General features: G+C 44.0%; 1 long non-coding RNA gene across 1 annotated transcript; it reads right to left on the minus strand.

The window, feature by feature from the left end:
- Nucleotides 1-22,700: 22,700 nt before the first annotated feature.
- Nucleotides 22,701-42,192, minus strand: LOC307212111. Its single transcript, XR_013836837.1, has 3 exons — nucleotides 42,087-42,192; nucleotides 26,924-27,022; nucleotides 22,701-22,799 (listed from the first exon to the last, which is right to left on the minus strand). It is a non-coding gene; the product is annotated as an uncharacterized lncRNA (long non-coding RNA).
- Nucleotides 42,193-72,089: the final 29,897 nt, after the last annotated feature.

Consider the following 72,089-nt stretch of genomic DNA (forward strand, 5'->3'; position numbering starts at 1 on the left):
ACCTTTAGAGGGGAAGGTCTAAAATGCTAAAAGGGGAAATTAGCTGATCGATCAGGAAACAAACAGCCTCACAGAGAAAGCTCTGCCTTCTGTTTCTAGCGATCATGCGCGGATGGAGGGTGGGGCAAGGGTGCAGAGCCGGATCTTCTCCCCCCACACACACACACACAAATGAAAAAGAGCCCGTGATCAAATCCAGCCTCCCAGGGATCGACCAGTCGATCGCGGTCAACTGGTTGGACATCCCTGCTCTACACTAACGAGGAGAAGCTCTCTAGGGTTTATCTCCCGCTTGGACTACTGCAATGCGCTCTATGTGGGGCTACCTTTGAAGGTGACCCGGAAACTGCAATTAATCTAGAATGCGGCAGCTAGACTGGTGACTGGAAGTGGCCGCCGGGACCACATAACACCGGTCCTGAGACATCCACATTGGCTCCCAGTATATTTCCGAGCACAATTCAAAGTGTTGGTGCTGACCTTTAAAGCCCTAAACAGCCTCGGTCCTGTATACCTGAAGGAGCGTCTCCAGCCCCATCGTTCAGCCCGGACACTGAGGTCCAGCGCCGAGGGCCTTCTGGCAGTTCCCTCATTGCAAGAAGTAAAGTTACACGGAACCAGACAGAGGGCCTTCTCAGTAGTGGCGCCCGCCCTGTGGAACACCCTCCCATCAGATGTGAAGGAAATAAGCAGCTATCTTATCTTAAAAGACATCTGAAGGCAGCCCTGTTTCAGGAAGTTTTTAATATTCAATGCTGTATTGTTTTAACACTTGATTGGGAGCCGCCCAGAGTGGCTGGGGAAACTCAGCCAGATGGGCGGGGTATAAATATATTATTATTATTATTATTATTATTATTATGGAAGAGCCTCTCTCCCAGCCCTACTTGGAGATGCCAGTGATTGATCTTGGAACCTTCTGCATGAAAGGAAAATGAGATAATAATAATAATAATAATAATAATTTATTATTTATACCCCGCCCATCTGGCTGAGTTTCCCCAGCCACTCTGGGCGGTTCCCAATCAGTGTTAAAAGGCCAAGAATCTCCTAGAGGGTCAGGGGTGTAAAGTGCAATGAATCTACTGCCCAAAGACCAGTTGTACAGGTGAAACTCGGAAAATTAGAATATTGTGGGAAAGTTCATTTATTTATTTCAGTAATTCAACTTAAAAGGTGAAACTAATATATGAGATAGACTCATGACGTGCAAAGCGAGATATGTCAAGCCTTTATTTGTTATAATTGTGATGTTTATGGCGTACAGCTGATGAAAATCTCAAATTAACAATCTCAGAAAATTATTCTAAATATTCTGAAATGAATGAACTTTCCCACAATATTCTAATTTTCCGAGTTTCACCTGTTTGCCTACACACACACACACCCTTACACCCCTGCTCTTGCTGTGCCCAAAGTACTGCACAAATGAACAGCAATAATTTTTTTAAAAAACCCTAATAAGAAGGATTACAGATAGCCCATAAGTGGCCATGAGAAAAACACATTATGAAAATATCAAGCAATCCATACGGCTTTGCATAAAACAGCGTATACACTGGCCTAATACAGCAGCTTTAGAAAAAAACTAAACAGAAGAGAGAATAAAGACTCTGTTGTTATTTCTTTAATAATAATAATAAATAAATGTGTCCCAGTCTGCGTTTTAACCGAGAGAGTGCAAATCAGGTCAGGTCGCTTAACAATGCGGACTGAACAAAATCCTCAGGCATTTCTTAATTAGGAATTATCCATTGTTCGATTCATTCCCTTTATTTAAAGAAAAAAAAGCCAGACTCTGCCTGCACAGTCTTCATTTCGTTCAGTTCATTTGTTTCTCTCCCCATCTTCCTCACCAATACACAGACACACGTTGATAAAACACTGCATATGAAGAGATTTTTCCCACTGATGTGATTGTTTGCAAGGCCAGCATTACAAATGGTGCCCTTGTTGGGGAGCTGCCAACCTGCCCGTACACCCACCTTGGTTTCTGAACCTATGAGGTTCCATTTTGAGTTTCCACAATGCTCCTGACATGGGGTCACCCCAGGGCATTGTGGGAAATTCCAATGGCCACTGGCTGCTCACCATCCCTTCCATGTAATCTCACTGATGTGGGAGGCAGCCTACCAGAGTTCACTTTGCCAAAGGCCCTCTCAGAACTGGACCCAGTCCTGATTAGGTATCGATGAATTAATCTATCTCTGGTCCTCATCAATTCCGCAGGAATTTATTTGTAAGTCTCTTGGTCCTGTTTTTGTATTGCCCTGATTTTTTTTTCTTGTTTACTTCATTAAAATGTTATTCAAATACATGGTTTGGAACATATCCAACTAAGTTCTACTCAGACTCAGGGCCGTAGCTAGCGGGTGGTGAGGTGGGCCCCCGCCAGGGGCACAGGCGATGGTGGGGGGCACAAAATTGACTAAAATATGTCCATAAATATCAATATCAATTATTGCCTCATAACAAATGGTTTTAAATAGAGGGTTAATTGAATGGGGTTGGGGGGTTGTTGAAGAAGCAGAAAGAAGAGTTAATTTGTCCATGGCTAGGGGGCACAATCTGGGTGGTTCTGCCAGAGGCGCAAGATCTCCTAGCTATGGCTCTGCTCAGACTGGATCCGTTAAAATTGATGGGTCTACATTAAGGTTACCAGACATCCCCGTTTCCCAGGGACAGTCCCCGGATTTACACATCAGTCCCCATACAAAATCCATTGAAGTTGAAATTGCCCCTGGATTCACTGAAAAAAATCTGGTAACCTTAGTCAACGTTAATCATTCTAATTACAATTACAGTGGTACCTTGGCTCCCAAACGCCTTGGTTCCCAAATGCCGAAAACCCAGAAGTAAGTGTTCCGGTTTCCGAACATTTTTTGGAAGCCGAACATCCGATATGACTGTTGTTTCCAGGGTGTCTGCACCAATCAGAAGCTGCACTTTGGCTTTCAAACATTTTGGAAGTCAAACGGACTTCTGGAATGGATTAAGTTTTTCCTATTTATTTTGCTTTTTTGTTTTTGAGGCTTTTTCGGTTAATTTATCTTTGTGACTGTGTGGAACCCAGTTCAGCTACTGATTGATTGATTGTGTGACTGCGGAAATAGATAAAAGCCCCCCATCCAAACAATGACTGTCATCAGTGCAGGTAAGGGGGGGGGGAATTAATTTTATTTTTTGTCATCTACAATAGAGTCTTATTTATTTTATAGTACAGTACATCATTTTATGGATCAATGGTCTGGTTAGATAGTAAAATTCATGTTAAACTGCTGTTTTAGGGGTTATTTTTAAAAGTCTGGAGTGGATTAATCTGTTTTGCATTACTTTCTATGGGAAAGTGCACCTTGGTTTTGGAACGCTTTGGTTTTGGAATGAACTTCCAGAACGGATTAAGTTTGAGAACCAGGTACCACTGTACTGGATTATTGAAATTTGTTTTACGTAGGGCTGCCCTCAGGCCTGGTCTGAAAGCTCCTGCAGAATGCAGTTTCTAGACTACTGATGGGTGCAGACAGCTGACAGCATGTGACACCTCTGCTAAAACATCTGGCTTTTTATTATTTTCTTTTGTGGGTTTTGTCAGTCACATGGGGAGGGGCAAATAGGTTTTAGCAGAAATGCTGAATCCCACCCCACTGGAAAACATTGGGCAGCAGTTCTCCTGGTTTCTGAGATTGCTTTTATAAATTGATAATTCAGGAAGACACAAGAATTACCCACCCGAGAAGAATGGCAGACGAAAGTGATGGACTATATGGAATTGGCTGAGATGACTGGCAGAATCCGGGACCAAGGAGAGGAGTCAGTGGAAGAAGATTGGAAAAAATTTAAAGTATATCTTCAAAAATATTGTAAAATTAAGGACTGTTAGAAAGATGTTGGAAAAAGAAAATTAGATGGTTTTGGTTGAAATGACATAAAGGACTAAGTAAAGATGAGTTGATGAAATTGACGAAAGAGAGGACGTTAAATTCTAATATATTATATTAAATTACTTAAATGAAAATAAGGTTGGAAGGATTTGCTGAAATAACGATTTGAATTAGAATACAAAATTGGGAGGTGAGAGGAGGTCAAGGAAATAAGTAAAGGAAGAAAGTTATGTAAAGGTTTAATCAGTTCTTTTTATTTTTTAAGTGGATGTATTTTTTCTTTTTTGGTGTTGTTATTTCTTTTTGTATTTTGTATTTTGTATTTTGTATTTTGTATTTTGTATTTTGTATTTTGTATTTTGTATTTTGTATTTTGTATTTTGTATTTTCTTCTTTTTGTTATTCTTAAATTTTGAATAAATATTATTATATATAGATAGATAGATAATTCATTAAAACAATTTTATTTATAAAGAAAAGGAGAAAAATATGTGAGAAAGGTGCTAAAGAAATACAACGAGCAAAATCAGTAACATTTCCGTACTTTGTTCTATAGAAACAAAAGATGTTCTAATCCTGATACAAATGTGGTTATTCGTAACCAACCACATTCTTTATAAACCCATTCCAAATATTACTATAATTGTCCAAACAAAGTCTATGTCTAGAAGCGATCAGTTCCTAAATTCCGAGTGCTGTCATATTGTCACTCCATTGATTAAAGGGGATTTTATCTTCATTCTTCCAGTTCATCAATATCAGTCTCTGAGCCCCAGTTAAGGCCCATAGAATCCTTTTTTCGTTGTCTGGTTGTCAGCTTCCATACAATAGGTATATAGTTCAAAAGAGTATTCTCCTCTGAAAAGTTTAACTTTTTTTGTACGTTCATATTTATAAATATCTTGCCTGACATATCCTACCGAGCCAGGTTCCAAGTTCTTGTCTTGATATGCAAAGCTCTGAATACATTTGGGCCAGGATCTTCTTTCTTCTTTGGCGATGACTCGTAGTTGAGTAAGATTGTCTTCCATAAACATGGTTTTAACAATGAGTCCATAAATGATTGTGGAGGCCAATTCTGGATTCACACATCCTTCCACAGTGGGGACATTGGTTTCCATGCTAAAGATCGCCGTGATGTGCCCCTTACCAGAGCTATGACAAGTGCTGACGACTGCTGGACAGATCACCGACTAATACGCTCCATGTTGGCTATCAGGATTATACCTCAACGCAGGCTTCAAGGAAGGAAACCAAGGCGCAAAATGAACACTCAAGCCCTTCAAGATCCCATTAAGTGGGCTTGCTTCCAAACGACTCTTAAGGATCATCTGCTTTTGGAATTCTCTGATAACATTGAGGAAAACTGGACCAAGCTAAAAACATCCATTATTGCACCCTGAGAACAAACATTTGGGCCAGGACCACCTGAGCCCTTATATATGAGCTCCATCTCTGAGTTCACCTGGAAGAGCAGCACAAGTTGTCTCCCATGTTAAGGAGGCCTGACTGAACTCATCTAGCAGCTGAGTATTTAGCATTACTGTGCTCTGGAACACTCTTCCAGCTGAGATTTGGAAGGCAATCTCACCATTGACTTTCGGGCATCTTTGAAAAACTTTTCAATGCCATCAGGCCTGTGTAACTGTTTGATTTTTATCTTTAATTAGCCAGTCACCTTAATGATCTGTATTTTTAGTTTTAAAATGGAGTTTTATGTTTTAACATGGTGCACCGCCCTGATGTCATATAATACAGCGGTGCAGAAATAGTTTTGGAAATTAAATTTCAATGGCCCTACTCCGAGTAGGCCTAGGATACAACCCTTGATCTCAACATACACAATTCTAAATGCATTTTGTCCCAGAACGCACACCTTTTTGTGAGCTGAGATCCGAATTGCAGAATTCAGAGAAGTGCGAAATCCGAAGAGTAACTTTGCTTTTCCTACAGGTTTTAGCCTATGAGTTGTGAGATAAGATAGTTCCCTTTAAAATATAATCCTAATTTGTCCTCCATCGCTAGCCCAGATCACAATCAGGAAGGCATCAAAATTTGTTACTTGTGTGCATTAATAACACGCTGCAAAAAAAGAGGAAATTTGAATCGCCTACAAACAGCTGCAGGTTAGTTTCTACAATTCCTGTTGTAGAGATTTAGGGTGGGGGGGTTTTCTGAAGGGAGGCTAGTTGTGTTGTGTGAGTAGCTTGATCCCAAGACTATTTATTAGAGACAGATGCCTCTGCTGCCATGGAGCTCACACCTTGTCAGGCATGAACTGAGGCTACCACTGGAGGTGATTAAAAGGGATTAAGAGTCACGTGGGCTCTTCAAAGAGCACAGAAGTCTGACCTGCTTTGAGCTTGGCTATATTGACACTTTTACTTCTAACTCTTTTTTCTATCCTTTGGCTTACTGGGACTACAGCTAAGGACTTTTTCTGTTGCCTAACACTTTTGCCCTTCTCCCTTAAAATCAACAAACCAAGTTTTGCACCTTTCAACGTTAGCTTTACTCTGATCTTAACTGCAATTAATCAGGCTTAACTTGCCACAGAGCTGGGCGGAGATAAATTGTCATTTCGTATGGAAATGCCTCTGCTGGTCTTTCTGGACTCTCCAGAGCAGCGCACGGAAATGCCGTTTACCTTCCCACTGGAGCGGTACCTATTTATCTACTTGTACTTTGAGGTGCTTTCAAACTGCTAGGTGGGCAGGAGCAGGGACCGAGCATCGGGAGCTCACCCCGTTGTGGGGATTCGAACCGCTGACTTTCTGATCGGCAAGTCCTAGGCTCTGTGGTTTAACCCACAGCGCCACCCGCGTCTCTCATTTGTATATATAGCTCACAATAAATATACTGAAGAACCTGGAACTCTGAGCATTTCTGCTAAAGCGCCGTGAAGAATTCGCAACATGAACATCTTGGAGGCTATGGTACTGGGCAAGGTTATGAGCCCATGCATGGGCACCCAAGGACTGTAGAAGACACGTGGCTGATTCATACTGCCAGCTTTGACAGTAGATAGCTGTGTCTTCCATGGTTATCCATTGTTTTTTCTCTCCCCTTGTACCTTGGGTTACATACGCTTCAGGTTACAGACTCCGCTAACCCAGAAATAGTACCTCGGGTTAAGAACTTTGCTTCAGGATGAGAACAGAAATCGTGCCATGGTGGCGCAGCAGTAGGCCCCATTAGCTAAAGTGGTGCTTCAGGTTATGAACAGTTTCAGGTTAAGAACGGACCTACGGAACGAATTAAGTTCTTAACCTGAGGTACCACTGTATTGCATTCCATTGTCTTTTTGGAGGGAAAAAAACCTATGGAGCCATAGATTGTTCGTCTTTTGCCCATTTCTGTGTAACACTTCTCAGATTTTATAATAGCATTTAATGATTTCGTGGCTGTCATAAAACACTTTACGATGCTAGTAAATAGCAAAGCATTGTTTGCCTACGTGTAATTAACATAATTGTTTGTAATCAAAGAGTCAGTGTAAAACCTGTAAATCTACTTAGCAGCAAAGGAAGTCAATTCCACCATATGTTCACAGCATACAAAAGTATGTAAAAGGAGAACGTAAGAAGAGCCTGGTGGATCAGGCCAACGGCTGATCTAGTCTAACATCCTGTTCTCATAGGGCCACCAAAATTACCTGAATACACAACCATTCTCCCCTCTTCCGGTTTCCAGCAACTGGTATTCAGAAGCACAACTGCTTCAAATTGTGGAGGAAGAATATAGCCATCAAAGCTAACAGCCGCCAATAGCTCTCTCCCCCCCCCCCATGTATTTAAAGCCATCAAGATTGGAGGAGACTCTTGAGAGTCCCATGGACTGCAAGAAGATCAAACCTATCCATTCCTAAGGAAATCAGCCCTGAGTGCTCACTGGAAGGACAGACCCTGAAGCTGAGACTCCAATACTTTGGCCACCTCATGAGAAGAGAAGACTTCCTGGAAAAGACCCGGATGTTGGGAAAGATGGAGGGCACAAGGAGAAGGGGATGACAGAGGACGAGATGGTTGGATAGTGTTCTCGAAGCTACCAGCATGAGTTTGACCAAACTGCGGGAGGCAGTGGAAGACAGAAGTGCCTGGCGTGCTCTGGTCCATGGGGTCACGAAGAGTCGGACACGACTAAACGACTAAACAACAACAACAACAACAACAACAACAACAACAACAACAGATTGGCAGCTATGTAGAGGCTTCAAAGCTCAGTTGTAGAATCTGAGTAACAACATGACAGAATTAAATGGCTCACCCTTTGCTGCCTCCTCCTTTCATTTATTAGGAGAATGGCCCTAGCTGAACAGTAGACCACACGTTTCGCATGCAAAAGGTCGTGACTTCAATCCTCAGTGTCTCCAGGTAGAGCTAGCAAAGCTGTGGTCAGCCCATGTCAACAATATTGCAGCAGATCCCAGATGTATACTCGTATTTAGTCAATGATCAGAGATCCGGTCTTCAAGGACGGCCAGAGGAAAGCCATTCTGATGAACTAGTGAGAATGCCTGGAGTCTGACACACGTCCGTGTTATCCTGGTGCCAGATGTGAGAAGGAACCAGCTCAGCTTGGCCTTGTTGAATGACCCGAGTTCCTAACTGAAATAGTAATCCTAAAGTCTGGGGGAGAATGAGAAGGGTTTAAATGTATGTGACTAGACAAAGCATTACAGACATGTCTGTGAGTGCTTAAAATCGTAGGAGCCAACTCCTCGGGGGCTGAGGTCCCTTTGCTGCTGCCCCCCAATAAAACATTTGAGGGAACGGCCTTCCCCAAGTTGATCAACATTGCTGTGTGTGCACCACGTCATGTGATTGATTATACAGGGTGTGACTTAGGCTGGTGATGATTTTACTATTTGTACTACAGTACAAGAATTACAAGATCAAGCATTGCCTACAAAGGTATTTGTTAGAACTGCCCCAGCCACTCTGGACGGCTTCCAGCATGCACAAAAACATGACAAAGCATTAAAAACTACCCTATACAGGGCTGCCTTCATGTGTCTTCTAAATGTCAGATAGTTGTTTATCTCTTTGACATCTGGTGGGAGGGTATTCCACAGGGCGGGCACCATTACCGAGAAGGTCCTCTGCCTGGTTCCCTGTAACTTGGCTTCTTGCAGTGAGGGAACCACCAGAAGGCCCTTGGAGCTGGACCTCAGTGTCCGGGCAGAACGATGGGGGTGGAGACGCTCCTTCAGGTCTACTGGACCAAGGCCATTTAGGGCTTTAAAGGTCAGCACCAACACTTTGAATTGTGCTTGGAAACGTACTGGGAGCCAATGTAGGTCTTTCAAGACCGGTGTTATGTGGTCTAAAGGCTGGCTAGCCTGCTTTAATTGTAAAATGCTGGGACTTTGATAGAGAAATGGAATTAATGGTTTGTATAAGCAAAGATAATCCTTTTGATCCATCCTTGGTTATTTTACTGACCTTTGTTACCCATACTGTTTTAATAAAAGAAGAGACCTGCTCAGGCCAATGGCCCATCTAGTCCAGCATCATGTTTTCACAGTGGCCAACCAAATTCCTGTGGGAGGAAGAAGAAGAAGAATAGTTTGGATTTGATATCCCACTTTATCACTACCGTAAGGAGTTTCAAAGCGGCTAACATTCTCCTTTCCCTTCCTCCCCCACAACAAACACTCTGTGAGGTAAATGAGGCCGAGACTTCAGAGAAGTGTGACTAGCCCAAGGTCACCCAGCAGCTGCATGTGGAGGAGCGGGGAAGCGAACCCGGTTCTCCAGATTACGAGTCTACCGCTCCTAACCACTACACCACACTGGCTCCCATCACACTGTGGGAAACCTGCAACCAGGACCCAAGGGCAACAGCGCACCCCCCTCCTGTGGCTTCCAGGAACTGGCCTTCAGGAACATTACTGTCTCCAACTTGGGAAGCTCAGCAAGCCATCAATGGCTTTCTCCTCCATGAATTTGTCTAATCCTCTTTTAAAGCCATCTAGGTTGGTGGCCAGTGCTGCCTCCTGTGACAGAATAGTTTAACTATGAGTTTTATTAATATACAATAAAAATATGTTCATTGTTGTTGTTTAGTCGTTTAGTCGTGTCCGACTCTTCATGACCCCATGGACCAGAGAACGCCAGGCACTCCTGTCCTCCACTGCCCCCCGCAGCTTGGTCAGACTCATGCTGGTAACCTCGAAGCTAATACAAGGAGATGAACCTTTTACTGAGTTTCTCGAAGCTTTTTCTCAGCCTTCCCTTCTGCTGCAATGTTGAGAGCTGACAAAGGCAAGGTAAGATTGTGTTCTTGCTGTTTTAAAAAAGGTTAACCCCTTTCTGGTGGAAACTGCCTAATTATCCTGAGAGCAGATATAGCATTATATTTTTATTTTTGTTTTAGAACAATCGAGACATAACTGAGTTACATGTTGTGAGATTAATGCTTAAGTATAATTTAATGCTGAAGTATAATTTATCTCCAGATCTTGCTAGATCAATTGGACAAGGGCTAAGCTTGAAAACAGGTTGGTGGGCTGCCAATTTACACCTGGCAGACATCCAAAATACTACGGTACAAGCATTACAAGATCAAGCATTGGCTACAAAGGTATCTGTTAGAACTTCCGTGTTTGAGATGCTTGAGATAAGAAGTGCAGAAACACTCTGGGGAGGGAGCACCTATGTATTTGAGGGCAAAATGAAGCAGACCTGATGCATTGTGTTCATACATTGCTGTACACTACTCTGATATCTTACGAGAGGGCGGTAAATAAATAAACAGAAATTACGGGACGAATTCAGTGCTGCACTAAGGCGAACATTCCACCAGGACAAACCTGTTGGTTTGCCAAACACAATGAGCCCCCTCTCCTCCCACTGTGTGCTGTTCTGCCCACCCCCTACGAACCAATTTTGGAGGACATGGGGGCACATGATGGTGGGGAGGAATGCCCCATTGTGCAAATGGAAGAGGAGAGGAACAGTAGCATGCAGTGGCGGAGCTACCTGCTCTGGCACCAAGAGTGGCGTACATCCGGGGGCGTGGCTGGCGTGCGTCCCAGGGGTCGTGGCGCATCCCAGGGGTTGTGGCAGCCGCCCGCAGGGGACATGGCACACGTTGGGTGGGTGCAGGTCAAGTGGTATGCGATTTCCGGCATCTGGGCATGCACAGAAGTGACTTCGGGAGCCACGGAAGAGAGTCCCCGTGTCAGTTTAATGCAGTGCATGGGGACTTGTCAAGAGAGCGGATCAGTTCAGGGGCAGCTCATGGGCCAGTTAAGCAACCCTCATGGGCCACTTCTGGCCCATGGGCCTTAGGTTGCTGACCTCTGCTCTAGATGTTGCTGGACCAAAACTCCCGGCATCCCTAGCCATTGGCCATGATGGCTAGAGCTGAAAGTCAACAAGATCTGGAGGGGCACAGGTTCCCCATCCATGGCTTAAAGTGGGGATAAACATGGACTTTTAAATAAAAAGCTACAACTATAATTCTTTACATAAAAGCCTTCTATACAACCATGTTTATTAATCGCCTTCTAATCCAGGCAGGGGGGGGACGCAGGTGGCGCTGTGGGTTAAAGCCTCAGCGCCTAGGGCTTGCCGATCGAAAGGTCGGCGGTTCGAATCCCTGCGGCGGGGTGCGCTCCCGCTGCTCGGTCCCAGCGCCTGCCAACCTAGCAGTTCGAAAGCACCTCCGGGTGCAAGTAGATAAATAGGGACCGCTTACCAGCGGGAAGGTAAACGGCGTTTCCGTGTGCGGCTCTGGCTCTGGCCAGAGCAGCGATGTCACGCTGGCCACGTGACCCGGAAGTGTCTCCGGACAGCGCTGGCCCCTGGCCTCTTAAGTGAGATGGGCGCACAACCCCAGAGTCTGTCAAGACTGGCCCGTACAGGCAGGGGTACCTTTACCTTTTTTTTAATCCAGGCAGGATGCTTTGCCCACAATAATCTGCACTGCGGGGGACGAACTCTGTAGATCAATTAAACACAAATTAGAAAACCCGGCAGCATCCATTAAAAATGGCAGCTTTAAACCCTGATAAGAGAAGGCAGTGTTTATATTTGGGTTATTTGCTTTCATATAATTCAATTATAAATTACAGGCAGTCATTTCTCTTCCCATGCCGAAAAAGAGGCAGCGTGGGAGGGAGGGTGTGTTCAGGGGAATGGCGGAGTCCTCAACACTTTCTAAGGAAACACTAATTAAAATTTGCATTTACTTATGATTGGGCTTATTTGATTGGTACACAATGAGCAGGCTCACCGGAGAGAGTGCGTGCGGCTTGTGAGGAAGAGAAGGAAGGAAAGGGTTGCCTTTCTTTGCTTTATTATTTTATTTTATTATTCCATTTATTGAATTTATTTTTGCACCCTATACCCACAGGTCTCAGCAAAATATACATTCAATTTAGAAACAGAAACAGTCAAATAATCCCCCAAAAATACAGTAATACAACTTTAAACAATTTCAAAAAAATTAAAAATGCAATTAAAAAGCAGTTTAAAAGAATGTAAACAGGACTCTCTTCTGGACAGCAGCAGTCCTTTTGTAGGATATTAGGCCCTGCCTTAGGCCTGGTGGAGAGAGGACTCTTTTAGGATTTCTTGATGAGCATATCAATTCCTGCCCGAACAGCTAATACTTTAGAACCCATAATCCATCACCATTCACTAGAATGAACCTGTTTGGGCAAGATTCAGTGTAACTTTCTACAGGGTTTCCCAAACTTAGGTTTCCAGATGTTTTCACTTTGCACGTTGTTTGAGAAAGTGCAAATCAGGAGGCTTTGATTTGAATGTGAACTGTATCAAATTCTGTCCCAACTCCTGCTATCACCCAACAAGCTAATCCCTGGTGCTCACTTATGGCAACTCTTCCCATAAAAAGAACAGGACAATGATACGAAATCTCAGTGGGGTGTTAGGTATCTAATGGTCTCGGAGGAATAAAAAGACCAAGAGATTTAGCCTTGCCAGCCCTAGGAATATGCCTGCTTAGCAAAAGAGAGAGTTTGAGGAATTCAGCTCTGAATAATTCATACCACTAAATTAATATAGGTTGGATAACTTTTTGTGGTCTCTTCTGCTTCCCTAAATTCACTTTATTAAATGTTCCTGACATCAAGCTAGGCAAGAATGATATAAGCAGGTGAGTGTGTTGTTTGTTTTTATTTGTGTTGGAAAACTAATAAAAATCATTATTAAAAAAAAAAAGAATGATATAAGCAGCATAATACACGGGGGCGGGAAATGGGTTCATTAAAAAAAATAAATCCCAATGACCTTGTCATAGGAAATATATATCTGCATTCTCACTGTGCTAAGCTATGATTTTGTTCTTAAAGGCCTTGGCACCCAGGAAAGAGGAGCAGCTTAACTCCTTTGAATGTACACTTTTCTGCCTCCAGCCCTCCCCCCAATAAAAGCATCTGAAAAGATTATTTATGCCCCAGGTGATTGCTCAGGAAATGACAAGCCCAGTGGGATGGATCTATGTGAAAATTCATTCTCTTTTAATTTCATTACATTATGTTCATTCCTGCCTAGTGAATATTGTCTGCATTGGAAACATGCTTTCGGTGAATACAATTGTTAGGTAAACTGATCAGTTAAATACAGCACTGAGCTGACAGAAGTACATTTTGCATATTTTTTTGGGAGAGCTGAAAAGAAGCAGCTACTGAGAGGATGTGTAAAGGTAAATGTAAAGGTACCCCTGACCGTTAGGTCCAGTCGGAAATGACTCTGGGGTTGCGCACTCATCTCGCTCTATAGGCAGAGGGAGCCGGCGTACAGCTTCCGGGTCATGTGGCCAGCATGACTAAGCCGCTTCTGGCGAACCAGAGCAGCATGCGGAAATGCCTTTTACCTTTCTGCCAGAGCGGTACCTATTTATCTACTTGCACTTTGACGTGCTTTTGAACTGCTAGATGGGCAGGAGCTGGGACCGAACAACAGGAGCTCACCTCGTTGCAGGGATTCGAACCGCCGACCTTCTGTTCTGCAAGCCCTAGGATCTGTGGTTTAGATCACAGCACCACCTGCGTCCCCTGAGAGGATGTGTACGCTGCAACATTTCTCCTATGAAAATAGGGATGTCCCATTCCATAATGATAATTTTACTATTTATACCCCGCACATCTTACTGGGTTGCACCAGCCACTCTGAGCGGCTTCCAACTTATAGAAAAACAGGATTGCCTTCAGATGGCTCAGGGGTCAGATAACTCCATACCCTCCAACATTTCTCCAATGAAAATAGGGACATCCTAAGGAAAAGCAGGACATTCCAGGAGCAAATCAGAAACTGGGACGGCTTCTCTAAATCAGGGGCATCCCTGGAAAATAAGGACACTTGAAGGGTCTGGAGGATAGCCACAGCTGGGGAGAATTTATATCCATGTCCAGCTCAGCATTATCTTCTCCAGCCTGCTGCAAACAAGTCCCTTCCAGATGTTGTGGACTACAACTTCCATCATCCTTTCAATTTGGTTGTGCTTCGTGACGGTGATGTGAATTGGTGGGCACAGTCCCACCAGATGGTTAAAGCACTCTAAAGATCTGGTGGGTGAATACCTGCAGCATTATTGGGCTAAGGGCAATGTTTGTCACTCTACACTGCTTTGGTGTTGGACTCCTTGGGGTGCTCTTTAGGTTTGGCAGGTGCATCAAGGTGAACACCAACCTGTCAGGGCCACAGTGTGCTTGTGAGGTTCACATACCCAAGATTCTCAAAGCAAGGAGGAAGACGTCCTCCCAATCCATTGCTGTTGGGCCACAGATGGAACCTGTAAATATGCCTCCCACCTTAGGGAACTTCAATGGCCAGGCTATATTTTGATTCAGCTAATTATTTTAATTTGGTTGTTTGCAGATCCTCTATGTTGTTCTTGTTGAATAAACAGAATCTTTACCATCACAGTTGTGGTGAGTCTTCTTCTTCTTCTTCTTCTTCTTCTTCTTCTACTACTACTACTACTGCTATCACTTGTAGGCAAGTAAGATTGTCTTCCATGAACACGGTCTTAACAGTGAGTCCGTAAGTGATTGTGGAGGCCAATTCTGGATCCACACGTCCTTCCACGATGGGGACATAGGTTTCCAGGTGGGAGTTGATCATGGTGAGGGTTTGCCAAGCCTGCCTTTCTCCCTTTTGTCCTGAGTTTGAGCGTCTTCAAAGCCGTTGACACCTTTGGGGAAAGACTGCTCTCCAATTGGAGCGCTCACAGGCCAGTGTTTCCCAGTTGTCAGTGTTTAGACAACATTTTTTTTTTAGATTTGCCTGGAGAGAGTCTTTAAACCTCATTCATTGACCACCAGCATTATGCTTTCCATTTTTAAGTTCAGAATAGAGTAGTTGCTTTGGAAGACAGTAATCAGGCATCCGCACAACATGACCAACGAAGTTGATATTGAAGAATCATTGCTTCGACACTGGTGATCTTTGCTTCCTCCAGTACACTGGCATTAGTTCGCCTGTCTTCCCAAGTGATGTGTAAACATTTTCGGAGACACCATTGTTGGAATCTTTCAAAGGAGATGGCATTTATAGGTGGTCCACGTTTTACAAGCATACAGTAAGGTTGGTAGTACAATAGCAATCTTTCCCCCAAAGGTCATTGTGAATCTTCTTTAAGGGTGTGCAGGCAAACAGCACCTCTCCAGGGCTTTAGAGCTTTCTCAGCCAATCTGGAGATGCTAGTGACTGAACCTAGCACCCCATCTTTGAGCAAACACACAGAAAGCGGTAGAGATGTGGCTAAATGTTGTGAGGTTTTTAATTAGGCTGAAAGATGCTAAGAGAGGTCTCAGACTGGGACTTCCACCGTTACTCTGTGCAACCCACAAGCCTGATAAACTAGCTCCTGTGTCAGGCTGCAGTACTAGCATACAGACCATTTGGTCAGCTGATCCCAAGGACCAATCCCTGTCCACCAGGCCCTACAAAGCCCTAGCAAGCAGGAAAGTGGGGAGGGGGGGAGAAGCACCACAAATAATGAAAACAGAAAGAAGAATGCACTCCAGTCCTTACTGATGTAAGACTTTAAGTTCTGGGCATCTTGGAGTGAAATACTCCTTCTTCAGAAGTCTGAAAAGCTTGCAAGTTCTTAAAACTCCAAAGCGCCTTGCTTTGAAAAAACTAAACTTAGGAATCACCTTTGAACAAGTTCTGAGGCAAAATGTTCTTCTCTCGGCAGAGATATAGAGAGAAGAAAACTGTGCCTCACAACTTGTTCAAAGGTGATTTCTAAGCTTAGATTTTCAGAGCCATGCATTTCAGAGAAATGTGCATTTTGAAGGATAACTGCCTTTCAACCCACAAATTGTTCGGTAGGTGCAAATTAAGTAGGTCCTCATTAAAACCCAAACAAGATTTCTCCTCCTTCCCCAAGCAAGGCGGGTATCATATGTTTCATCTACCATCTTGAAAACATTCCTGATTATTCCATTCTGAGCAGAGAAAGCTACATGATATAGTATTTTAAATAACTATCTCCAACTGACATTTGACACCAATTTCAGTATTGCTGCCTTGTCTGTGCCATTGTTGGGCGTTACCCTCACACTTTGCATCTGAACTCTCTGTATTTATTTTTAATATAGTCGAAGCATCAATCTTCTTACACCTTTTGGGTCATATGCTTAGTCATAGGACAAGCATCATGTGCACTTTGAAAGGACAACCTGTTAAGGGCAAGTTGACTACAGCAATAATAATAAACAGAATCTGGAGATCAGAAGTGAAATAATTGCCTCTGATTACATTCATGTCTTCCCTGGGAGGAAAAAAATGACATGATGATTTGCAGTCTGATTGCAAACAGGGATTAAATCAGCGGTAATATAAAAGGCTGACACTTTAATGGGCCCTTTTAACTCTTTCAAGGGCCCATTGTAAATCTGCAGGAAAACAATTGAAATGTTTTCATTTTGGTTAGTTGTGCTGCATCACCCATCTAACAAGCTCTTTGGCTTATCATAATCATGAAACCATTAGCTATACAAAGAGCACATTTGTACGTCATGAACTTGGCAGAACATAAAAAGTGGTCTGATTTCTCCAGGGCTAATTGTGTAATGGCGTGATTGCTATCTTTTCAGTGTTTACTGTTTTCGCCCGCTGAAAGCTTTGTCGGAGTTGTCCCAGCCAAGGAACAATCCTCTGCAGAACTTCAGGCTGATTAGCGACTGTCATATTGATTAAAGCCGGCTTTGTTTGCATTTAAACACATCTGCATGTTACCATGTAAATTGGGAAGGGCCACAGTGAGCATATAATTTGCACAAAAATGCCCAGATTTCCTCCCTGGCATGCCCAGATTAAAGCTTCTCAGATAGCTGATCTTGAGAAACACTTGTCCAATATCTCCATGAGCCATTCTCACTTGCATTATACCAACCTCCTTCAACTCGATGCTCTCCATGGGTTTTAAACTCCTGTTCCCATCAGCACCAGCAGCCAGAATGGCCAATAGTTAGTTATGATAGGATTTGTGGTCTACACCCTGCTGTGTAATTTTGTTATGTGCCTGGGGTGAATTCCGGGATTCAGATTGGGAGAGGTCATAGCACCTAAGGCCAGCCAAAGAATCACCTAAACAACAGCAAACACTTTTTGCAGAAAGATCCAATGATACCAGTACCATTTTGACCCAATACTGTTAAATTGCCTTCCTCTGACTCAGAGGAATCTGGCTCAGAATACCTAGCTCAGGGATAGGGAGCCTCTGTTTCTCCAGATGTTGCTTGCCCACAACTCCCATCATCCCTACTCACAGTCCATGCTGGTTGGGGCTGATGGGAACCAGAGGCCTATGATATCTAGAGAGCCACAAGTTCCCCATCATTGCCCTAGGCTGGGCATCTTTAACGAAAGAGGTTCCTCTTATCAAAGGTAGAGATTGTCAGCTTCGCCTTTGAGCCAGTACCAACGACTGGGCTCAACCTCTTCAGCCCCGACTGGACTAGGCGAGCTGGGAAGCACTTCCAGAGGCCTTCCACTGCGGGAGAGCAGGTCTAAGTGCAATGGACTCACAGCTTTGAGCTGTGAGCACCAAACTCAGCACCAAAGTCAGCAGAGCACAGTAGAGTATGAATTACATGAACGACAGCTCTGGAGCTTAACTTCTTTATTCTATTACAGCTACTGCAAACTAAAAATAAACTACAAACTAAAGACTAGCGGAGGCTTCTGGACTGCATGAGTTTCTTATGCAGCCATCTTATCTTTACACAGATAACACTCAGACTCCTATAGAGTCAGGCAGGAGCGGAAGAAGCAATGAGCAGATTCCGCCCCATCCTTTCTGAAAACATCGTGAGATTCTCGCAATGGGAGGGGTGAGATAACCACAGAGATAGCTATTGAGACAGAAGTGCAACTCCTATTTAAGTTTCAGTCTGAAGATTCTAAGGCAACATCTGAGCTGTGGTCTCGTGGAGTTTCCAATTTGAGTTTTACAGGAGCTGTCAGTCCCTGTATGGGACATCTGTGTATTCCTGCATTGCAGGGGGTTGAACTAGATGATCCTCAGGGTCCCTTCCAATTCTATGATTTCTATGACTGTCCAGCTATCAGGGACTGGGAAGAGGAGGAATTGTGGATCCCACCTCTCCATCCTGACCCTTCCAGGGAGGAGGAGGAGGAGGAGGAGAAGCATAGTGACAGCTGATGGACATGGTGTCTTCAGAAAGCTTTCCAGACCCTCCATCTCCTGGAACCCAACAAGCCTTGAAAGTAGGAGAGCAAAGAGCTCAAAGACAGAGGGCATGTAGCAGCACCCGTAGAAGTGACGAATGAGGGAGAGACAGGGTGGTGGAGATTCACTTGGGATAATGCCAATATCCAAGAGGCTGGGTTCTATAGCCTCTCTCTGTAAAAACTGAATAAAAAGAGGATGCTAAGAAACCTTTCCTTGTCTTTATACTTTCCTGGGCAAGCAGCCGGGAGCCACGGGCAGCACCCTGACACCAGGGTAGCCTCCCAGTGAGATCAGCTCTCACTACAGAACAATTCCTCACTTTCTTTCTGCAGTCTTGCTGAGTATGTGGTCTTCCTATTATTTAATACTGCTGGTTTTGGTCCTTGTAGCTAGGGATGATGGGAGTTGTCGTCCAAAAACAGCTGGAGATCCAAGTTTGGGAAACACTGAGCCAGTTGGACCAACCATCTGAATCAGCATAAGGCAGCTTCCTGTGTTTTGGAGAAGAACCACAGCATAGGGTGGACCATCTGCTCTGCATGAAGAAGGTTTCTGGTTCAATCAATCCTAGATATTTCCAGGTAGGGTTAGGAAAGGCGTCGGGTCTGGAATCCTAGAAAGCCTCTGCTAGTCAACATAGACCAGGGCAACCTGTGACTGGAGACCAGTTCCCATCATCCCTGACCACTGGCATTGCTGACTGGAGCTGACGAGAATTTGAGTCCAACAAAACCAAAGTGATAAGATACAATATGATATGATACGATCATCTTTATTGTCATTGTCCCATACAGAACAATGAAATTGAAGAAATCTACATCAGACATTCAGAAACCAACAAGCCTGCTATCCCAGCTATCCCAGCCTGATTAGCCCCTAAAAGCTCTGATGTTGTTGTTGTTGTTTAGTCGTTTAGTCGTGTCCGACTCTTCGTGACCCCATGGACCAGAGAACGCCAGGCACTCCTGTCCTCCACTGCCCCCCGCAGCTTGCTTAGACTCATGCTGGTAACCTCGAAAACACTATCCAACCATCTCGTCCTCTGTCGCCCCCTTCTCCTTGTGCCCTCCATCTTTCCCAACATCAGGGTCTTCTCCAGGGAGTCTTCTCTTCTCATGAGGTGGCCAAAGTACTGGAGCCTCAGCTTCACAATCTGTCCTTCCAGTGAGCACTCAGGGCTGATTTCCTTCAGAATGGAGAGGTTTGATCTTCTTGCAGTCCATGGGACTCTCAAGAGTCTCCTCCAGCACCAGAATTCAAAAGCATCAATTCTTCGGCAATCAGCCTTCTTTATGGTCCAGCTCTCACTTCCATACATCACTACTGGGAAAACCATAGCTTTAACTATACGGACCTTTGTTGGCAAGGTGATGTCTCTACTACTGTTGGCAAGGTGATGTCTCTACTTCTGTAGTCTGTATGGGAATATATTGTATTTAATTATGGGGTATCAGAGCTTTTGTCTTTGTCCAAAACTCCATGGACAAAGACAAAAGCTCTGATACCCCATAATTAAATACAATATATTCCCATACAGACTACATTACGCTGCATTTAAAACTGCAATTTTGCCAAACATTCCCCTGCTCTGGTGCAGAAAATGCTGAGCTAGATGAACCAAGGATGTGACTCAGTATAAGGTAGTTTCTTACATTCCTGAAAATGATAATAAAAACAAAAAAATAATTAATTGTTGGTTGTTAGTTTTTGCTCATTTTTAATTTAAGCTAGCCAAAGCTTTAGCTCATGTATTGGTGTGTTGAATGTATGTAAAGCAGCTGACATTGGTAGGATTGCGTTTTATTTATAGTCGTTCATATCTTATTTTTCCTGCAACTCTACAGCTGCTGCAGTGCAAAACAAATGAAAACAAAAAAATATATATAATGGACAAGCAAGGCTTTGGGTAGAAGCTAGGCATCAGGCGAGACACATGGCTCTGTCCAAAAATAGCAGCTTCACATCCCCCCTCCTCTGTACCCTGGTAACCAACAAAGTATGCGACATCAATGCAGTCCTTGCTTCTCTGCTCCATGCTACGTCATTGGCTGCAGCTTGCAAGGGCCTGAACTCTAAGAGAGAATGTCCTACTATGGTAATATCATGCCATCAAAGGAGAGATGAAGTTGCCTGGGATTGCCTTTTTCAACTGCAACCACACATACGATTGCATCCAACTAATATTTAATCAAGACAATGGACTCTGAAATGAATGAAACTCTGTAAAACATGGCCATTGATTTCAGTGGGTCTACTCTGAATAAATGGAGGCAGTGAGAGATTTTACTTTCTTGGGCTCCATGATCACTGCAGATGGTGACAGCAGTCCTGAAATTAAAAGACGCCTGCTTCTTGGGAGAGAAGCGATGACGAACCTAGACAGCATCTTAAAGAGTAGAGACATCACCTTGCCAACAAAGGTCCGTATAGTTAAAGCTATGGTTTTCCCAGTAGTGATGTATGGAAGTGAGAGCTGGACCATAAAGAAGGCTGATCGCCGAAGAATTGATGCTTTTGAATTCTGGTGCTGGAGGAGACTCTTGAGAGTCCCATGGACTGCAAGAAGATCAAACCTATCCATTCTGAAGGAAATCAGTCCGGAGTGCTCACTGTAAGGACGGATCCTGAAGCTGAGACTCCAATACTTTGGCCACCTCATGAGAAGAGGAGGCTTCCTGGAAAAGACCCTGATGCTGGGAAAGATGGAGGGCACAAGGAGAACGGGACGACAGAGGACGAGATAGTTGGACAGTGTTCTCGAAGCTACCAACATGAGTTTGACCAAACTGCGGGAGGCAGTGGAAGACAGGAGTGCCTGGTGTGCTCTGGTCCATGGGGTCACGAAGAGTTGGACACGACTAAACGACTAAACAACAACAACAACAAATATTTAATCAAGACAATGGACTCTGAAATGAATGAAACTCAGTTAAACATGGCCATTGATTTCAGTGGGTCTACCCTGAATAAGGTCTAGGGCTGCCTAACCTCACTTACCTAGGCACATCATATTTAATTATGGGTGAACCAAGTTAGGATTGCACCATAATTTTGGCTCCAGTAACTGCCTGCAAGCATCTTTTTGTTTGATTGATATATTTATAAATGCCAACTTCTTTGCTCTACTCTTATCAAGTCACTCAAGATGTGATGGGAGTCTTTTCTCAAACGCGGTCTTAAGTTCATTCGCCGTGCCTTCTTCCAACCATCTATCACACAGAGTGAGCCGAATTATGTATGGCTGTTACTCTATTATGCATTCAGCTGAATGTGTTACCTTAATTAGGGCATCTTGATTTAATACATGCAAATGCATTTGGTACAGGAGCCGTCCTTTATTTATAGAATGCAACTCTTTGGCTTTTGATATTAACCAAGGAGGAGCACTGCAGTCTGTCTTCTCTCCTGCTGAAAAACATCTCAGCTTTGCCCGCTACCAAGTCTCAAAAGCAGCTGTTTCCTACGTATGCAATTTAAGTAGACCATTCAGCCCAATTTTCTGCATGTTTATTTAGAAGTAAATCTTATTGAGAACTCCCAAGTATGGGAGTGTAGGATTGTAGCCTAAATCACAATGAAACAAATGTGGCTTGCAACACAATCTTCTGCATGTTTTGTTGTAGTTTAGTTATTTAGTCGTGTCCTACTCTTCGTGACCCCATGGGCCAGAGCATACCAGGCACTCTTGTCTTCCACTGCCTCCCACAGTTTTGTCAAACTCATGTTGGTAGCTTGGAGAACACTGTCCAACCATCTCGTCCTCTGTCGTCCCCTTTTCCTTGTGCCCTCCATCTTTCCCAACATCAGGGTCTTTTCCAGGGAGTCTTCTCTTCTCATGAGGTGGCCAAAGTATTGGAGCCTTAGCTTCACGATCTGTCCTTCCAGTGAGCACTCAGGGCTGATTTCCTTAAGAACGGATAGGTTTGATCTTCTTGCAGTCCATGGGACTCTCAAGAGTTTCCTCCAGCACCATAACTCAAAAGCATCAATTCTTCGGCGATCAGCCTTCTTTTAGGCCAGCTCTGACTTCCGTACATCACTATAGCTTTCACTATACGGACCTTTGTTGGCAAGGTGATGCCTCTGCTTTTTAAGATGCATGTTTACTCAAAAGTAAATCCCACAGTCTTCACTGGGAGCCCCTCAAGATGTCCTTTTTTATTGCACATTCATCACCATTTGTGCTCATGATGCTGTTTGGGGTGGTTATATGTGATTGCGCTGTCAATACAATTGTAGCTTCCTGCAGTAATAATAATAATAATTAAAAAAAAAATCCTGTAACAATTTATACTACAGGTTCACTAGTTGTTTCTTTCTTTAGTCCCAAATTTAATGCGCCATGGTGCAAGAATACCTTAGAAAAATGTATCCATCTCTTTGTGATGTAGCTACTCCCACATACTTCCTGTTGGTATAATATACGGACACACCCACCCCTTGAAAATGAGCAATATTTTAGCACAGCAATCACAGCCTAATCATAAAAGCTGGAAGTGTAGAAGTATGGTGGCCAGGCATAATAATAATAATAATAATAATAATAATAATAATAAATAATAATAATAATAAATTTTATTTATATCCCGCCCTCCCCAGCCGAAACCGGGCTCAGGGCGGCTAACAACACTGAAGTAGTGCAACATTATAAAAACATTATAAAAATTAATTAAAACCAAAATTGATGGCAACCATAAACTAAAGTTTTGTAAAGATTGCCAAAGGAGGGAGTCAGGCTGCACCCTGACCAAAGGCCTGGCGGAACAGCTCTGTCTTGCAGGCCCTGCGGAAAGATGTCAAGTCCTGCAGGGCCCTAGTCTCTTGTGACAGAGCATTCCACCAGGTTGGAGCCGCAGCCGAAAAAGCCCTGTCTCTGGTTGAGGCCAGCCTAACCTCTCTGTGGCCTGGGACCTTCAAGATGTTTTTGTTTGAAGACCGTAAGTTCCTCTGTGGGGCATACCAGGAGAGGCAGTCCCGTAGGTACGAGGGTCCTAGGCCGTATAGGGCTTTGAAGGTTAAAACCAGCACCTTAAACCTGATCCTATACTCCACCGGGAGCCAGTGCAGCTGGTATAGCACCGGATGAATGTGATCTCGCAGCGAAGACCCCGTAAGGAGTCTCGCTGCGGCATTCTGCACCCGCTGGAGTTTTTGGGTCATTCTCAAGGGCAGCCCCACGTAGAGCGAGTTACAATAATCCAGTCTGGAGGTGACCGTCGCGTGGATCACAGTGGCTAGGTCAGGGCGAGAGAGGTAAGGAACCAACTGCTTAGCTTGGCGGAGATGAAAAAATGCCGCCTTTGTTATAGCTGCAATCTGCGCCTCCATGGAGAGGGAGGTATCGAAGATTACACCCAAACTCTTAACGGACGGTGCTGGCACTAATTGCACCCCCGCAAGAGATGGGAGTTGCCCCCTCAATCCCATATCGTCCCGTCCCAGCCAGAGGACCTCTGTCTTCGAAGGATTTAACTTCAATCAGCTCCCACGTAACCATCCAGCCACAGCTTCCAAGCATCTGATCAGTGTGTCTGGGGCCGAGTCAGGATGGCCATCCATCAACAGATAGAGTTGGGTGTCATCAGCATACTGATGGCAGCCCAGCCCAAAACTCTGGACAAGCTGGGCGAGGGGGCTCATAAAGATGTTAAAAAGCATCGGGGAGAGAATCGCACCCTGAGGCATTCCACACACCAAGGAATGACGCGATGACAATTCCCCCCCAAGCGCCACCCTCTGTCCCCGACCAGAGAGAAACGAGCGCAGCCATTGAAGGACTGTGCCCTGGATCTCCACGTCGGCAAGGCGGTGGTCCAGGAATTCGTGATTGACCATGTCAAAAGCTGCTGACAGATCTAGAAGAATCAGCAGCCCTGACCCGCCTCGATCCAGCTGTCTACGAAGATCATTTGTTAGGGCAACCAGAGCCCATGACCAGCACGGAAGCCGGACTGGAATGGATCCAGAGCCGATGTTTCATCCAGAAACCTACCATTATAGCACAAATAACATGCTGTAGGGAAGGGGTGGGATTGGGGGTGGCCAATGAAATGAGTGGAGTTAAAATGTGAATGCTACAGTGTAGGAATGTTGGGAAAGCATGAAAGAACTGATAAACCAGGATGATGTGTGGACGGCCTGCTAATATTGCACTATTAGAGAATCAATGATATTTTGCTGCAGGTGCCAGGAATAAAACAGATTTTTGGATATTCCCCAGATTAGTGTTTCTCAACCTTGGCTCCCCAGATGTTGTTGGAGTACAACTCCCATCATCCCTGATAGCTAGGGATGATGGGAGTTGTAGTTCAACAACAGATGGAGACCCAAGGTTGAGAAACACTGCCCTAGACCATACTCATGGGACTTACTAGGTGTAACATGGAGGGGAGAGAAGGGCAAGGGCTGCATCTCAGTAGGTAATGATTCATCATCATTATCATCATTTATTATTCTTTATATGTTGCCCGTCTGACTGGGTTGCCCCAACAAAAAACAGTAAAAGCACAATACAACATCACACACTGATAACTTCCCTGAACAGGGATGCCTTCTTGCATGTGTGTATGTGATTCATGAAGAGTAAGGCTGTCAATGGCCATTAGCCATGATGAGGAACTTCTAACTCCTAAGTTCCCGAGGAATTTCTAAGCATGGCTGTCAACTTTTCCCTTTTCTTGCGAAGAATCCTATTTGAAATAAGGGAATTTCCCTTAAAAGGGGGGGAAGGTTGACAGCTATGCTTCTAAGCTCATACCAATAACAAACTTAGTTGGTCTCTAGCTGTGGGTAAAAGCCTCAGCGCCTTGGGCTTGCCGATCGAAAGGTCGGCGGTTCGAATCCCCGCGGCGGGGTGCGCTCCCGCTGCTCGGTCCCAGCGCCTGCCAACCTAGCAGTTCGAAAGCACCCCCGGGTGCAAGTAGATAAATAGGGACCGCTTACTAGCGGGAAGGTAAACGGCGTTTCCGTGTGCTGCGCTGGCTCGCCAGATGCAGCTTTGTCACGCTGGCCACGTGACCCGGAAGTGTCTCCAGACAGCGCTGGCCCTCGGCCTCTTGAGTGAGATGGGCGCACAACCCCAGAGTCTGTCAAGACTGGCCCGTACGGGCAGGGGTACCTTTACCTTTACCTTTAAGGTGCTACTGGAAGGATTTTTTTTTTTATTTTGTTTCAACTACGGCGGACCAACACATCCACCTACCTGTAACTTCTAACTCCTCTGTGGGAGCAATTTTCTCTCTCAACACCAGTTGCTGCAAATCACAAGTATGGAGACTGCTGTTACACTCAGGTCCTGCCTGGAGGCTTCAACTTGGCATCTGTTTGATCTTGGTGAGAACAGAATGGAGGACGAACTGGCCTGATCTTTGGCCTGATCTGGCAGAGCTCCTCTTAAGTTCTTAAATTCTGTCTGGTGCTCCCATCCAAAGCATGCCATGTCTTGGGGTTAGCTAGCAGGTAAAGACAGAAGGAGAATTGAAAGAGCCAATGAAGCAAAAGTCAGTTATTACTAGGTCCCATCAAAGTGGATGAAAATGAAAGACACAGTTGAATTATTTTGCTGGAGAGTCTTATTACACTCAGGTTCTGCTTGCAGGTTTCCCAAGAGGTCTCTAGTTGGCCACGGGGAGAACAGGATGTTGGACTAGATGGATCCATTGCCTCATCCACCTGACAGGCATTTCTTATGTTCTTATGGCTGACGTCAAGAAGACATCATCATCATCATCATTTATTATTTATACCCCGCCCATCTGGCTGGGTTTCCCCAGCCACTCTGGGTGGCTCCCAACAGAAGATTAAAAACAGAATTAAACATCAAAAACTTCCCTAATCAGGACTGCCTTCAGATGTCTTCTGAAAGTCAGATCGTTGTTTATTTCCTTGACATCTGATGGGAGGGCATTCCACAGGGTGGGTGCCACTACTGAGAAGGCCCTCTGGCTGGTTTCCTGTAACCTCACTTCTCACTTCTCTCAGTGAGGGAACCATCAGAAGACCATCGAAGCTGGACCTCAGTGTCCAGGCAGAACGATGGAGGTGGAGACAATCCTTCAGGTATACTGGGCCAAGACCGTTTAGAGCTTTAAAGGTCAGCATCAACACTTTGAATTGTGCTTGGAAGCGTACTGGAAACGTACTGAGTCCCAGAAGCTCTTGACACCCACCTTCTTCTTATTAGTAAAGCTTAACTCATGTCAGGTCAGCATTGCACAGAGCATTTCCTCGTTCCTGCCAGCAGCAGCCAGAGATACAGAGTGATGGGAACAGGGAAACACGTGGTATGAGAACTCAAGTCCCCTGAAGTGCACATTATAAAAGGAGATGACAGCACTCAACATGGGGCCATTGTTTTCCACCACCAGGCCTGCGTGCCTGATAATGGGTGGTTCTGCCCAGGAGGACACTGAGAATTTATGTGGATCGATCCATAAAGGTGCAATTCCGTCCTTCCTGTTTCGCTGCATGAAATAAAAAGGGAGGTTGTGAGAGAACAGAGAATGTGTGGCAAAAGGCCAGGTGTTACTGGATTGCAGGTAAAAGCATGTTGAGGGTTTTGAGTTCCTATGAAAATGGAAAGGGATAAGATGGAGAGGAAATAATTCTCGACCTAACATTGTAAACATCTGGGATGTCTTTTTGCCATAGCATTAGAAATCAAAGAACTGTACAGTGGTACCTCGGGTTACATATGCTTCAGGTTACATACGCTTCAGGTTACAGACTCCGCTTAGCCAGAAATAGTGCTTCACGTTAAGAACTTTGCTTCAGGATGAGAACAGAAATCATGTTCTGGCGGCACGGCAGCAGCAGGAGGCCCCATTAGCTAAAGTGGTGCTTCAGGTTAAAAACAGTTTCAGGTTAAGAACAGACCTCCGGAACAAATTAAGTACTTAACCCGAGGTACCACTGTATGTGGTTTGCCATCCCATGCCTTGCAGAGTGTCTTTTGTCCTCAAATGGAAAATGTGAGGCTGGGTAATGAGAGTGTTGACGTAATTTCAGAAAATAAGGGGCAGAATGAGAAGAATTGACACTGGGCGGGGAAAACCCATCACTTTGTGATTGATTGATCACAAACTATACATCATGTTTGCTTTTATCTTGGATAAGCTGTCTGCTTGTGAAGATGAGTGTTTAGCAATATTAAGCCAATATGTAAATATTACCCATAGGAGATCTGGAATAATCTAATTCATTTCCTTGAATTATTCATGGGAGAGGGTGTTATCTGGCTAACTCTGTACAGATTACTGCACAGGGACTAGTATAAATCTCTGTTATTATTAGGGTAGATTAATCACACCCAGTTGTACAATTATATACATCTCTCCCTGCCAGGCTCAATCTTATCCATCAGTGATCAAGGCTGAAGTTCACAGATGCCGTGCATTTCACTTGGAGTCATTCACAGGCCTAGTCCACCACAGAAGGCCATTTAGGAAGAAATCAGAAGGGGAAGAACCTGATGGTTTAATATAGGAATGACTAAATTGTCCATTGAAGAGGACCCCACTGGAAACGTAGCATCATGAGTTTCAGTGAAATGCCAAATTTGCATACTTAATAATATAAAGTAAACATAATTTGCATAGTTATTGGTTACATTTGGATGCACTTGATGCAAGGAGCTCAGTAGCATTTTAGCTTCACAAAATCTAATCCTCTACAACACAGAGATCATAAACATACACAACCCAAAAAAAACCCCTTGTTTTGCCAGGGAGAGAAGGTAGCTAGGGGTGGAGAGAAATTTAATTCAGTTCACATTTAAAGGAAAATCTACAAATTCGCACTTTCCAAAACCGTTCAAGAACCGAAACCAAAATTCATTCTGCTCTGAATTTGAGATGCAATTCTCCAGCCAAGTACAGTGGTACCTCGGGTTAAGTACTTAATTCGTTCCGGAGGTCTGTTCTTAACCTGAAGCACCACTTTAGCTAATGGGGCCTCCTGCTGCTGCCATGCCACCGGAGCCCGATTTCGGTTCTTATCCTGAAGCAAAGTTCTTAACCTGAAACACTATTTCTGGGTTAGCGGAGTGTGTAACCTGAAGCGTATGTAACCTGAAGCATATGTAACCCGAGGTACCACTGTAATGTGTAGAAAACTGCATATATACTGAGGTAAAAATGTGCAAAAATGTATATACTTTGGAAAGTGGTTTGTCTGACTTTCTGTCTGTCCATCTATCTGTTCTCTATGGGTTCAGCCACCAATCAAGATACAGTGCTACCTCAGGTTACATACGCTTCAGGTTACAGACTCTGCTAACCAAGAAATATTACCTCGGGTTAAGAACTTTGCTTCAGAATGAGAACAGAAATTGTGCTCCGGCGTGGCGGCAGCTGGAGGCCCCATTAGCTAAAGTGGTGCTTCAGGTTAAGAACAGTTTCAGGTTAAGAACAGACCTCCGGAACGAATTAAGTACTTAACCCGAGGTACCACTGTATCGCCAAATGTGGCCCTCGAGTCTCCTTGACTGATCCTTGGGACTTTGCCTAAGCCATATCCCCTTCCCAGCCACACCACTCACTGCTCTTACTTCACACCTTCCTTGAGTGTTGTTTGCCTGGCTGGGACACATCCTTAAATTCTCATAGTGTCTTGGGTGAGGGTGTGTAGAAACTAGCCTGATGCATGAAGGTAAAATGTGTGTTTGTTGATCCCCACACTTTTTATTGGGGCCCCACCTACCACTGGCATGTCCATGTCCACACACACACACACACGTTGCTGAGAAGGTAATGCAGCCTTTAGGCTAAAGAAAAGTGTCCACTTCTGGTCTAAAGTTGTACCATAAAGCATGGTGGATGGGGATTGGCCTGGAGTCAGCTGACTTTATGTTCAGATGGGGTGGCACTGCAGAATAGATGGCACGCTTGAAGAAGGAATGAATGAATTTGTTATTTCGATCACAGACCAGTTCCAGCCCACATACAATATCAAGGAAGTAATAAAACACGATAGGGATACATTTGAATTTGCAATTAGGTATAACAGGGACAATACAGATATAGCAACAGTTAAAAAATATATAAATCAAAACTTAGTCACTAACAAATAACCTAAAATTATCATTTAAAACCTTAATCATTATGATAGCACAGCTTGTTCCCTAAGTTTTATGGCAATCGCACACAATTTGGCTACCCTTAAGGTGATCTCAGGATCCTTGTCCTCTACCAGGGATTTTAGACATTGAAGTTCGGGTTCATTTGGAGATTTTTGCATACAGGCAGCAGGGGTGATAAATACCAAGCATATATCCCTGTAGAAACAGTAGCATAAGGATCTAGGAGTCTTGGTTGACCACAAACTTGACATGAGCCAACAGTGTGACGCGGCAGCTAAAAAAGCCAATGCAATTCTGGGCTGCATCAATAGGAGTATAGCATCTAGATCAAGGGAAGTAATAGTGCCACTGTATTCTGCTCTGGTCAGACCTCACCTGGAGTACTGTGTCCAGTTCTGGGCACCACAGTTCAAGAAGGACACTGACAAACTGGAACGTGTCCAGAGGAGGGCAACCAAAATGGTCAAAGGCCTGGAAACGATGCCTTATGAGGAACGGTTAAGGGAGCTGGGCATGTTTAGCCTGGAGAAGAGGAGGTTAAGGGGTGATATGATAGCCATGTTCAAATATATAAAAGGATGTCACATAGAGGAGAGAGAAAGGTTGTTTTCTGCTGCTCCAGAGAAGCGGACACGGAGCAATGGCTCCAAACTACAAGAAAGAAGATTCCACCTAAACATTAGGAAGAACTTCCTGACAGTAAGAGCTGTTCGACAGTGGAATTTGCTGCCAAGGAGTGTGGTGGAGTCTCCTTCTTTGGAGGTCTTTAAGCAGAGGCTTGACAACCATATGTCAGGAGTGCTCTGATGGTGTTTCCTGCTTGGCAGAGGGTTGGACTCGATGGCCCTTGTGGTCTCTTCCAACTCTATGATTCTATGATTCTATGATTCTAGGATAAGAAGGCATGAGAGACAATTTCTACCTCCATCAAGCCGCAGGGGCAGACTTGTTCCACGTATGGTTTACCCTCAAATCTGCCCTGCAATAAGGCAGATGGCAGCATGTTGCATCTAGCGAGGGTAAATGGCCATCTGTATTGTTGAAGAAGGAAGCTTGCTTTTCTAAGTCTGCAGAGAAGACAAATGGCCAGCTGGTCAGGAGGTGATTGGCCAAAGCTTAACTTCAGGGAGTTCTGGTTTGAGACCTTCCAACACCCAACTCCATATGCATAGATCAATGATCCTTGCTTCCCTCTCTCCTGTCCCTCACTCACACACACATTCACACACTCTCTATCTCATACACACACATTTCCAGTAGTGGGTGGTGTCCAATGGGATGGTTAGGACAGAAGGCATAGAGACCAATGTTAGGTGGATTCAGAGCCACTCCCTGACTGCTTTTAAGGAAAGCAAGCAGGCAGGGACTACCTGAGGTTGGTGGGACTAGACTCCATTTGCCCAAATTGCTTCTGCCGCACTGTTCCCCATCTGTAAAATGCTATTTTTTCCCCTCCAGCCACTATTCATTACCGTTATGAAAGTTTATATTCCTGCAAAAGCGACTTGCACTTTTAAACACACCCACACATTCATTTCGCTCTAAACAAGATAACAGAATATACTCCAGCCCCGTAGAAACCTATGATTTGATACAATGAAATGAAATGAGATATATTTTACTCTTCAGTGTTTTGTGTGTTATACCTTAATTTACCAGAAACCTTCGAGTCACAATGTGAAACGGTATGCACAATGAATCTTCCTTCAGCACTGCATAGCCAGATAATTCACAAATCATTCAACCATTTCTCTGAAAACACACACACACAAGAGAAAGATTGTCTTCTTCTTCTTCTTCTTCTTCTTCTTCTTCTTCTTCTTCTTCTTCTTCTTCTTCTTCTCCTCCTCCTCCTCCTCCTCCTTCTCCTTCTCCTTCTCCTTCTCCTTCTCCTTCTCCTTCTCCTTCTCCTTCTCCTTCTCCTTCTCCTTCTCCTTCTCCTTCTTTTCTGCTTGACTCTTTGCTATGGTCACTTTTAAATAATGATATCAATCCAAACATACACAGAGAGAGTAATCAGAGCTGTGACCCAGAAAGAATTTAGAATGCAATCCCAGATTCCCAGGCTGGAATCCTAGATTCCCACTTGGACTCCACAGAAGCCAAAAAGAGACAATGCACGTACTTTTGTAACAAACCAAACAAATGCCTTTAATATAGATATGTAGATGATAGATAGATGATAGATAGATAGATGATAGATAGATAGATAGATAGATAGATAGATAGATAGATAGATGATAGATAGATAGATGATAGATATAGATAGATAGATAGATAGATAGATAGATAGATAGATAGAGATAGATGATAGATAGATAGATGATAGATAGATAGATGATAGATAGATAGATAGATGATAGATAGATATAGATGGGGAAATGGATCCAAGCTCTGGTGTGCCCTGTCTAGGTTTGGGGGCATAGGAACCTGCCTTTGCTACCCTGATCCCCAAGGAGACACCTCTGATCTCCTACTCTGATGGGTAGTCCACAAACTCCTTGGGGGATCAAGAGAGCTTTGAGGAGCCAATGGCTGCAGGGGGGGGGGAGAGCACTAGTCCTTTATCTGGCCAGGAGGCAGCACTCAGATGGTGGAGCCTCCTGTCCATGACTTCCTGACTGCTATAAAACTCAGCCCTTGCTGAGATGGCAAGTCTCAGCTGTAAGAACTGTCCATGGTCCTGAACCCAGAATTTGCTTTTCCTCTAAGATGGTGGCTTTTAGGGCTGTGTATCGGATCTGGCCAAGTCCTGGGCCAAATTGAGCTTATTTGGCGGGACTTGGTCATCAGATGAGTCAGGTTCTGATAGTCACAGATTGCTATGGGTTGGCTTGGATGGCCCAGAGCAATCTATGGCAGTCTGGGGGGCAGGGCATCAGGCAGGAAGGAGAGACAACCAGGGTGGGAAAACCTGCCTGCCTGCCTGATGCCTCAAAAAAAATTAGGCAGAGGTAACAATCCTGCAAAGTTCAGGACATGCTCTGCAAGTGGCTTTCCTTTAAGAAAGTCTATTGCATGACACACAAAAACATCCAATCACCCCTCCAATCAATAGCTGTGAGCAAAGGGAGCTATCTTGTGAGGGAGGCACCCTCAAACTCGGAAAAGAGAGCGGAAGAAAAGCCAAGGTCTCATTTCTTCATCCCTGAGAGCCAGTGTGGTGTAGTGGTTAAGAGCAGTGGACTTGTAATCTGGTGAACCGGGTTCGATTCCCCGCTCCTCCACATGCAGCAGCTGGGTGACCTTGGGCCAGTCACACTTCTCTGAAGTCTCTCAGCCCCACTCACCTCACAGAGTGTTTGTTGTGGGGGAGGAAGGGAAAGGAGACTGTGAGCCACTTTGAGACTCCTTGTTGTTGATGTTTAGTCATTTAGTCGTGTCCGACACTTCGTGACCCCATGGACCAGAGCACGCCAGGCACTCCTGTCTTCCACTGCCTCCCGCAGTTTGGTCAAACTCATGCTGGTAGCTTCGAGAACACCGTCCAACCATCTCAGCCTCTGTCGTCCCCTTCTCCTTGTGCCCTCCATCTTTCCCAACATCAGGGTCTTTTCCAGGGAGTCTTCTCTTCTCATGATGTGGCCAAAGAAATGCAGCCTCAGCTTCAGGATCTGTCCTTCCAGTGAGCACTCAGGGCTGATTTCCATAAGAATTGATAGATTTGATCTTTTTGCAGTCCATGGGACTCTCAAGAGTCTCCTCCAGCACCATAATTCAAAAGCATCAATTCTTCGGTGATCAGCCTTCTTTATGGTCCAGCTCTCACTTCCATCTTTATGGTCCAGCTCTCACTTCCATCTTTATGGTCCAGCTCTCACTTCCATACATCACTTCCCTTGAGACTCCTTAGTGAAGTGATAAAGCGGGATATCAAATCCCCTAGCTATATGTCTAATTAGGGGAGTCATGTCCAACTTGGACTTATTCCAGAGAATGCACACAATTCAATTTCTGCAATTTGCACCCCTTCTCTAGGGTCCCTACTGCATGCATGGGATACTGGCTGTGTTAGGCACTGGTTCCTTTTAGATTCCAAACTTTTAACTGGCTTCTGCTATGCACCGAGAGACATGAACTCAACATTTCCACGGGAGAGACAGGCAGTGCATTAAAAGAGAGAAATATGGAGCGTATCAAAAGTAAAGTCAATACAATGTGATTTAAAGGCAAAATAGATTTTCCCAGCTAGAGCATAAGTACAGATTGCATCAATTTGTGCTCAGCATTGCAATTCACTAAGTACACTAGATGCAGAGACAAAGTACATTAGTCATAAATAACGATAGATCATAACCACAATCAGGTGTCAAATTAATATTTATTTGCAAGTTCTGTGCCGGTGTCACCAAGCTTGAAACTAGATCAGTTGAGCATGGAATGGAATGGCAAATCAATTGATTCGGGCTCCTTTTTGCTGCTGCAGCACTCTGGAAGGGGGAAAGAAATTATAGTGCAATGTCCAGAGTGCCAATTCTGGCCTGAATAAATCTGCATTCAGTTTCCGCACAAAGTACTTTGAAACAGTTGCTCCAGAACAATAGATTCCAGAGAGGCTGCTGTTTTCCTGTTGCCAACGTGGAAGAGAGACATGGTGCACATTGTAACACTATGCATGGTGGAAAGAAAGTAGGACGGAAGAGATTTTTCTTCCTCTCCTCATAATATTAGAAACAGGGGTCACCAACCAAGCCAAATGGAGATTCAGGTTAGACTGAATAGTGCTTCTTTACACATGCATCATTAACCTAAGGGACTCATTTGCACAAGACATGGCAATGGTCACTAACTTAGATTGCTTGAAAGAGGGATTAGACAAATGAGTGGAGGATAAATCTATTCATGGCTTCTATTCATGATGGCTGTCTATGAGCTCCAGGATCAGAGGCCGCATATCTCTGAATACCAGTTGCTGAGCAACAAAAGCAGGAGGTGGCTATTGCCTTTCATGTCCTGCTTCTGGAGTTCCTGAAGATGTCAACCCAGTGTGTGGCAGCTGTGAAAAAGGCAAATTTCATGCCAGGGATCATTAGGAAAGGAATTGAAAACAATACTGCCAATGTCATAAAAGCCATTATACACATCTACGGTGCAGCCACATTTGGAATACTCTGTTCTGCTCACTTTGCCTCAAAAAAGGATATTGTAGAGTGGGAAAAGATTCAGAAAAGGGCAAGGCAAATGATCAAGGGGATGAGATAACTCCCTGATTAAGATAATGGGACCTTTTAGTTTAGAGTAAAGGTGAGAAGCGACATGATAGACATTTCTAAAGTTAAATATAGCATGGACAAAGTAGATAGAGAGAAGTTTTTGTCCCTCTCTCACATCACTAAAAGTAGACAGCCAATGAATATTGGAAGATTTGGGAAAGATCAAAGAAATTACAGTGGAACCTTTGTTCTCAAATGCCTTGGTACTTGAACATTTCGGCTCCCGAACGCTGAAAACCCGGAAGTAAGTGTTCCGGTTTTTGAACATTTTTTGGAAGCTGAATGTCCAATGCGGCTGTCGGCTATTGTTTCTGGGGTGCCTGCGTAAACTGGAAGCTGTGCCTTGGTTTCTGAACATTTCAGAAGTCAAACGGACTTCTGCAACGGATTACGGTTTGAGAACCAAGAAGAGAAGAACAAGAAGGGTTTGGATTTGATATTCCTCCGTATCACTACTCAAAGGAGTCTCAAAGTGGCTAACATTCTCCTTTCCCTTCCTCCCCCACAACAAACATTCTGTGAGGTGAGTGGGGCTGAGAGACTTCAAAGAAGTGTGACTAGCCCAAGGTCATGTGGAGGAGCGGGGATGTGAACCCAGTTCCCCAGATTACAAATCTACCAACTGTAGCACGTGAGGGTATAGCAGGTACCCACTTTAGCATTAATAAGGATCAGGCAGATGCAGCAATGGAGAAAAGAAGGTGAAGTTTATTGCCAAGCAATAAGGACCCAGTTGGAATCTCTTCCAAAGAACTGGGACCCCGATTGACAGAAATCCAGAGGTCTTTATACCTGAGCAAATCACAGCAAATCATAGATCATGAGACAACCATGAGGCAGTCACGAATTGCCAGCAAAAATTAACCAATTAGCGAGCTTCTTGCCATGCTACCAGCTCCTGGTCAAGCACGGAGTTTTACTTCTGCTTTCCATTGCCTGCAGTGACGCTCTGTCTAACCTCTCCCCTAGTTATGACAGGACAGGGAGTTTTGGAGTTTTTGTGGTTTAGCTCTTCATGTTTTGTGGATTAATTTAGCCTGTATTTGAGGGGATTTTGTACCACTGTCTCTGATTCACGTCTTCCCCTTGTTCAGGGTACACGGATGTTTCTAGGGGAAATGTCGGCTTCTAATTTGCTGTTTCAAGCAGTTTGCAGTTAGCTAAGGCACAGCTTCCCTTTGATTCAAAATGGATTATAAAAATACTGTAAGCCCTGATTATGTGTGAGCATATATGAATATACTGATTACTGATAACTGATTATATGAATAGCATAAGGCATAAGGGTAGCCCTTCTTTCCTTGCACCAACTTGGATGACTTTAAAAGAAGATTGGACAAATTCATGAAGGCTATCAATGGCTACTAGCCATGAAGCCTATTCTCTGCCTTGACAGCTAGAGGCAGAGATGCTTCTGAATGCCAATTGCTGGAAACCGAAGGAGGAGAAAGTGCTGATGTGCTCAAATCCTGCTTAAGGGTTCTCCACAGGCATCTGGTTGGCCGCTGTGAGAACAGGATGCTGGTCTAATTGGACCACTGGCAACTAGACACTGAGAAACAAGATGCTGGACCAGCAGCAATGTATGGAAGTGAGAGCTGGTCCATAAAGTAAAGACGGCTGATTGCCGAAGAATTGATGCTTTTGAATTATGGTGCTGGAGGAGACTCTTGAGAGTCCCATGGACTGCAAGAAGATCAAACCGATCCATTCGGAAGAAAATCAGCCCTGAGTGCTCACTGGAAGGACAGACCCTGAAGCTGAGTCTCCAATACTTTGGCCACCTCATGAGAAGAGAAGACTCCCTGGAAAAGACCCTGATGTTGGGAAAGAGGGAGGGCACAAGGAGAAGGGGACGACAGAGGACGAGATGGTTGGACAGTATTCTCGAAGCTACCAGCATGAGTTTGACCAAACTGCGGGATGCAGTGGAAGACAGGAGTGCCTGGCGTGCTCTGGTCCATTGGGTCACAAAGAGTCGGACATGACTAAACGACTAAACAACAACAAAACCTAGCAGCATTCTTCTTAGGAGCTCTCAGTTTGACATATTGCTGCTTCTCCACCCCCGATGCTTGTTTTGGGTGTGTGTGCCTGCATTAGGCATGAAAAGCCCACACATTCTTGACATACCTAATAAAGACCGAGAGGCACAAGCTATGGATCCTCTCATAAAACCCACTCTGCATATAATCTTCTCTGCAGTAGTCTTCATATCTAAGTCCACTGTTTCTCACTAAAGAGCATGTGCAATGCCAATAAACTTTAACAGCACCTCTCCAATGAAACTGACACTTAAACATTCATTACTGATGGGGTATAAACATGGCAAGCTGGCTGATCACCCATTGCATTAGTCACCAAAGAGAAAGCGACAATACTAATTATAATCCAAGGCAATTAGAGCAGTGCTTCATACTTTTGCTCACGTTGACGTAGGCTATAAACCACTGTCAAATCTTGATATCACTGTTGCAGCCGACAATTACCACAGTCTCTTTGAATGCGCAACTTGTTGATTTTTGAAGGCGAGGGACACATCACTGAATATTCTAATAGTCTGGTACTCACTAGTAGGGAGTGACTCCCAATTATTTTTAATTGGTTCCCTTAGTCACATTGGGGCATGGAGGATCGTAAAACTGAAGAGGTCAAGGGACATGTCATTATTTTGGGTAAATACCTGGCAATTTGGCATAAATGTAGACCAATGGTGCTCAACATAAGGAGCTTGGATCAGACCAAGGTCAGAGGAAGCTTGCTTGAATCAAGTTAGACAAGCTGGCATCAAAGGTTGGCACATTTGGGCATCTGTTGAGGATCCTCACCCCACCGAGGAGCCCACTAACAAGAGCCCTTTGTACCTGCTTTTGCTCTTCACCCTTGCAACCTGCTTGCTTGTTCACCCACCACTCACTCCAGCCCAGACAAGGGTGGTGAGAAGAAGGAACGGAAGATGAAATTGCCTCCTTGCACAGTATGAACCTTAACCACGAAAGATGCTATCATCCCCCTGGTTCTCAGATTCTGCTGGTCACGGGCATGGCAGCAGTTTATACAAAGCTGAATAAATAAGGTTTCCTCTAAGCAGTGAAATGGCAACAGCATCAGAGTTAAGCTTCATGAAGAGCTATCTAAAATATTTCCAAGAAGTGAGGAAGGAGGAGTGAGGAGAATTGGCCAAGTGCCTGAATTTCAATGCTAGTCTAGAAATTAATAGAGCAAGCACTGCCCGTTTAGTTTATTAAACTCCCAGCGTCTTCTGCCCAAGTTTAGTGAATTGTGCTCTGCTTATTAACTGGAGAAAATAACCTTTCTGGAGTTTTATTGTTTTTTAATGTCTCATCCTGATAACATTATTTCTCTAAAATGAATTACAGTGGTGTGTTAAAGGGGAATAATCTAGCTGGGTGTTTTATTGAGTGTTTGGTGAACGAGACGGACTTTTGAGAAGATCCATTAGACATTTATTTGACTTCTTGAAAATTGAGCAAGTAGAGCCTAGCGAAAGGTCTACCTATGGTGCAGGGAAGGCATCTTGGTATTCAGAAGACTGGAAGATATCTTGTAGTGGCTTGGGCAAGGAAATTCATTGTTTTCTGTTCTTACTCAAAATTGCAGTGATCAGTATTACCCAAGGGTTGAAAAGGGCCTCTGGAGCAGGAGGAGGAGGAGGAAGATGTCAAAATGGGTTCATACTCTCATTCTAGCAAAAATTTGTTGTTGTTTAGTCATTTAGTCATGTCCGACTCTTCATGACCCCATGGACCAGAGCACACCAGGCATTCCTGTCTTCCATTGCCTCCCGCAGTTTGGTCAAACTCATGCTGGTAGCTTCGAGAACACTGTCCCACCATCTCGTCCTCTGTCGTCCCCTTCTCCTTGTGCCCTCCATCTTTCCCAACATCAGGGTCTTTTCCAGGGAGTCTTCTCTTCTCATGAGGTGGCCAAAGTATTGGAGCCCCAGCTTCAGGATCTATCCTTCCAGTGAGCACTCATCTAGCAAAATAGGAAGATCCATTCTAGCTCAGTACTGCATGCACAGACCTGCAACAGCTTTCTTTTTTTTTTTTAATTTTTTATTAAATTTTGACATAAATATATTTCACAAACATACAAAAGACAAAATGAAAAAGAAAAAACAGAAAAAGAGAAAAAAAACAAACAAACAAAACATGAAATACATACAACTTTGATGACATTGATCGACTTCCCTTTATCTCGATTTCGGAAATTATTATCTTGTTTATCTATCTGCTGTGTCTATTCCTTAATAAAACTTTTTACGTAGTAAGCGTTATCTCATGCCTACTGTGATTTCTATAAGTACATATGTGTTTCTGATCAACATTTTAATTTTCCCCTTGTCTCTATTTCCATATATATCCTAAATTTATCCCATTCATTGTTAAATTTTGCACTTCTTTGATTTCTTATTTTCTGTGTCAATTTAGCCAGCTCCAAATAATCGGATAATTTAAGTTGCCACTCCTTTAGTGTTGGGATTTTTGGTGTTTTCCAGTACTGTGCTATGAGGGTTCTGGCGGCCACCGTTGCATATTGAAAAAAGGTTCTATCTTCTTCTTTGATATCCTTACCAATTATCCCCAGCAGGAAGGCTTCGGGTTTTTTAACAAACGTGTATTTAAGAATTTTTTTTAATTCATTATAGATGGATTCCCAAAATTTTTTGAGAATCTCGCACGTCCACCACATATGAATGAATTCGCCCTCCTTGCTCTTACATTTCCAACACAGTTTATCGCCCGTTCTATACATTTTATGTAGTTTTACCGGCGTTATGTACCATCTGTACATCATCTTATACATGTTTTCCTTTAGTGTCGTGCATGCTGAAAAATTCATATCTTTACACCACAATGCCTTCCATTTGTCAAACTCTATGTTATACCCTAGGTCTACCGCCCACTTCACCATTACATCCTTTACTTCCTCGTCCTTGGTGTCCCACTCAAGTAACTGGTTGTACATTTTTGATAATAATTTTGTTTTACTTTCTATTATTTCAATCTGAAATCTAGATTTCTTGTCATTTATTCCGATCTTATTATCTTCTCTCCACATTGAATTAATTTGATGGTATTGAATCCAGCCAGTCAGCTTGCTTTTTATTTCTTCATAAGGTCTAATCCTCCACCCGGATTCTGTTTTGGTTAGTAAATCTTCATATGTCCATCTTTCCCCCTCTATATTTAATTTTTTAATTGTTAAAATGTCTATTGGTGATAACCACCAGGGCGTTTTCTGCTCCAGCAATTTTTTATTCCTTTCCCACACTTCCAGCAGTGGCCCTCTGAAAATGTGGTTAGAAAAACCTTTATGAACCCTTCCCTTGTCTCGCCATAAATAGGCATGCCAACCGAATCTTAGATTAAACCCCTCTAGATCTAACAAATTTTTGTTTTTGATGACAATCCAGTCTTTTACCCAACAAAGACATGCAGCTTCGTAATATAACCTCAAGTTTGGAACCGCAAGGCCACCCCTATCTCTTTGGTCTGTGAGCAATTTAAATCTGATTCTTGGTCTCTTTCCCTGCCAAATGAATTTAGAAAGTAATCTCTGCCATTCTTTGAATATTGAGGTTCCTCTAATTATCGGTATATTCTGAAATAGGAAGAGTAATTTAGGTAGTAAGGTCATTTTAATCGCCGCCATTCTCCCCAACCACGAGAGATGTATTCTATTCTATGTATCCAAGTCCTTCATTATTTCTTTCCATGTTTTCTTATAATTATTTTCAATCAGATTTATATTTTTCATAGTTAACCAGATTCCAAGGTATTTTACTTTTTTAGTTATTTTAATTCCAGTTTGACTTTCAAGATCGTTTTTGGTTTCTTCTTCCATATTTTTGGTCATTATTTTAGTCTTTGCTCTGTTCAATTTAAATCCGGATAATTTTCCAAATTCCTCTAGTAGCTTTAACACTTTGCCGACGCTCTCTTTTGGTTCTTCCAATGACAGCATAAGATCGTCTGCATATGTTTTCAGTTTATATTCTTTCGCTCCTATTTTTATGCCACGGATCTCTGGGGTTTTTCTTATCTTGTTTGTGATTATCTCTAAAACCATGATAAACAACAGCGGTGACAGAGGGCACCCCTGTCGAGTGCCTTTTGCTATTTCAAACTGTTCTGTCAGGGTATTGTTAATAATTAATCTAGCTCTTTGTTGTGTGTAGATTGCTCTAACTCCTTGCAGGAATATGCCATCTATCCCTGATCTTTCCAGGCACTTTATCAGAAAACCCCAGGAGACATTGTCGAAAGCCTTCTCGGCATCGACGAACATTAAAGCAGCGGGAATTTCATTATGACAGCTTTCCAGGGGTTCATGCAGAGAACATTCCCAACCCAACCTGGAGATGCTTGCAGATGAATCTCGGACCTTCTGCATGCAAAGCAGATGCTCTGTGATTGAACTATGGCCTATCCCCATTCTCTCTTTTTTAGAGAGAGATCTATTGTTCATGTCAGCTGTCTTTTCTGCCAGAAAGTGATGGCAGCAGTGAACATCACTTTCTGAGTCATGACAGACCACTGTCTGATATGAGGAGGGGGGTGCTTATGCAAGGAGAAGGAGGTTGTTAGTGGTCCAGCTGTTCCCCTGCCCCCCTGATGCGATTCATGGGTTCACTGATCCACCCTAGAAGAGACGCCTCCCACTTTGTTAGTCAAAACAGCTCCATTTCTGGCAAAAGTTCAACCGAGCTCTTTCTGCATTGCCCTAAAGTATCAAGAACATCTGAGTCTTTAACATAGAACACAGAGATGGGCCAGCAGTGTTGTGTTCTCCCAAAAACACATCACCACAGTATTGGGAAATCAACACCATGGCTGGTGTGTTACTCCCTTCGAAGAATTAATTCTTCAGGTGATACTGCAAGGGTTAACAAGCTTCTTGCGTTTGATTCTACCCTCTTCCAAGTGGCTGAAGGGTCTGCTGGGGTTGGTTCATCAACTGTATTCCAAACCCCCTGCTTCCTTAAAAATGCCTCCACATAGACTGACCAGGTCTGATAATTTCCCTGCGTCAGCTTGGGGAAAGGAACCCCTTCCTGCACTGGGTGATCCATCCCATCTCTTAACTGCTGCTGGGAACTTGCAAGCAGTCATTAATTTAAGCTGTGTACGCTGCTGCCAGCTTCTTGGTTCAGTTTCCAGACCTCAGAAAAGCCTTTTGCCCCCATGTCTGGGCATCGATCCAACATACCTCATTAGAGTCCAGCACAGTCTTTGCAAACAGTTCCGTCTGGAACAAAAGCCTCGCTGCTCTGGGCCCATAACCAGATATTGGGAAATCAACACCACGGCTGGTGGTGCCACTCGGGTGATTAATGTTCCTCCCGAGCCACCAGTGTGACAGATATCCATAAACATCTGCAAGCAGTATCAGCAGATATCAGCAGGCAGTGATAGTGAGTCTTGAGGCCTGGATACGAAGCGCTATGTTTATTATTTACAGGACAAAAGAGAACATGGCTCCTCTTACTTTCTTCATCAGCAAGAGAAGAGAAAAGCAAAAGCAATATCCCAGAAACAGCGTATCTGAACTTCGGTTCCCATGATATCTGACACTGTGGAATGTAAACACACAGACATGTGATGAAACAATCCCACATATCTGCAGCACAGGGGAAAGAATTCCAACACACAGTCGCTGATTGCATGATGACTTCTACTCATATTGAACCAAACATGAGTAAAAGCCCCCTTGCAGGTCTTCCTTGCTTAAAATAGGGAAGGACAACACACACTGGGACATTGGGGGTAGAGAATAGGTGGGTGTCCCTGCCACCATGCATGGATATGTTTTATTTGCAGCTGTCTCCTCTATATATGCCCAGACATCTGCAAACAACGTTTGTGTGAGCTGCTTCAGAAGAATGAACTTCAGTTCCAAAATGCATTGAACTTACAACAAACCTTAACAGCTGGCACTTTCAAAACTAGTTCACCAAAGATACCATTTAGGCCATCTCCACCCTGGCAATCTCCACCCTGAAGACTACCTCTCATGGGAACAGATTCCATAATTTAACCATGCTCTGTCACAGGGGAGTTGCTCCATCGCCTTTGATCATTTTGGTTGCCCTTTTATGACCTTTTCCATCCAGCTTCGTTCCATTTCAGACTACAGGTGAACATCTCCAGAGGAAGCCAACAAAGGCGTCTGGAGACCATGGAAGGCTCAAAGGCTCAAAGGCCTGCAGAAGAGATGAGCAAGAGATGACATTATATCAAATATCTGAACGGATGTCACATAGATGATGGAGCAGATTGGTTTCTGCATCTCCAGGGGTGTAGGATCAGAACCAATAGGTTCAAATGGCAAGTGAGGGGGGATTTATATTAAGATTAGGAAGAGCTTCCTGATGGCATGAATTGGCAATGGGACAGAGTGCCTGGAAGTTGATAGGCTCTCATTTGGTAGAGGTCTTTATGCAGGAGCTATCAGTGATGCTAGGACTGTGGATTTTCTATTAGCAGGGGCTGAACTTACAGCTTGATGTGGTACCTTACAGCTCTTTGATTCCATGCTTCTCTGTGAGGACTACCTGATTATTTATCTTACATGGGGGGGATAGTCTGTGTGCATAGATAACAAGGATGACAGGGAGAAAGCTCTTTATGATATCTAAGTTTTCTATGTGCAAGGGTTTGCTTTTGCTTTTTTTTCATATTTTGAGTGGCAGCCTTTCAGTGACATGTCTCCTGCAGTCTCAAGGGCTGTCACCCCGACATGGGCTGACTGCCTGAGGAAGAACTCATCTTCTGTCCCTCCTTAAGCCGCTATGATCAATGAGATGATCTCCTAAAAGATACCTAGGGGGAACTACTTTTAAAAAAGGGAACAGACAAATCTCAACCTGCCGTGGACTTTAAGAGATCTTTGGATTTTTCACTAGCAAAAGTGGATCTGGAAACAGCAACAGCCAAAGAGCAAAAAGGAGAAGAAAAGGAAAAAAGGAGGGGGGGAAAGGAGAGAAGAGGCAAAGAAAAGTAATTTCCAGAAGTCTGCTTCTGAAATTTATTAGAGTTCCTCTGATAACTAGGCTGCCAGCTGAGGCTCTCGCTGCCATGGAAACAGACACCACTGGCAATGGGGCAGGTTGTTCTAAACTAATCGCTGTTTTACAAAAGCTGGGTTTTTGTGGAATGATTAGCTTTAAAGGAACCTACATGCATTTTTCACCTACAGCATCCTCGCTTGTTATAGCGGAAGCAGCAATTGCTGTTACACACAGTCATCCCAGAAACTCGTACCTCTGACTATGCCTTGGTCTCACTTGCATCGTATTTAAAAAGCCCCAAATTCAGTGTGGAGTCCGGGTCCCTGCTCTATCAATTTCCCCCTATTGAAAGGGAAATTTCCCCCATGGAATGGGGGAGGGGGAATGATTATCCTATAGGAACAAAAAGAAGAGTTTTGGGATGTGGGAGGCCCTCTCTTCAGATCTTCCAGGTGTGAGGCTATCCATCGTCCACAGAATTTGACCCTGTAGCAGTTCAGATCAATTGGTTTATACAGGGGTAAAGGGAGGGGGGGATTATGTCTCAACTAGCCTTCAAAATTTGCGCTTCTCTGAATTTTGCAGTGCAGTTCCTCACACAAACAATATCAACAAAACCACGGGATTTAAGGGGAGATATACATAAACATGCTTATATCAGAAAAAGTAACATGCAGAAATGTTAGGGAGATGTGCTGGCAAAATTGTATACGTTGGTCAAAACTGTATATAAAATACATTTTTGGGAGGAAATTGCATTAAGATACAGACAGATTTTCATGTGGATTTTTTGTTTTGTTTTGTTAAAATGAAATTGCTGCAGAAATGGCAGGAAGTTAAATTAAGACTGGGAAAATATAGAAATTTGGAAGACCAATATTGACAGATTGCCTGCAGTATCTGGCTTGCATTTTTCAATTATATTTTGAAAGTTCAGCTCGTAGAAGCTTGTAGAAGTTCCAGTCACATCAACCACGGACTAGAAATCAGAATGTACAAGCTTTTATACATAACAATCACTTCATTATTTCAGAACTCAGTCTTCATTCTTTGTTTATATCAGGCACAGTAGTTATGAGCTAATAAAGTGATTTGTTTTGCTTACGATGCTCTGTTGGTTTTCGACTTTTTCTCTTTTATTCTACAGATCTTCAAACAACACCTTGTCTCTTGTTCCACATGAAGATGAAACTGGGGAGATAAATAAGGTGTGAGCAACATATCCACGTGTTGCTGTGCATCTTCATTTACAGTGGTACCTCAGGTTTGAAAGTCATCTAATCTTCCTTGCTGTATTATACTGTATTGTTTTAATTAGTGTTTTTATAGTTGTTCTGATTTTGTGTGGAGTGCCCTACCTGGGTGGATGGAGCAGCCAAGTAATTTTCGTTGTCCCCGAGAGGGGGCAATGACAATAAAGATTATTATTATTATTATTATTATTATTATTATTATTATGAACTTAATTCGTTCTGGAGGTCCTTTCTTAACCTGAAACTGTTCTTAACCTGAGGTACCACTTTAGCTAATGGGGCCTCCTGCTGCCGCCGCACCACCGCAGTACAATTTCTGTTCTCATCCTGAAGCAAAGTTCTTAACCGGAGGTACAATTTCTGGGTTAGCGGAGTCTGTAACCTGAAGCGTATGTATCCCAAGGTACCACTGTATTTCCATTTGATTTTGGACAGCGTATCGGAAAGTAATTTAAATAAACAGGATGTGCAGGAGGTGATCCCATCCGTGGGCAGCTCTTTAGCAAAAAATGGCAGGAAAGAGAAAAGACAGTTTGAAAGCCGTTACATAACTGTCAAGAAACACACTGAAGATTCTTCAGATGATTAGCAATCTGAAACCCTCCTGCCTCCTAAGCCCCTGGTCTGTTTTAAAAAACAACCCCGGAAGTGTAAAAAAATGTCTGTAGTACTGTTGTTGTTGTTTTTTATTACTACTTTGTTGTTGTTGTTTAGTCGTTTAGTCGTGTCCGACTCTTCGTGACCCCATGGACCAGAGAACGCCAGGCACTCCTGTCCTCCACTGCCCCCCGCAGCTTGGTCAGACTCATGCTGGTAACCTCGAAAACACTATCCAACCATCTCGTCCTCTGTCGCCCCCTTCTCCTTGTGCCCTCCATCTTTCCCAACATCAGGGTCTTTTCCAGGGAGTCTTCTCTTCTCATGAGGTGGCCAAAGTACTGGAGCCTCAGCTTCACAATCTGTCCTTCCAGTGAGCACTCAGGGCTGATTTCCTTCAGAATGGAGAGGGTTGATCTTCTTGCAGTCCATGGGACTCTCAAGAGTCTCCTCCAGCACCATAATTCAAAAGCATCAATTCTTCAGCAATCAGCCTTCTTTATGGTCCAGCTCTCACTTCCATACATCACTACTGGGAAAACCATAGCTTTAACTATACGGACCTTTTTATTACTACTACTACTACATAAAAATATACACCACTTGGTCGTACAAAACACCGAAGCAGTTTATTAAAAAAAACCAAACAATAAAATTATCAATAAAATCAGTTAAATGCTCACAGAATCATAGAATTGTAGAGTTGCAAGGAATCCCAGAAGTAATCTAGTACAAATGCGTGCAATGCAGGAATCTCAGTTAAAGGATCCATGACAGGTGGAGGTTTAAAAAGCTCCAAGGAAGGAAGTCCACAACTTCCCAAGGGAGACTGGTCCACTGTCGAACAGCTCTTAATGTCGGAAAGCTCTTTTTGATGTTTAGTCACTTGTAAAGCAGTTAAACAATGGAGACTCGGTTATTGCGATGCACTCTATGTGGGGCTTCCCTCGTGCTTGATCCAGAGGCTGCAGTTAGTGCAGAATGCTGCAGCACAACTTCTGACAGGAGTTGGAGAACAGGGTTGTTGAGGATAAAACGGGGAGGAAAAGAACAAGGTATGCCACCTTGAGCTCCTGGGGGGGGGGAGGTGGGATATAAATGCAATAAAATTGTTGTTGTTTAGTCGTTTAGTCGTGTCCGTCTCTTCGTGACCCCATGGAGCAGAGCACGCCAGGCACTCCTGTCCTCCAGTGGCTCCCACAGTTTGGTCAAACTCATGCTGGTAGCTTTGAGAACACTATCCAACCATCTCATCCTCTGTCGTCCCCTTCTCCTTGTGCCCTCCATCTTTCCCAACATCAGGGTCTTTTCCAGGGAGTCTAGAAATAAATATTGAAAGCATATCAGGCCAAAGGTATGATTCCTTATTTTAACACGTTTTGGGAATGTAGAATATATGCCTTTATTTTAGGTGCATCTTCTGGCGCATTGGCACAGCACTGAGTAGTAAATAATCATTTAATTAGCACTACCTTTGGAAACCAGGATCATTATCCAGATCTCAACTCCTTCTCTGGGGATTTCTCCCTTAATTGCTTTTTCTTTTCCCCTTACAGGTTACAGCTGTCTGTTTCAGAAGAGCTGCGTAAACCTTTGGGGAAGCAGATATCCTACTTGTTGTTCTTTTTAAATGTTCACAGTGCATCTCGTAGCATTGGGCACAGTTATTTCATACTGCTGTGAAATACGCTGTGCTCAGAATTAATTACCCTGTTAAATGCGCCTGTTCAATAGGCATGCGATAGAACTTGTGCTTCTGTTTCTTAATCTTTGTGTTTAATGATAATGTTCTGCTCTGCTTCCCCATGGGCTGTACTTCAATGGTAGGTAAAAGGTAAAGGACCCCTGGGTGGTTAAGTCCAGTCAAAGGCAACTATGGGATTGTGGTGCTCATCTCACTTTACTGGCCGAGGGTGCTGGTGTTTATCCACAGACAGCTTTCCGGGTCATGTGGCCAGCATGACTAAATTGCTTCTGCTGCACAGAGAACCATGACAAGTGCCAGAGTGCACAAAAACAATATTTACCTTCCTGCCACAGCACTACCTATTTATCTATTTGCACTGGTGTGCTTTTGAACAGCTAGGTTGGCAGGAGCTGGGATAGAGCATCAGGAGCTCACTCCATCGCAGGGATTTGAACCGCCAACCTTCTGATCGGCAAGCCCAAGAGGCTCAGTGGTTTAGACCACAGCACCAACCGCATCCATGTCAATGGTAGAGGTGTTTGGCAACAGGGGTGGCAACTTGAGTAAAATATGTGGTGGCAGGTAAGCCCTGCCCTACATAATCAATCACATGACATGATGCAAGCACTCCATTTAAATGACAATACCCATCAACTCTGAGGGGTCCAGCCCCCTGAAATATTTTACTGGGGGTGCCGAAGTCCCCAAAGCCCCTAGGAGTTGATTGGTATGCCCAGCAATGCTTTTCAATCACATGTAAATGATAGATTTGGGCTTTGGTCAAATTGGGTTGAGAAAGCCCTTGATTGCACCAGGTCAGCTTCTTCCACCCAGAGCACTGTCTAAAGGTGGAGTGCTCAGTGTTGGGATGCGTCTGGGGAGACGGAGGCAGTTGGCAGGCCCCCAGCTGGCTCCAGCCCATAAGCCAGCAGCTGGGCAAACTCTGGTTCTCAGAACAGCATCAAAACTGTGACTCAAGCCTCAGAGACCTTTAGAAGCTTAGCACACAAGCCAGCAGACATAAGAACTCTTTGCAACAGAAGTAGCGGGCAGAGGCATATGTAAGCCTCTGGAACGTGTCCACAGGAGGGCAACCAAAATGGTCAAAGGCCTGGAAACGATGCCTTATGAGGAACGGCTAAGGGAGCTGGGCATGTTTAGCCTGGAGAAGAGGAGGTTAAGGGGTGATATGATAGCCATGTTCAAATATATAAAAGGATGTCACATAGAGGAGGGAGAAAGGTTGTTTTCTGCTGCTCCAGAGAAGTGGACACAGAGCAATGTCTCCAAACTACAAGAAAGAAGATTCCACCTAAACATTAGGAAGAACTTCCTGACAGTAAGAGCTGTTCGACAGTGGAATTTGCTGCCAAGGAGTGTGGTGGAGTCTCCTTCTTTGGAGGTCTTTAAGCAGAGGCTTGACAACCATATGTCAGGAGTGCTCTGATGGTGTTTCCTGCTTGGCAGGGGGTTGGACTCGATGGCCCTTGTGGTCTCTTCCAACTCTATGATTCTATGATTCTATTCTATGATTCTATAAGAATATTTACAAGCATTTATTCAGCAGCAGGAGAAAGGAAAAACATGTCTGCTTCCCTTCGTGTCCAAACAGCATAGGCAAAAGCTATATACAACGGAAGTTCCCAGCAGACTCTGCTGGAAGTAAATAGACATGTGACATACAACAACTCCATAAGCCTGTTCTAAAGGTGGAACGGAACTACTGTATTTTTCGCTCTATAAGACTCACTTTTCCCCTCCTAAAAAGTAAGGGGAAATGTGTGTGCGTCTTATGGAGCAAATGCAGGCTCCATGGCTTCAGCAAAAGCAACGTGAAGCCTCTGGAGCACAGCAGGAGCGCTCCGGAGGCTTCGCGTTGCTTTCGCTGAAGCCAGGAGAGCAAGAGGGGTCGGTGCGCACCGACCCCTCTTGCTCTCCTGGCTTTGCTTTGCTGGAGAGGCTCTGTGCAGCTTTCCCTCTCTGCGCAGCGCCCCTTCAGCGAAGCAGGAGGAGAAGTGGAAGGGGCTCCATTTCTCCTGCCACTTCGCTGAAGCGGCGCTGCACAGAGAGGGAGAGAGTATTTTTTTTCTTGTTCTCCCCCTCTAAAATTAGGTGTGTCTTATGGTCATGTGCGTCCTATAGAGTGAAAAATACGGTATATCCTAACACTCAGTTAGCTTAGCAGCAGGAGGGAGAAAAAGAGCCAGGCAGGCATTGCAGACCCTCCAAGTGTCCCTATTTTCCAGGGACAGTCTCGGATCTACAGAAGCCATCACGGTTTCTGATTTGAGAAGTTCTCCTCTTTTCCTTAGGATGTCCCTATTTTCATTGGGTAAATGTTGGAGGAAATGGCATTATTGAGTGGAAAAAAGTGTCCTCAGATGCTGTGGCAGGAATGCTGGATTGGCCTAGCCCTAGTCCCAGTCTACTGTGATTATAGCAACCATGGACCTTATCAAACAAGGTTGTTTTTGTGCTTATATAATGCTTATTCACACCTAGACATTTCCCTAAGAACCTAGATCAGTTTCATGTACACAGAGCATACAAGAACACAGAGAAATGAAAGAGAGCCGAAGGATCACTGGAATTGCCTTTCCACAAACCCCTTGAAGAGCAGAAGGTATGATTAATAGCAAGTAGAAGGTATAGTTGGTGGCCTAATCTTAAAAAAGGGAATTTCAAACGATCCCCTTCATGTTTATGGATTTCAAATATATTTGCATAGCAAGTCGTCCAAATATTTTAGGCAAGAAGCTTTGATTTGTCCTCAGAGTTAAATATTCATGGAGCTTCCTTCTCATTTCCTGTAGGTCCTCCATCAGAAGATGCGCTGTGGAAAGGATTGAAGAAAAAATCACTAGCACCCTTCCAGGACTGTGTTTGTTCATTGCTCTTTCAACCAGCTGTTCTAAAATTCTACATCCTCATTCCTTGGTGGCCATTATCTACTCTCCAAAATTAAAATAGTTTAATTTCCTCTCCCAACCCATGAGGAAGCTACACTGCTGTAGTACTGTGAGGTGGGTTAGGCATATCTAGGGATATCAACATCATTGCCAAAGTTGTATTCCCACAATTCTTTGGGAGAAGCTGTGACAGTTAAATTGGCATGGAACTCCACATGTTTGTATTTCAGATATGCCCACAGTCCACTGAGCCTGTTGATTCAAATGTGCTGCTGTGCTTATGGTACCACTCTCTCGTGGAATTAGGTTGCTGAAAGAAAAAAATTAACAACACTCATGTAGTTGGAAGAATACAGTGATAGATAGGCAGATGATTTGAGGGATAGATAGATGGGTAGATGGAAATATGGACAGATGGACAGATGGATAGATGATTAGATAGATGATAGATGATAGATGATAGATGATAGATGATAGATGATAGATGATAGATGATAGATGATAGATGATAGAGAGATAGATATAGATAGATAGATAGATAGATAGATAGATAGATAGATAGATAGATAGATAGATAAGGGTTACCAGATGTTCCCAGTTCCTGGGGACAGTCCCCGGAAATGTGGCAGCGGCAACCTCAGCAGCCCGGAACCAGTCTGATAGAGCAGTTGGCTCTGGCTGGCTTCAGGAGCTGCTCACTGCTGTGGCACCCGCCCTTTCCCCCCCCCCCACCGCTGGGGGGTGTCACCACAGAGAAGGCTGTTTCACTGAAAGCAAACCTGCCACATTTCAGAAAGCTGCCATACATAGAGAAGATGCAAGAAAAGCCTTCCTCCTTGAAGGATCAAAGCATGCTGGGAAACGTATCTGTAACAATAAAAAGCCACTTTTAAGCACCCAATTTAGGCTCTGCTTCTCCTCTTTGTTATCCATTTGTTGCATTGTTCTGCTGAGGAACGGGGCGTAACACAGAGATGGGATTTCCCTTCTCAGTGTTGGAAAGCACCCAAAGGATGCCTACCCAACACCACCTTCTGAAGTCTCCAGTTCCTCCTGAACACCAGCTGCTCGACTTCCCTGCTGGGTCAATCTCTCTTGAGCCAATCATCCACACAAGTGCCTAAGGAAGCCATCTTTTACCGCCCCATGCAAAGCAGTGATGCATTGTCGCTCCTGCTGGAGGTAACGTGAGATGCTCAGCCGTACCTTCTCTTATTGCTGCAGTTTGTCTTGCCATCTGCCTTGTCCCCCTATGCACTGTCTAAGTGACAGCTCGGGTAATTAATAATGCTGTGGGGGTCTTTTCCATTACCCGTTGTTTATTTCAATAGGGCTACGGTAGCTCCCGGAGCACTAAGGGAATAGTGGCATTTAATCAGGGAGAACACAGGAGCTCGGACGCAGTGTATAAATATTCATGAGACATGTTAGCCTCCTTTTAAAGAAGTTGTTTTTCCCAGCACCAGTCAAGCTTCAAAGTGGGGCATTTACACCATCTCTCAGCTGTGGGCCAAGACAGGGAGGACAGGACATTTAATGCACAGGCTACTTTTTGCGTTTGTGTTTATGTACCATTCTTGTTTTACTATTGTGCCAGCAACCAAAAGTTTAGGTAGCCCTGTTTAGGGAAGCTTTTAATGTTTAATAGGTTATTGTATTTTAATATTCTGTTGGAAGCTGCCCAGAGTGGCTGGAGAAACCCAGCCAGATGGGCGGGGTATAAATAATAAATTATTATTATTATTATTATTATTATTATTATTATTATTATTACCAAGCCTTATGAGGAACGGTTGAAGGAGATAGGTATGTTTAGCCCGGAAAAGAGGAGACTGAGCGGGGATATGATAGCCATCTTCAAATATCTAAAGGGTATCAAATGGAGGAAGGAACAAGCTTGTTCTCTCCTGCTCCAGAGGGTAGGACCCAAGGCAATGGCTTCAAGTTACAAGAAAGGAGATTCCGACTAAACGATGGGAATAACTTTCTGAGCTGTTCAACAGTAGAATGAACTCCCCCAGGAGGTTGTAGACTCTCCTTCCTTGGAAGTTTTGAAGCAGAAGTTTGATAGCCATCTGCCATTGATGCTTTAGTTGAGATTCCTGCATTGCAGAGTGTTGGACAAGATGATTCTCAGGGTCTCTTCCACCTATATGGTTCTATTGTATGATTCTATGAATCTAAGCCCAGCAACAGAAAATGGCCCCAAGACCAGAGCTGTATATTTCTGTTGTGTTGGGGTAGCAGGAAACCAAATCAAGAAGTATCAGGCACCTCAAACACAACTGTCCTTTTTTGCCACATAACAATAATGGAAAAATAAACTCAGTGTGGAGGGCTGTGGCATGCAAACTATAGGAGCTCAAGAGGTCCAAAAAGCACCACAGTGACAAACACACTGCCCAGGCTTGTGACCTGGGGAGGTCATTTCAGTTCTACTAATGCCCCCAGAGTGCACTCAATTGTCTCCCAAGACAGATGGAGGCCAACAACAGCAATAGATCATATAACACCGGTCCTGAAAGACCTACATTGGCTCCCAGTATGTTTCTGAGCACAAGTCATAGTGTTGGTGCTGAGCTTTAAAGCCCTAAATGGTTTCAGCTCAATATACCTGAAGGAGCATCTCCACCCCCTTAGTTCAGCCCGGACACTGAGGTCCAGCTCCGAGAGCCTTCTGACGGTTCCCTCACTGTGAGAAGTGAAGCTACAGCGAAGCAGGCAGAGGCCTTCTCAGTAGTGGTGCCAGCCCTGTGGAACACCCTCCCATCAGATGTGAAGGAAATAAACAACTATCTGACTTTTAGAAAACATCTGAATGTTTAGGGAAGATTTTCATGTTTGATGTTTTGTCACATGTTTAATCTTCTTTTGGGAGTCGCCCTGGGTGGGTGGGGAAACCCAGCCAGCTAGGCAGGGTAGAAATGTCGGACTTGCGTTTGACCAAGCGATTCTTCTGGTCAAGTCCTCCGGAATCGCCTCCGACGATGATTAACGACCTGAGCCTCTGATAAGGCTCCAAGCACGTTCCCCCATTACGCAGAGTATCCAGCACCATGCGGAAGGACAAGATAGTATGAGCTACATCGCTAAAGAGCGTTTTATTCCTAACTGTGCAGACAGAAAAGAAAATATATCCTCTCTCTGTGAGAGCAGAGAGCAACTGAAAAACAAAGGAACAGCAAACCAGTAACATCACATCCATCTCCTGTCTTCTGTGAGACTTCCAACAGTCTGGAATGTCTCTGGAAAGCAAAACAGAGTCTTGTGACTCCAAGAGCACTGCACAGTGGCAACACAGAGAAATCTAACATCAAATAACATTTTTATTATTATTATTATAGACAAATTCATGGGCAAAGCTATCAATAGCTACTAACCATGATGACTATGTTCTACCTCTGATACTGCTGATGCCTCTGAATACCAGTTGTGCTCATGTCCAGCTTGCAGGCTTTCCATTGGCATCTGGTCCACCACTGGGCGGACCAGATGCTGGGCCAGAGGGGAAATTTGTGGGACTGTTCTGGGAGGCAGGAGAGGATATATTTTTTATTAATATCCTTCCTAGCTTGCGCAAGCAAGTTCCTTTACTTAGCAGAGTTTTACATTCCCCTTTGAAACACTGATTGCAGGCTTGCTTAAGCCTCTCACTATCATACAATTCAATATTGAATTGTATGTTCCTGGTAAGGTCCCTTTTTAGCCCTCTTAAAAGAATAAACACATGGCAATCTTATTTAAAGTCAATAAAAGAAGTTGACTCACATCATCATCAGTTCACAGCTGGATCTCTGAAGGCAGACTTAGTTACAAAGTACATACATGTGGAACTATCCCATATGTGGACAATCCCAGTGTCCTCTGTTCTCTAGCTAAAAAGCTGCTCCAACAATGGAGGAAGTCAAAAAATAGAGACGAAGAGAGAGAGATGGCAGCATGCCTTGTCCTTTTTGTTACCTGGACAGTTAAGGTCAGGCCCACCTTTAGTCACATGCAAAGGAAGTATGTCTGAGCCCAGGAGGAAACAGGAAGTTCTGACTGGCTGGCCCAAACATCCCCCTGCATGTCCACTCTAGGAAAACAAGGAATGTTGTACTTGGCTGCTACCTATGTATCAGATCCCACAAAATATGGCCTAATTCATCATGTTCGTCTTATGTTCTTATCAGTGGGTTCTGCATGAAAGGCAGCTTGCCTACTAAACAGCCAAATAAGGAAGGCTGCAATCCTTTCACAGCAAAACCCAGTTTTAATGAGCCGCTGTGGTGTTGTGATTCAAACACTGGACTCAAATCCCCACGAAGCTATAAAGGTCACTAGGTCTAAACACAACCAGCTTCACAAGATTGTTGTGAGGATAACATGGAGAAGAGGAGGAAAGACTCGTGGGCACTGTTCTAGAAGAAAATGTGAGGTAAAAATTCAATAAACAATAATAGTCAGAAGGTACTGATTGTTTGCAAGAATGATATGCAATTGCAACTCGTATATCAGACATGGTTTGATACGGACTCCTACTGGTATTGTGAAATCATTGGATGCCAAATTTGGACACTGAATATCTTCACAGCCTGAGAAGATTCACCATCAACATTTACAAAGGGGACAAATGCATTTCTCCTCTAGTATTTGGTGAAACTCACAAATAATTTGTTTCCTGTGGATCCTGCGCTTACTTGCTCACAGCTCTGACCAAGCTAAAATGGTCCTGTGATTCAGTTCTGTTCCAGAATCATCATTCATTGTCAAAAAGAAATCCTTGTCTGGATCTATACTTGGTTGAATGCATTCATCCTCTGGGGCTATACAGTGCACCTTTTAGCTTATCATTCATCAACAAATTACTTCAATTCCTGATTTGACGTCGCGTCAGAAATGGCATTCAAACCCTACTAAGGCATGTTGAAATATGAGATGATTGACAGAATCATCTGTTGTTTAAAGAGGATTCTTGTTGTACAATGGTACTCAAGATGGCTGTTTATTTCGAAAGGCAGCTGGGGTCAGATTGGGATAATTATCCAGTGTATAAGGGTGTATCCGACAACTGGGGTAATATGGCTGATTTGCTAAGGAGAATGGCCTGGTTCATATGTTATGGTAAGTCAGGACCTTGTGCAGCTGTGGGCTTTTGGAGAGAAGTTTGGGGATTGGCAGATCTGTCAATTTGGTTTCCCTCAATTTCTTATTTTGTGAATGAAGCTTCTGCTTTCTGGTCCCCCAAGCTAGCATTCTACAAAGAGATCAATTTGCGAGGATAAGCCTCTTCAGGCTCTCCAGATGTTTTATGTGTGTGTGTATTTAAAAATACAGTGATACCTCGGGTTAAGTACTTAATTCGTTCCGGAGGTGCATTCTTAACCTAAAACTGTCCTTAACCTGAAGCACCACTTTAGCTAATGGGGCCTCCTTCTGCTGCCATGCTGCCACTGCAAGATTTCTGTTCTCACCCTGAAGCAAAGTTCTTAACCCGAGGTACTATTTCTGGGTTAGCAGAGTCTGTAACCTGAAGCATATGTAACCTGAAGCATATGTAACCCGAGGTACCACTGTAATAATAATCTAAATCATTCTTTTGGGGGGCAAGAGGAGCATCAGCTACAACTCAGAGGGAGTGGGGTGAAATGGGGAGGGGATTTCAGCTCACAATGAGTGTGCTGGGATGAGGCTTTGAGCAGGAAGGTCTTTAGTTTGAATCCTACATAGCCAAAGCCTCACCAGCTGCCCCCCCCAGCAAAATCCTGTTGTCTCAATCCTCCTTAAGTAATCTAAACCTTGTGACAAAGGTGGTCAACAAGCCATTCAATTCTCTGAGTTAGCTTTATTGAATATATTTCAGGTTCAGGATATGGATATCTCATTTAATTCTCTTATTGGCTATCTATCGTTAGCAGCTAGACTCATTAAAGCTTGGTTTTGGACAGACTTGGAAAAGGGCATATTATTGAACTGACTAAAAAGAGGCTGGCAACTGGCCCTAAGAGAGAAATTGACCAACAAACCACAAGAAGCGGGGGCCACTAGGTGGCGCATCGGAAGATGGCTGACAATAACATCTCTCCGACCCACACGAGGTAATTTGGAAGCTATGATGGGGGTAATTAGCCTCCTTAACCCCCCCAGGATTATGGGGGGGACGGCCCTTGCCTGCTGTGCCCTATACCACCCCCGAATTTGTGGGGGTGGGGGCACTAGGCACAAAGCCCTCCTGTGGGATTTTCGGCACTCCTCGACGCCGTCCCCGATTCGCGCCGCTGGTTGCAATGATCTTTAAAAGGAACAAATTTGGACGTGATTAATTGCACATACATCAAGGAAAAAGGGGAGTAAATACTGCTGACAGAAGAGATCTCTGATAACAAGACAACAATAAAATACGAGAAGAACGTCAAGATACGGTAATGACTGAGGGGGGAGGGGGGAAAAACCTGCCTCTACCTTTTTATGTGACTTAACAAGAATCCCCCTCCCCTAATGAGTCAGAAATTAAGGACTTAAGCTGTGGATTTAAGGCTGTGTGGAGATAAACTTTCGATCCAAAGCAATGTTTCAAGATGAAGCTGGAAAGCTAAGAGTTTTGGAGTGACGCAGTCAGGAAAAAATGCCGTTCGCCATTTTGTGAGGCATTGTGGGAGCTCTTGGGTCTGGGAGGAGAAAGAGAGAAATAGAGTTGTTTACACATCGTGAATCAACTCCTCGGTGGGACTTAAGAGCGACAAATGCCAAAATTTATGATGGAAAAAGTGATGTTATCTACGAAGGAGATATATGGAAACCATCTGGACTTAGTGGAGGAACGGGAAATCCACACAGGATTATTACACTTGCTATCGGCTTAAGGAGACTAACAGAAGAGATCGTAAAGGAAAAAGAGAAATTATACGAACAAGATATGATGTGGCAACACCAAGATAAGACTGGATAGAATTATGAACTTTGTTTGGACTGATTGGGACTGATTTGGACATTAACGCAGTAATAAGATGATCTGAATCCCCCTTTGGATCTTGAAGTATGGGTTCCCACAACAAAGTTTAAAAATTTGGCTTTGTAATTCGGAATTTATATGATGTGATTTAATTTGATGTGATTGGCCAGTTAATAAAAATTATTTAAAAAAACAACAACAAACAAACCACAAGAAGCTACAGTATAGAGCAGGGGTCAGCAACCTAAGGCCCATGGGCCCGAAGCAGCCCACGGAGGCCGTTTAACTGGCCCCTGAACTGAGCTTCTCACTCGGCAAGTCCCCACGTGCTGCACTAAAACGGCGCAGCATGGGGACTGTCTTCCACGGCTCCAGAAATCGCTTCTGCGCATGCCCAGATGCCAGAAATTGCTTCTGTGCTTGCCCAGAAGCCAGAAATCGCTTCTGCGCATGCCCAGACGCCAGAAATCGCTTCTGTGCATGCCCAGATGCCAGAAATCGCTTCTGCCATTGCCCAGACACGAGAAATCACTTCTGCGCATGCCCAGACGCCAGAAATCACTTCTGCGCATGTCCAGATGCCGGAAATCACAGACGCAATTTCTGGCATCATGCTGCACCAGTCCAGTTCATGGAGGATCTCCATGGGAGTGATCTTGCCCATGGCTGGTAAGCCTTGCTGATCCCTGTTTTAGAGGCACAAACCCTCATCTTCAACTGACTGGTACTCTTTGGGTAAAAGAAACAATCCTGACCTCATGCAGACATTCAGACTTCCTTGGCTACTCTAGGTTAAATCATATTCTAGACTGTGTTTTTGCTTGTTTAGTCATTTAGTCATGTCCGACTCTTCATGACCCCATGGACCAGGGCACACCAGGCACTCCTGTCTTCCACTGCCTCCCACAGTTTGGTCAAACTCATGCTGGTAACCTCGAGAACACTGTCCAACCATCTCATCCTCTGTCGTCCCCTTCTCCTTGTGCCCCCCATCTTTCCCAACATCAGGGTCTTTTCCAGGGAAACTTCTCTTCTCATGAGGTGGCCAAAGTATTGGAGCTTCAGCTTCACAATCTGTCCTTCCAGTGAGCACTCAGGACTGATTTCCTTAAGAATGGATACATTTGATCTTCTTGCAGTCCATGGGACTCTCAAGAGTCTCCTCCAGCACCATAATTCAAAAGCATCAATTCTTTGGCGATCAGCCTTCTTTATGGTCCAGCTCTCACTTCCATACATCACTACTGGGGAAACCATAGCTTTAAGAAAACGGACCTTTGTCGACAAGGTGATGTCTCTGCTTTTTAAGATGCTGTCTAGGTTTGTCATTGCTTTTCTCCCAAGAAGCAGGCGTCTTTTAATTTCGTGGCTGCTGTCACCATCTGCAGTGATCTATACTTTAGATTGTGCTTACTGCGTTTTCATATGTTGGATTTTACCTGTAGACCTCAATATTTATTTTATTTTATTTTATTTTATTTTATTTTATTTTATTTTATTTTATTTTATTTTATTTTATTTTATTTTATTTTTTTATTTTATTATTTTATTTTATTTTATTGGCTGTGGGATTGTCCAACTGTTCAGTGGAGGCACCAATCCTGCTCCTTTGCAAGCAGCTTCTTCCAGAGACTCCAGTCACAGAGAATAAAACCTGCCTGCCCCATCTGTGTAGCGTCATTCTGGGTTCAGTCTCTTGGTCACACTCAAGTGTGACACAACATTTTAAATATAAAACTAGTTATTCTCTCTTTTTATTTTTTTTAAAGCAAAAAATCTGTGAAATCCTTCTGTGAGGATCTTTGCCGAAAAGCAGTGGCAGAAGCTTGATGGACAGCACTACCAATTAGTGTACTAAAATCCTTATTTCCATAGCGGAATGGCTAATTGGAAGAGAGATCAAATAATATAGCAGAATGCATTTGCATACCGAAAGACTGGTCTGTTTTTAATGATCTCAGCCAGATGAAATCTGGTGTAGATATAAATCTTTAAAAAGAAGAAGGAATTGAAAGATGGAGGGAGAATATTACTAAAAGCAAGGGTATTGACAAAGGAAGAGATTAAGCTGTTATTATAGCAAAATCCCTCAAGCTTTCAATTCTGCACAGCCACAGTAAAGATCAGAGACATGACAATGAATTATATTTAATATGTCATGTTACAAACCCCGGTACCAGTGAGTGAAAATATTATCTGGTCAGTGATATGTTGTATGTTCCATAAAATTCAAATAAGATCAGCTGCCCCTGAAAACAAAACAAAACAAAACAAAAACAAAAATCAGATGCGGATTGGAATGAATCCTTTGGATTCCTTTGCATTTTTTTAAACTTACTTTTTAAAGCAGGAAAAGCTTAAAATAGAAACTCAGCCCCTACCCCCACCCACCCACCCAGAGTGCCTGGTAAACAATTTATATGGCATTGAGACATTGAAATTCCCTGTCTCACTTCCTCATCTGATTTAATTCCAAAATACAATGGGGGAAGGAAAAGCAAAATAGTTTGCAGGGGATGGTGGGGGGGACGGACGACCTATCAAGGTAGCTGTACCACCCTACAGATAAAAGGCTCATTCATAAGAGTAAATGGTGTCTGGTACCCATTGAGACTGGTAGGCTAGAGGAGCAAGAAAAATTACCGATGAAAGAAGAATGGTGGATGACATTGATGGACTATGCAGAACTAGATAAATTAACAGGAAGGATTCGAAACCTGCGGGACCAGAGATTCTTAGAAGACTGGAGTAAATATACAAACTATTTGAAAAGTAATAGTAATGAACAGAATAAAAAAATTCCTTCCAGTAGCACCTTAAAGACCAACTAAGTTAGTTCTTGGTATGAGCTTTCGTGTGCATGCACACTTCTTCAGATACAGATCAGTAATGAACAGATTACGCTAGTAGGACTGCAAGAAGTTTTGTAAGGAGGACTATTGAAATATTGCAAGAAAGACTATGAGGAGAATTATTAGTTACTGATAATTAAGAGTAATAGAGAAATTTAAAAATGCAGAATAAGTGATAAAGAACAAAAAATCATCAGAGGTGTTGACGGAAGTCTAAAACATTGTATAAGATAAGAAGTTATGTTATATGACTGTTGGAAATGATGTGTTTAAAAAGCCCAATAAAAATGTATATAAAAAAGGGAGAGACTAATAGGCTGGAGAACAAGAAGATCAACAGTAGATGGTGCCACTGCCAGGTGGAGTCAGGGCCAATGATAAGCATCCTCCTCTCTCCAACACTGAGACAAAGGAGCGGGGAGCTGACAGGCAGTGTTGGTTGGGCACTGTCCCATTTCCCATAATAGGCCTGGCTTCCCCACTTATGGGCATGGAATTATTTTCCTGATAGCCTCCCAGCAGTGGTTCAGCGGCAACAACAAAATGTTCCTTCCAAGTCTCCTTTCTGTTTTTAACTGATCAGTGTGCCCATTTAAATGAAACACAGCAGCTGGGAGATTTGCCTCTTATTGCACAGGTATTAGCTAAGGCAGGAGTTTTTGTTGTTGTTGTTAGTGTTTTGAAATCAAGGCTTTGATTGCCACAGGGTTCCCCCTCCCCAAAATTTGGGAATGATAGTAACAAGAATGCTCTCATGTTGTGTGAAGTGAAGTACAGTGGTACCTTGGGTTAAGTACTTAATTCGTTCCGGAGGTCCATTCTTAACCTGAAATTGTTCTTAACCTGAGGTACCACTTTAGCTAATGGGGCCTCCTGCTGCTGCTGTTGCGCTGCCAGAGCACAATTTCTGTTCTCATCCTGAAAAAAAGTTCTTAACCTGAGGTACTATTTCTGGGTTAGCGGAGTCTGTAACCTGAAGTGTCTGTAACCCGAGGTACCACTATGAAGACCTTTTTTAACTCACCCACGGGGTTTTGGACTGCTAATAACTAAGGCTCTTTTGTTAGTAACCTCTTTCATGAACAACGATGGCTAGAAGATGCTTAAAGGTAAAGTTAAAGGGACCCCTGACCATTAGGTCCAGTCTTGACCAACTCTGGGGTTGCGGCGCTCATCTCGCCATTTACCTTCCCGCCAGAGTGGTACCTATTGATCTACTTGCACTTTGACGTGCTTTCAAACTGCTAGGTTGGCAGGAGCAGGGACCGAGCAAAGGGAGCTCACCCTGTCACGGGGATTCAAACCGCTGACCTTCCGATCGGCAAGCCCTAGGCTCAGTGGTTTAGACCACAGCGTCCCCCGCGTCCCAAAGAAGATGCTTAGGTAAAGGTAAAAGGACTCCTGACCGTTAGGTCCAGTTGGCGTACAGGAGAGCCGGCGTACAGCTTCCGGGTCATGTGGCCAGCATGACTAAGCCGCTTCTGGTGAGCCAGAGCAGTGCACAGAAACGCTGTTTATCTTCCTACCAGAAGTATTTATCTACTTCCACTGGCGTGCTTTCGAACTTCTAGGTTGGCAGGAGCAGGGACCGAAGAACGGGAACTCACCCCGTCGCGGGGATTCGAACCACTGACCTTCCGATCGGCAAGCCCTAGGCTCAGTGGTTTAGACCACAGCGCCACCCACGCTTACCTATTAGCTATTGCACACCTTCCTTCTTGTTTTTTCAAGTAACAGTTGGGAACAACAGCCTGGCACAGTGGGACAGGCAGGGCTTTTATCATCTGGAACTTGCAGGAACTTGCAGGAACAGATTTCTGCCACCTCTCAGGTGGGCGCCATTGCCATTATAAGAAAACAAAGGAGGCGTTCATGGCAAAGTCCAGCACCTCTTTTTCAAGAAAGATAGCACTGGGAACATGGACATAGGAAGCCCCATCTATTGGAGAGCTTTTGAAAATTGCCTTTTCTCCACTCTTTTCAGACATGGTCCACAATGGGCCACCTTGGGCCAGTCACTACTTCACTTTCATGCAGCCTAGCCTACCTCACAAGGTTCTTGTTGTTGTGTGGAATTAAATGAGGAAGGTGGAACCATGTACACCTCCTTGAGTTCCCTGAAGAAAAGGGGGTGGAAATGCAATAATTTCATTTGCTTTCATTACTTTGTATTTTAAAATGATGCTCTTTAAGCCACCTTGAATCCTAACTCGGGAGAAAGGCAGGATTTGAATACCCTTTTTAAAAAAAAATCAAAGGTTGTGACGAAGCTCATTAGAAAGTATAAATATTGTATTGCGGTGGTTTTCATTGTCATCATTCATGAGAAAATGTACATTTACTTTTTAATCAGGTATACTTTTTTTTTTTTTAAGGAACAGTGGTCTAGTGGGAATATTTTCTGCTTCCCCTCCCATTCAAGGATGATGCAAGCATGACGATCCTTTTTGAAGGCTCCAGCCACTTGGCATTGTGGGAGCTGCATTCATCTCCAGGGAGGGAGAAACAGAGAAATGAAAGGGAGGATCTTTTCCATGGTGTGCGACTTTGTTCAACCTGCTAGAAGCTGTGCCAGCACAATAAATAGATGCCCAGAGCCTGGAATAGGACAAAAGGCACTAGAGGCAGCAAGTGGAGAGGTAAATGGGAAAAGAAGAGGCTGATGAACGGAGCTCAATCTAAACATGATTGATTTTTGGCACATGCTCTGTGTACACTTTGCCAATGATTTATCTTAATTTGGTGGGCATTATCATGAGTTCAAGAAGCGCTGGACCTGGACCATCGATCACGTCCATCTTCGGCAGAAGGCTGTACAGCCTTCGTGATATTTAATAGCTCGCCCTTCTGTTTCCTTTCAAACATGCCTCACACAAAGGAGCGTGTTGTTTTGCTTTCTCCGTTTACATGGCATATACCATGTAATCCAGCAGAAAAGGGATGTGACGTGCCAATTTCCACATCATTTTGAAGGAAGCAGGCCTGTTTTTGTGAATCAGAAGGAAGGATGCAGCACAGTCTGGCATTCCCAAAGTGTAGTTTTGGCGGCTGGGGATGAGCGCCATGGAAAAATTCAGTTATTACCAGGGCGTAGCGGGAAAGGATGGGGTGCTTTTTATGGATACTTTTGCCCCTGAAAAAAAGTTGAGTATTCAGAGTGAGGGCAATGTTTCCCACCCTTGCTCTTAATTGGCAAGTCTTAATTGGCAAAACTGACTTGCATGTGATGAAGCGCTTGGGAGATGCATGATTATCCCTCTGCTTACCCTGAATGTTGATGGCTGTTATGTACTGAGTTGAATAGGATCCAAAATGCAGCAGTCTCATTGGTCCTAGAACAATAGGATCCAGAATGCAGCAGTCTGATTGGTCCTAGAACAATAGGATCCAGAATGCAGCAGTCTGATTGGTCCGCAGGAGCCACCCAATCCAACTCCAGGTGGAAGTGAATCCGCAACCTGATTGGCCTACAGGAGAATCCCAGAATTAGCCAATCAAGTGGGCCAATTGTGTAAATAATGTATATAACGCAGACATTTCGGGGGAACTTCCATTCCTCACTACTATGAGCTGAATAAAGAGCATGAAATCCACACTCGACTCCGAGTATATTTCACTGGCGATGAGGATGGGATTCCGCTGTGCTGACCGCGACACACAGCACCGCAGCACCGCCACCTGCCACACTGCTGTCTCGCACCATGTATCCAGGCTTCAGCTCCAGAACCCAAGGAACCCAGAATGGCAACCGACAGCAGCTTCTCGCCATTCAACCCAGCATCCAGAGACTGGGAAGCATACACCTCCCGTTTCACCTTCCTCCTAGAAGCCAAAGGGGTCACCAACGAAGAGGGCAATATTCTTCAGTGTCTGCGGAGAGGAGACGTTTGAAATCGCCCGGGCTCTCCTTGCACCTGAAGACGTCACTACTGTTTCTTACAGAGCAATAATGGAACGGCTGAAGGGGCACTTCTCGCCGCAGCCCTCAGTGGTGGCTCGTTGAAATGTCTTCTACGCAAAGTGGCAAGCCCCTGGGGAAACCATAACTGGGTTTGTGACCTCTCTCCGCCAAGCCGCCCGGTTCTGCAACTTCTCAGAGTTGGAGAACATGCTCCGTGACCGCCTCATCGGTGGCCTGAAGGATGAGAAAGTGGGGGGGAGCTCATGACATTTGCATGATTGAAGCACACCTCAAACCTGCTCACAAACATTCCAGGCCCCTTCTTAAATGCTCAGGATGCCAAGAACAAGGAGTATAGCGAGGAAAGAAACAGACGGAATGCTCAACGTCATATATATAACCGGGGCTTTGATAAATTGGGGTGGTGATGCAGCGAGTTGATAGTGAACATACAGACATGATAATAGATATATGATATTGATTTGACAGAAGTGAGAGTATGATGAATTTAAAGTGAAATATTATGGAAGACATGTGTGAGTAAGCAGATGTGCAAGGAATCAAATATTATGCATCAACCAGTTTTGAGATAAAATGCTGTACAGGTGCTATAAGGTAGCAGTTGAGTTGAGATTGGTGTATTAAATGTATTAAATGCCTGTTGACCAAAGTATGGCATGTCTTCAGTTGAGGCCCAATTTGAAGCTCTGTTGTGCCATTTAAAACTAGCATGGCTCCACCCATAGAATCCTAGGAAGAACAGTTTCTTAAGGGTGCTGACAGTTGTTATTTGTGGGGCATAGGAATTCGTGGGGCATGGGTTATTTGTGGGGCATAGGAATTCTTGCATATATTTTTTTCAAAATATAGTCTGGTCCCCCACAAGGTCTGAAGGACAGTGGACCAGCCTCCTGCTGAAAAAGTTTGCTGACCCGGGCATTGTGGGGAGTGATATAAATAGAAAGGAATGTAAGCTCTTCTTATATGCAATAACAGCAGCAAGAATATTATTGGCCCAAAAATGGAAGCAAGAAGAGTTACCGTCGATTGAAGAATGGAGGATGAAGTTAATGGACTATGCAGAATTAGATAAACTAACAGGAAGGATTCGAAACCAGCGAGACCAGAAATTCACGGAAGACTGGAGTAAATTTACGGACGATTTGAAAAGTAATTGTGAAGAACAGATGACGTTTGTAGGGTTGCAAGAAGTTTTGTGAGGAGTATTATTAGAAGTTTTGTAAAAATGGACAAGGGGGAGGATGAGTTGTTAAGAGATGTAAAGGCAATATAAAGTTAAGAAATGCATAAGAAGTGGTTAAAACGGTGGATCATCAGAGGTGCTGATGGAAGTCCAAAAAGATTGTATAAATGATAAGTTTTGTGGTACATTTTATAATTTATATGTTAAAATTAATTAAAAAATATTATTGAAAGAAAAGAAAAAGTTTGCTGACCTCGGTATAGATTTACAACAGTGGTTTGCAGAAGGTCACGGTTCAGAGATAGAAGAGCGACAACGCTGGGAGAAGAGGAGGGGAGAGAAGCAGAGCTGGAGCACATGGCTGACACCTTATCACTGGAAAGCATTCCAGACCCCCCTTCTCCCAGAACGTAGCGAGCAGTGAAAGTAGGAGAGCAAAGAACTAAGAGGCAAATGGCCCTAAGCAGCCACTGGAAGGGTGGTGGTGCTGTTGATGATTGCGGGGGTGGAGTTTACTTGGAGCAATGCCATTACTCCAAAAGGCTGCCTTTCTAAGCCTCTCTCTGTGAATATTGAATAAAAGACTTTGGTAAGAGCCTTTCCTGTCTATCTATCCCTGGCAGCCAGCCATGGGGGGGGGGGGGTTTGGATTCCCTGACGCCTGACACCTAGAAAGCTTCTACTTCAATATGCCATCAGAATAGAATCATAGAGTTGGAAGAGACCACAAGGGCCATCGAGTCCAACCCCCTGCCAAGCAGGAAACACCATCAGAGCACTCCTGACATATGGTTGTCAAGCCTCTGCTTAAAGACCTCCAAAGAAGGAGACTCCACCACACTCCTTGGCAGCAAATTCCACTGTCAAACAGCTCTTACTGTCAGGAAGTTCTTCCTAATGTTTAGGTGGAATCTTCCTTCTTGTAGTTTGGATCCATTGCTCCATGTCCGCTTCTCTGGAGCAGCAGAAAACAACCTTTCTCCCTCCTCTATGTGACATCCTTTTATATATTTGAACATGGCTATCATATCACCCCTTAACCTCCTCTTCTCCAGGCTAAACATGCCCAGCTCCCTTAGCCGTTCCTCATAAGGCATCGTTTCCAGGCCTTTGACCATTTTGGTTGCCCTCCTCTGGACACGTTCCAGTTTGTCAGTGTCCTTCTTGAACTGTGGTGCCCAGAACTGGACACAGTACTCCAGGTGAGGTCTGACCAGAGCAGAATACAGTGGCACTATTACTTCCCTTGATCTAGATGCTATACTCCTATTGATGCAGCCCAGAATTGCATTGGCTTTTTTAGCTGCCGCGTCACACTGTTGGCTCATGTCAAGTTTGTGGTCAACCAAGACTCCTAGATCCTTTTCACATGTACTGCTCTCAAGCCAGGTGTCACCCAGTCAGACTGGAAGACAGGATTTGTTCAATTCTACAGAGCAACACAGCTCCACAAGGAGAATGGAGTAGTCCCAGTTAGTTCCTCCATCAGGTATGAGAAACTTTTGACTTTCCAAATTTTCCTGAACTACAACTTCCATTATCCCTGGTGACTGCCCGTGATTTATTGTGGCTAGTATTTTGGGAGTAGTAGTTCTGTAACCTCTGGAGGACCAGTTAATGCAACAGGAATGGAATCTGATCATTTCTCTAACCCTTCACCTTTCAAACCCATCCAGGCTTCTTAACAGCTTGAAGAAGAAGAAACAGCGTTTGGATTTGATATCCCGCTTTATCACTATCTGAAGGAGTCTCAAAGCGGCTAACTCTCCTTTCCCTTCCTCCCCCACAACAAACACTCTGTGAGGTGAGTGGGGCTGAGAGACTTCAAAGAAGTGTGACTAGCCCAAGGTCACCCAGCAGCTGCCTGTGGAAGAGCGGGGCAGGGAAGCAAACCCGGTTCCCCAGATTACGAGTCTATCACTCTTAACCACTACACCACACTTGACTTGAACAACACAGTCGATGTTCAGGCCCCTGGTCTGATGTTCAGGCCCCCAATTGCTGGGTGCTATTCAAAAGTTGCTTCTTTGTGGGGAAGTAATAATAGTTGTAACTGGGAAAATAATGGGGCAAGACCTCCCCTGTAATATGTGGTTATCCAGCTGGCTTCTGTCAAGCATGCCCTAAGACAGGAAAATGGAGAATTGATGATATGTTAATTACAGTGAGAAATGAAATCGCTTCCAAGTGGAAGATGGAAACCAAGTCTGTTGAAATATGGATCAGGAAAAGATAGAACATCTGATTGACGGTGAGACTTACTGATCTCAGTAAATGAAGGAATGACTTCATAAATAATTTGAATTTGTTTGTCTCCTCTTCTAATAAAATATGTGATCAAAATATCTCCTTTCTTGACAAACCAAAGTGCCCTGTTATCTTAGCAAGAAGTCTCATTGCACATATATGGTGGGATCTCTGTTTATGTTTTTACTCACTGTATTCACGAAGCACATGATTGATATGATTTCGACCTAATTACCAGATTCTGTTCTATCGGCTCCCATCTTCCATGTAACAAAAGGATATTTTAAGAAGACCACAAAAGAGAGACCTTCTTTTGATATATGGGCTGCCATAGCACTCTGGAATGCTCAGACAAATTGCTCTGCACCAGCACATCGATTATCCTCTCTTGTACAGGTGAACATGGGCTTTAATTGTACTGACATTAAAGACTGAATGGGAAAATCAATGCAACAGATAAAATTAAGCCTATGAAAAAATACATCACATGCTGTTTACCATTTTCTCTCTATCATAATAGCAAAACTCAGGACCACCCGGTGATGCTGAGTAGCTGCAGTTTTGTGACTGGCAAAAGGAAGACAGTATTTTTTCATATGACTTATCCTACTAGGTTATATAACTTATTCTATTAGATCATGGCAGGAGCAGGAAGCCCTTTTCAGTCTATGGACTGCCTTATGTAAGAAAAGCCTGCTGGATCAGGCCAGTAACCCATCTAGTCCAACCAGATGCCTGGGGGGAACCTGCAAGCAAGGCCCAAGCACAAGAGCAACCTCCATTCCTGTGGTTTCCGGCAACTGATATTTAGAAGCATACCGCCTCTGACCGTGGAGACAGAGCATAGCCACCACAACAGGTAGCCATTGATAGCCTTTGAACGGCCTCGGCCCAGTATACCTGAAGGAGCGTCTCCACCCCCATCGTTCTGCCCGGACGCTGAGGTCCAGCGCCGAGGGCCTTCTGGCAGTTCCCTTACTGCGAGAAGCAAAGCTACAGGGAACCAGGCAGAGGGCCTTCTCGGTAGTGGCACCCGCCCTGTGGAACTTCCTCCCATCAGATGTCAAAGCGATAAACAATTACTTGACATTCAGAAGACATCTTAAGGCAGCCCTGTTCAGGGAAGTTTTTAATGTGTGACATTGTAGTGTATTTTTGGTCTCTGTGGAAGCTGCCCAGAGTGGCTGGGGAAACCCAGCCAGATGGGCGGGGTACAAATAAATTATTATTATTATTATTATTATTATTATTATTATTATTAATAATTTCCACAGAATCATAGAATTGTAGAGTTCTTGAGGGATCTTGAGGGTCATCTTGTCCAATCCCTGCAATGCAGGAGCCTCAACCATGATTGATGGTCATCCAACCTCTGCTTAAAAACCTCCAAGGGAGGAGAGTCCATCACCTTGTGTGAGAATCTGTTCTACTGTCAAACAGCTTTGACTGTCAGAAAATTCTTTCTTCTTAGTTTGCATCTCCTTTCTTGTAACTTGAATTCCTTGGTTCATGTCCCACCCTCATGAGCAGGAGGAAACAAGCTTGCTCCATCTTCCATGTGACAACCCTTGAGATACCTGAAGATGGCGGGGACTTCCGGGTTAGCGCCATCGACTAATGGCAGATTCCCTCCGAGCTCCGGAGGGAATCGGCTCCGCAGGATCGGGTCTTGTCCGCAGCGACGACGTGGGGACCCTTAAAAATCACAGGCGCGGATGCCTGTGAGCGTGGTGACTCGGCGGGCACCATTTGCGCCCCCCAAGCTGCGAAGGAGCCTTTTTAAAGGCTCCAGAACGGGGACGGGGTGTGGCGCGGTGCTGTGAGTAGACTGCTCCTTCTGTGGAGTGAAGCCGCAAGCCATTGTTGGAGAGTGCTGACTTTTTCCTTGGAACAATTGGACTTTAAAGTAACAACCCGTTAGTATGGAAATTGGAATTTAAAGAAAATTTTGTTGAATCAGGAATGAGCGGGGAAGGGTTAAAAAGGAAGTTTCCCCCCCCCCTTTGTAAATAATCTAAAGCAAAGAACCTGCTATCTAAGGTCGAGAGAATCTTTTCTTTCTTGTTTTCTAAAAGACTTTAACTTTCACGATTTGACATTATAAGAAATTTTACTGGAGGATAAAAGATTAACTTTGGGAGCTGAAGTTTCACCCCCCCCCCCGGACCCGGGAGCGTCCCGCGAGAGAGCCTGTTGATGAAGTATTGAAGAGTTTGACAGCTGTCAAGTTAGCTGTCAGAAGGAAAAAGAGAACTTTGTTTTTGTTGCTTCTGCTGGTTATATTTGTTGCAATTCGTTGAAAATAAGGAAGGGCTGATACAAATTAACTTGATTTTTGGATTTGAGCTGAAAGGAACATTAAGGAACCAAAATCCCCCTAGAGGGGGTTTAGGGACATTACAAAAATGGCTGGAGGAGGGAAAATCCAGGCTGAATTGGAAAGAGCATTTGTTCTCTTGGGAAAGTTACAAGGCCAAATCAATGTTTTAGCTATAAATGTCACAACTCTGGACTTAACAGTAAACAACATGGTTGAATCTGATAAGGATTTGAAGCAGGAAGCCTATTCAATTGGACAAATAGAGAAACTTGAGAGCCATGAGAATATGGAGAAGGAGACATATGTTGCCCCTGAAGAAAAGGAAGGAGGAGCTGTAATTTTGCAGATGTTAAAGGGGAGCTGCAATTTGTGGCCTGACATGATGGCAACAAAGGAAAATAAAAATCTGATGTGGAAAGTCTGGCCTGAATTGGAGAGCGGAAAACTGAGAGATCTCCTTATGTGGAGATCTGAAGACCGAAGGATTATAAATTTGACTAAGGTGGAAGTCGGAGCTTTGGGGACATTTGGACTTGAAAGGAGCATGAAACAAGATGTGGAGTACCCCATAGACTTTACTTTTAAGTATGGAGGTCTGGCTGGAAGAAACATGGATCCTGTTGAGCCGGAGCCTCTCCGAGATTTGGGGTTTAACATTAAGGACTATCAAAAAGACCGGCAGAGAGGAATTGAAAGAGATTTAAGAGCCTCGGATGTGAGATCTCCAGGCTAAACAGTATATTGAGGCTGATGGACACTTGTTGGGGACTGAAACCGGGAAAGGGGCGGGTAGAGTCTGGGAATCCAAAGGGTATATGTCAGAGCTGCCTCCAGGTCCCAGCTCACAGAGGACCAACGCTAGGCTGTAGTTATGTACAAAAGTCTTTATTGAGATTCAGTCTCCATTTCAAAGCCGCAGCGTGCAGCTCTACGTCCCGAGCTTAGACCGGCGAAGTCCTGTCTGAGTCTCCTCCCCCTCCACACCAGTTTAAGACTCTCGCTTTGCTCCACCTCTTCCTAAATTCCTTTCTCCTCTGGGCCCTCCTGCCCGCTAGGGTCTCATCCTTCCTCGACTCCTCTGACGCTGACCCTGACGATTCTTGCCCCTCCTTCCGGCGGGCTTTAGGACCTGGTTCCCTATCCGGGCTACCTTCTGTGCCGCTCGCCTGTACCTTTGAACTTGGCGCGCGCGCCCAGCCTGCAACTTTCCTCTTAACCGTTAACTCGCTCTCCGATGGAGGCGTGGTCCACCCTGACTCATCTTCTCTCGCTGGTGGTGCATATGTGGGCTCTGACACCTGGGACTCCTCCCCCCCACTACGCTCTGGTGGGGAAGCTGGTCCTAAAGCCCGCCGGAAGGAGGGGCAAGAATCGTCAGGGTCAGCGTCAGAGGAGTCGAGGAAGGATGAGACCCTAGCGGGCAGGAGGGCCCAGAGGAGAAAGGAATTTAGGAAGAGGTGGAGCAAAGCGAGAGTCTTAAACTGGTGTGGAGGGGGAGGAGACTCAGACAGGACTTCGCCGGTCTAAGCTCGGGACGTAGAGCTGCACGCTGCGGCTTTGAAATGGAGACTGAATCTCAATAAAGACTTTTGTACATAACTACAGCCTAGCGTTGGTCCTCTGTGAGCTGGGACCTGGAGGCAGCTCTGACAGTCTATAATTATAACGTGCTCTGTTTTTATTTTGTTCTGCTATCTGTATGGAAATTGGGAAAGTCATGGAAGAGAAATTTTGGTCGACCTTAGGAAAAATGTTTAAGAATGAGTAATGACGTATAAGTATTGATGGTTAAGTTTGGATAAATTAAAACTGGTTTTCAAAATGGTCTAAATTAAATGAAAATAAGGTCTGCAAAAATAAATTGAGGAAATGGAAGAAGAGGGAAAGTAAAATAACAACATGTTAAAATAAATTATTAAGTTAAAGTTGAGAAATAAGTAATAAGGATTTGCTGAGTTAATAATTTAAATTGGAATACAAGAAGGGGAGGTGTGAGGAGGTCTGAGAAACAAGTTAAATGGAAATAAGTAACTGAAATTTTATGTGTTTTTAATTGTTTTTTTAAGTTTTGGATTTTTGGATTTTTGTTATTTTTTGTCTATTTTTGTTTTTGTGTGGTTTTTGAAAATACCAATAAATATTCATTTTAAAAAAAAGAGATATCTGAAGATGGCAACCATATCTCCTCTCAGCCTGCTCTTTCCCAAGCTAAACATGTCTAGCTTCTTCAACCGTTCCTCATAAGTCTTGGTTTCCAGACCCTTGATCATCTTGGTTGCCCTCCTCTGCACATGTTCCAGC

The sequence above is a fragment of the Podarcis cretensis genome (genome assembly GCF_951804945.1).
Source record: "Podarcis cretensis genome assembly, chromosome: 3".
Lineage (NCBI taxonomy): Eukaryota > Metazoa > Chordata > Lepidosauria > Squamata > Lacertidae > Podarcis > Podarcis cretensis.